Source organism: Haemaphysalis longicornis, unplaced genomic scaffold, assembly GCF_048455015.1.
Source record: "Haemaphysalis longicornis isolate Haplotype H1 unplaced genomic scaffold, Haemaphysalis longicornis Haplotype H1 scaffold_4, whole genome shotgun sequence".
NCBI lineage: Eukaryota > Metazoa > Arthropoda > Arachnida > Ixodida > Ixodidae > Haemaphysalis > Haemaphysalis longicornis.
The window spans coordinates 5,722,049-5,791,679 of NW_027526361.1; the positions used below are offsets into that span (position 1 = coordinate 5,722,049).

At 47.5% G+C, this 69,631-nt stretch overlaps 4 protein-coding genes across 7 annotated transcripts; 3 read left to right on the forward strand and 1 right to left on the reverse strand.

Moving 5' to 3' along the window:
- Positions 1 to 5,160: 5,160 nt before the first annotated feature.
- On the forward strand, positions 5,161 to 29,387 carry LOC144178163 (uncharacterized). 2 transcript variants are annotated; one of them, XM_077705746.1, is made up of 13 exons: positions 5,164 to 5,400; positions 7,107 to 7,168; positions 9,898 to 9,958; positions 13,565 to 13,615; positions 14,702 to 14,793; positions 14,912 to 15,025; positions 18,332 to 18,485; positions 18,823 to 18,875; positions 19,428 to 19,554; positions 25,886 to 25,971; positions 27,752 to 27,865; positions 28,532 to 28,633; positions 28,979 to 29,387. In XM_077705746.1, the coding sequence occupies exons 1-13, from the start codon at positions 5,355 to 5,357 to the stop codon at positions 29,030 to 29,032; spliced, it is 1,116 nt and encodes a 371-aa protein (XP_077561872.1). In that variant the 5' UTR covers positions 5,164 to 5,354; the 3' UTR covers positions 29,033 to 29,387. The 2 variants fall into 2 exon arrangements, 1 of the variants encoding a protein (XP_077561872.1); XR_013323959.1 differs by lacking the exon at positions 28,979 to 29,387 and having other exon boundaries at positions 5,161 to 5,400; positions 25,852 to 25,971.
- A 1,710-nt stretch (positions 29,388 to 31,097) lies between these two features.
- Positions 31,098 to 32,477, reverse strand: LOC144178164 (testis-expressed protein 9). 3 transcript variants are annotated; one of them, XM_077705750.1, is made up of 4 exons: positions 32,272 to 32,477; positions 31,566 to 31,644; positions 31,365 to 31,481; positions 31,098 to 31,244 (listed from the first exon to the last, which is right to left on the reverse strand). In XM_077705750.1, exons 2-4 carry the CDS (start codon positions 31,641 to 31,643, stop codon positions 31,155 to 31,157), a joined length of 285 nt encoding a protein of 94 aa, XP_077561876.1. In that variant the 5' UTR covers position 31,644; positions 32,272 to 32,477; the 3' UTR covers positions 31,098 to 31,154. The 3 variants fall into 3 exon arrangements, with proteins under 3 accessions (XP_077561876.1, XP_077561875.1, XP_077561874.1); XM_077705749.1 differs by lacking the exon at positions 32,272 to 32,477 and adding an exon at positions 32,057 to 32,265; XM_077705748.1 differs by lacking the exon at positions 32,272 to 32,477 and adding an exon at positions 32,052 to 32,265.
- A 96-nt stretch (positions 32,478 to 32,573) lies between these two features.
- Positions 32,574 to 57,071, forward strand: LOC144178162 (uncharacterized). Its single transcript, XM_077705745.1, has 8 exons — positions 32,574 to 33,098; positions 34,247 to 34,280; positions 35,414 to 35,505; positions 42,989 to 43,120; positions 44,143 to 44,259; positions 44,356 to 44,446; positions 46,283 to 46,505; positions 50,292 to 57,071. The coding sequence occupies exons 1-8, from the start codon at positions 32,833 to 32,835 to the stop codon at positions 53,057 to 53,059; spliced, it is 3,723 nt and encodes a 1,240-aa protein (XP_077561871.1). The 5' UTR covers positions 32,574 to 32,832; the 3' UTR covers positions 53,060 to 57,071.
- A 9,744-nt stretch (positions 57,072 to 66,815) lies between these two features.
- LOC144179249 (uncharacterized) lies at positions 66,816 to 68,480 on the forward strand. The gene has a single exon (XM_077707537.1). The coding sequence runs from the start codon at positions 66,816 to 66,818 to the stop codon at positions 68,478 to 68,480; it is 1,665 nt and encodes a 554-aa protein (XP_077563663.1).
- Positions 68,481 to 69,631: the final 1,151 nt, after the last annotated feature.

The window sequence follows — 69,631 nt, forward strand, 5'->3', positions numbered from 1 at the left end:
CACGCTGTCATTTCGCAACGGCTTCCACTGAACACCAGCAGCGCCGCCCAAATAAAAGACAAAAATAAAAAGACGGAAGCCCGCGATGTTACCAAGAGAACGAGAGGAGTGCAGGAGTGTGCGTCTGTGTGGGCATCGCCTCCCGGAAGCGATAATGTATGTGTGAGGGAGGGTGTGATCGCTCCACCAGTGGAAAATTTTTTGTGGGCCCGCCGGCCCCCGAAGAGCATGAAATAACGGCATAACGTCCCAACGACGCCAGCAACGCCTTGGAGTTGGTTGCTGTGGTCGCTTTGGTGGATTTGATTTATTGAGCCTTAGATCAGAACGGCTGGGTTAGAACTGCTGGCATAACCAAGCAGTTGGCGGACAGCTTATTGTGAGGAGAAGACCGACTAACCGACTTCATGGTGCTTGAAGAAGCGAATTTCTCCCGTGTATACGCTCCACTGTGCCTTGTACATGTCAGGAAGTGATTTGATGTGTTGTGTGTGCGAAATCGCGGCGAAAGGTTTGTGTGTATATTGCGACACCAAGGATAAGCGGCTTCAAGAGCCCGGAGATTCAGGTTTGTAGAAGCAGGTATTTGAAAATGCCAACTGCTTGAGTAAAACTCTACCTCAAACTGCTGAAACTACGATGAGTTCGTTGGACGGGCTCATAAAAATATCGTAATTCTTTTTTAAGTGCTTTCATACGTTTGTAAATGCGTACTTAATATACGAATAATTTTGGACGTATATGCGCGAGACGAGGCTTTCATGAAAGCCTCTGGACGTTTATTTACCTTGTATCGCTCGACATAGACACGGGCACAGATATGGTAGATCGCACAACAGGAGCTTTAATTGTGCACGAATGATTCCTCTCGCATTCGGAGACGTGCCCTTGATAAAATAAGACCATTTTGAATAATGGAGATTGTTTCAAAGCTGACAGAGTTGTACGTGATGTTTTTGCGTGACTACGCTGGCATGACTACATGCCAGCGTGAATAGTTGTGCTGGTGCAAGTTATTTTTGTCAGCAAAAATATTTTGCGCAACAAGCCCCACTTGAACTCGTTTTTCAACCGCAAACTACATGTTGTACATGTTTGAGATATTTGAGAGTCCTTTCAATAAAAGTGTAGATGCGAGTCTCCGAATTGTGGCTGGTTTGTGTCCATCTGTTTACGATTGTGTCGGAGTGTAGCGTGAATATTTACGTTTCTGTTTTCATTTTAAAGCTTCATATTTTGCTGGTATGACTACGTACAATTCAAGCATGCATATCCGTGGGTTGTTCCATGTATTTTCTGATGCGTGCACAGATGCGTGCACACCAAAGGCTATTTGAGGCGCTACAAAAATATGCACTGGATACACGGCTTTTTTTTTTTTTTTTTCTGCAGCGGTCTTGCGCCAAGTAGCGTGCACATACGCAAATGCATTTATGGATCTGTCCTTTTTATTTCTTTTCGGGTACTATGTGCTTCGTGAACGTCGGCGTCGCAGGCAGCTGATCCGTGTAATATCGTCTGCTTTTATTGGAGAAGGGGCACTTTCTAAATTATTTCGACTTGTATTCCAGCACCACTCGCCAGCGTAATATTTCTATTATTATAACAATTGTGAATTTAAAAAAAACGTGGTAATTGTTGTATACTTATTTTACGGTTGTTGTTTAAATTAAGCCGCGTAGCGAACTACTGTATATGTTTATTTTGTTCTTCAGAAAAAATTCCGCCGCCGCTCCCAGGTAGCGCCACATGTTTATTTGAAACTGCAGTGCACGAGGCCCATACTAGAGTGTACTAGAAGTTTTAGAGTGGCCCGAGCGGTGGCCTCTCCCATTGCTCCGCCGGGTCGACTTTCGCGCAGAAAATAAAACCGGTATAGCGGCGGCGCTGCTGTCGTCGACAACTGAACAGCCGGCGCTCCCCGGCACCAGCTCCCAGCCTGCGCGCGGCAATATTCGCGTTGCTCGCGGCGGTGTTTTGCGCTTGCGAAGGTGATTTATATTGGATTATCGCTACACAGGCGATGAGGCAAGCGGTACTGGGGGGCTTCGGATTAATTTTAACCACCTGGAGATCTTTAACGTGCGCCGAAATCTCGAAGACACGGGCGTTTTTCGCTTTTATCCTCCATCACAAAAGCGGCCCCGCCGCGGCCGGGAATCGAACCTGCGCCTTTGGTCAGCTGATTTATAAAGTAGACGCAGAAACGTTATGACTCCGCTTGAGCAAACTTTAAACTAGCATGACCCGACATAAAATTATTGACCCCCTCCCCCCCCCCCCTCCCCCTAACGATACTTTCTCATTTTTTATGCGTTTTCTGAAAACGTTAATTGCTGATATACAGTAACCTCTCGTTAACTCAAAGTCGTAAAATTAGCTGAAAATTTTGAGATAAGCGCAGAGTTTCGAGTTAAGTCAAATACAGTAAATTTGTAGCCAGGTCCCTGAAATAACAGCTAGTGGTGCTAACAAAAGCACTGTTGCACAGGGAAGATTTCGTAATAAAGGCAAAATAATTCGCAGGAAAAAGAAACTTTTATTATTGCAGAAGAAAGAACTGCGGTGCGCTCGGCTGTTTCGCGTTCGCATCTGCACCCCCAGAAAAGCGTACCCGAGCTTCTCAATGCATCGCGTGAATTGGTGGTCGCCACCGCTACATTCTACCTTGTTACAAAGCAGACGCAGCATGTACGTTATTTCTGGCGTTGTACGCACGCACTTCTGGAGGCTCCTCCTCGTCCGCATGATCAGCTGCGTCGTCCACAGCAATGATGTACGCGCCAGACAGCATTCCGGTAACGGGGACGCGTAGTCCGCGTAAGCTTGCACTTCACGACCGCGTTCGGCGGGAGTAATCATTCGAACGGGGACCTTATCAGCTGCCTGCAGCGGACTCTGCCTTGTGTCCTCTCTGCCAGGATTTCAAGACATCCGTGGTCCTTCGAAAAAACGTTTTGAGATAAAGCGGGCAAATGCGTAGCGCCGATGGGAAGTAAACACACGGTGCGAAAAAGTTTCGAGAAGATATTTTGATATAGCAGAGTTCGAGTTAACGAGAAATTAATTTGACGGACAGGCGCCAGGAATGTTTTTCCCTTCCCCTTCTTGATTCAGCGCATGAAGCAAAAGCGGCGGGCGCACATTCTATATAGGGTGCAAAAAGTTTACTGTTTTTTTACGTTCCTATTTGGAACGAAAATACCAAGAGCCTTCTTCTGGGCTACCCCTGCCGTTGATGCTTGTGCTGTCGTAGTGGGCTTTCTTATTTTATTAACCTGCTATGTCGCATATTGCAGGCACTTGGTAAGGAAGTGTGTACTGAAAATGAAGTGCCAAGTCTGCATGACCAATCCTGCATGCCAGGGGAAGATGCCGCTGTGTTTACTACCTCTTGTATTTTTTTATTTTTTTTTTTTTTGGGGGGGGGGGGGCTTCTGAATCCTGCATTTTTGAAAGTTTATTAGCGATCTCTATGGATGTGCCGCAGCCCTTATTCACAGCACACACCTTAACGGTGTTGGTTGCGACCAGCACGTAAGACCTTGCCAGCAAATGTGGTTGGGTTATGTATACATTGTGACACGGATTCATTTCTATATAAAAGGTTTAATCAAATTCCGTGATTACATGCGAAGGTGGGAGCAACACCCTAAACTTAGCCGTCACTAATGATCGAGGACGAGTTATGAAAATGCGTTGGCCAAAAATGTCAATTTAAACCCCCATGTTAGCGTTATTCCTAAACCTTTACCTGTGTAGACTTTGTGCATGATTTCCCGGGTTACATTTCATTTTCTGGGCTATTGAAAATGAAAACAAAATGTGTATTTTGTTCCAGTTCCGTTTATTTGAACCTCCATGGCGTTCTTGAACCTTTACCTCTATAGTAGACGTGGTATATTTCATTTTTGTCGCGGTCAATATATTTTCTGATCTATGTTTTGCATTTGTTTTATGTGCATGTAACTGTACCATCAGCATACTTGTGAATAAAATGTGCGTTAATTTGATTCAACTCCTTTGTAGACCTAATCAGGCGAAAGGTGGTGCGATTAATAGAACGTTGCGGGAATAGTTCTATAAAAGACGGTCATTGGGACAACTGAGCTAACCACTGGGCTAACCCCTTTTTAGTTAAAAAGTTATTTCGCTTGCGCGTCTCATTTTCTGTTCGGCCACCACGGTGACCCGTAATTATCCCAAGCCTCACGCAATAAAAAACAAACGCAACTTATGATATTAACCCGCATAACTGCAGTCCGAGCGTAAATTGCAAGACAATAAATAAAAAATTCTTCTGAGACGTTATCATCCCAGTCCTCATATATTTTTTCATGTCATTTGCGTCGACCAACTATGTCCATCAAGCAGCACAATAAGGACACAATCATAAAGCAATCATGAACTGGTTCATACCACGCAATTTCACGCAAAATGCTTTTTTATGGGAAATCGGAATAGCGAAAATGTCGCTGCAATTACTTTATTTACAATCCGCTACGAATGCTGCAAAGGAAAATCCGTAATTTTCCTTGTTGTTGTCGAGCGGGAAAGGCAAAACTAACGCAAAATGAGCTGCAGCGTTTATTTTTCATTTCGTTACCCACAGTCCACTGTACCTACAGTATATTTAAGCAGTTGGACGACCCGCAGAACAAATTTCGAGCGCTCCGCGCGTAAAGAAGCAGCGTTTCCTGGCCCGCGCGCGGCCGTGCGCGCGGCCAGCCGCCGCTTCCACTTTCAGTTGTCGTTGACTACAGCGCCGCTGCTATTTTCTGCGTGAAACGAGCACCTCTCCGGGCGGCCGGTCGGGCCACTCTAAAACTTCTAGTACACTCTACCCATACCCATTGGGTGACTAAATTGCTGACGTAATTTGCTGTGAAACAAGCCAAAACGAGGGCATTTGTTTGCGTGCACGAAAACCATAATTTCAAAAACTACCTCAAAAGCCTTGAATACGAAACCGAAACTATCTTTTTTGAGTTGGTTTAAAAACATAAACTTCCTAACTGTTTTGCTTTCGTAAACGAAAAGCATAATTTTTCTTTTTGGTAGTTTTTAAATTTAGGGTTAGTGATGATAACGAAGGCAAAGTTGGCAAAGTAGCGTCACCTGTTGCCTGGGCCAACCGTGACGCCGTGACTGCTTCTCCCCTTGGTGACTACTCATGTAGCGGCTGATGGCGCCGTTGGCGCCGTCTCCGTCCGCCGCTGCCGCCTCCTGTTCCGGTCTCCGCCCACGTGTTCCCGGTTCCTGTGGTGCTCGGAAGCCGCACAAGCAGTTGGAAAACAACGCGGACTACACACGAACTCGACGGTGTCGGGCAGCACTGAGGCCATACTACGGTTATGTGTGACGGTGACGGCAACAAGTACCGGTTCCTTATTTTGGGAGGTAAGCGCGTCAATTATTTGTTTTCCCGAAACCGCATCCGGACGCCCCACTAGAGGCTTTTCTTCAACTTCAAGCAGCGCGTTCTTTGAGTGTGTGTCATTTCCGCTGTCGGCGGCGGAGCACTGGTAGTGGCTCCGTTACTGCTCTCAGCATTGCATTGGGACTATTCGGCATCGGCATGCATTTCCCGTCCTTGTTAACGCGTAATTAAGCGGCATGCGCGTGCGAAGTGTTGACTTTGAGCAACGAATGTAGATACTGACCCTGGGGTGCTTATACCAAAGGCACCTTGCATTCCTTTCCTCGTCGTCATGCCAGAGGCCCGTTTCGCAACCCGACCTCGTTCTGCCTTCGTATAAACCTTACATTTTTTCATGAGTACCTTTCGGAGGCGTTGCCAAATCACCCCCCTACCCGGCGACCCATGTCCGACGCTGGCTAGTCAGTGAGCGGAAGCGGTTTTCCCGGTTAGGTAAAATCAAGACAGGCTGATCAGTTGTAGTTGCAAAACGACACCAGCGAGGATTGCTGTACTGGATGGGAGCAGTCTGTCTTGATTTTTACACAGCCGGCCAAACCGCTTCCGCTCACTGACTGGCCAGCGTCACCGTTAATTATTGATAGTGACGCTGGCTAGTCAGTGAGCGGAAGCGGTTTGGCCGGTTGGGTGAAAATCAAGACAGACTGCTCCCATCCAGTACAGCAATCCTCGCTGGTGTCGTTTCGCAACTGCAACTGATCAGTCTGTCTTGATTTTACCCAGCCGGGTAGGGGGGTGATTTGGCAACGCCTCCGAGAACCCTGCCGGAAAGTTGATTGGCCGTAATTAAAAAAAAAAAAAAAAAAAACAGCGCGTAGGGCGAGAACTACGAAGCAGACAACACAGGCGCTGGCTTCCCGTGTCTCGTCCCATGCGGTATTTTTCTTTTTAAAATTTTCTTGGTCTGCATGAACACATGGCTGTGTAATTTAACCTCGGCAAATTGCGCCGAGAAAGAAAAAGGAAGCAATGTTCACGCTGACCAGCGTGTTCAGTGCTTGATGTGCCTTGTGCGTGCAAAGTGAAAGTGAAATGCCCTGTTACGAAGTTTGAAGATTGCGTGAGGCATGTCAATTGCACCAATGTTGTTGAACCATAAAATGTGGCGAAGTCACTGAAGTTTTCTAATCTTAACTGAAGTTCACACGTGTTTTAATTAAGTCGTTATGTCCAGGCATCATCGTTAAAGTTACGTCTGGACATTCTGGCCACAGCCCACTTCACAAGTCATGGCGGGAGCAGTCTGCCCTATTTTCTTCCCAACTGGCCAAACCGTTAGCGATTAGCCAGAGTCGGTTAACTATCAATTGTACTAATAACTGCTCATGGTCAGCCCTAACCTGAACAATCGCTACATTTGGACCTAATGCTAGACGGTCCCTTTAACAATGTTCATTTGTGCACTTGCCAAAGAGGTGGTTTTCTCATTCTGGCAGTTCACACGCTCCACTAGCACTACCATAGGCTGAACATTCCCCCCCACCCATAACCACTACCTCCCACTTGATGCTGCAGAGACATCTACCCTAAAATAAAGAAAACCGTGAGTGCTATGGGGGGCTAGGATTTTAAAATTAAGCCCAGTTACACTTAGGGTGGTTATGTAACTGAAACCGTTAGTTGTGGCAGTGACTGCGGGTTTCACCAAGTGTCTCCTTTGTTATAGGGACCGGTTTTACAGGGCGACACCTTGTCGACCACCTGTTGAAGAATAATGTTGCGTCCAAGGTATGGAAACTGTTTTCTCGACCATGTGTTCAGAACAGGGAAGCTATAGTTCATTCCACAAGCTAGGTGCAGCCCTGCGGAGGCTGCATTGTTGTCAACAGTCCGCCCACTGAAGGCGCCTAAGTCACTGTGAAGGGGGTCTTGAAAGGACATTTCCTTCTCCCCTTGCGTGGCAAGTGGAACCGCAAGGCCCCGGTGCCTTTTGTAGCATTCTTCTGGGTGAGTTAGGCGCCCTCAGAGGGCAGACTGGTGACAGCAATCTTGTCTCCCCAGGGTTGCACCAAGCTTGCAGAATGAACTATGAAGTGTACTGTAACAAATCCAACTTTACATTTAAATATGTGTTCCTGAAGTGGTGGCATAGCCAGAAATATTTTTTGGGGGGTGTTATACAACGCCGACAAAAAGAAAGAAAGAAAGAAAAGATAGCCTGCTTGCAAGCATTTCATTTTCTTAAACAATTTTGTTATTTTCGTTTTTATATTTTAATGTACCAATGTGGAGTGTGAGCAGTGTGGACGGAAAAAAAAGGGGGGCCAAAATGAGGATGAGACAGAGGGGGGAATGCACTGCGGAGAAAATTTTGGGGGTGTTCTGACACTGAATCACCCCCCATGGCTACGCCTGTGACCTGAAGCGTACACAGCTTAAGGTGTACCTCAGCTGGGAACAGTGAAGTGAGGGCCTTCAGTTTATTTGCACATGGGAAGCATTATGATTAGCTTCATGTGCATTTCCATTGGTCAAAGACAGGTTGTCAAAAAGTTTTTCGGATCCACAGTGCCTCTTCACTGTCCGGGTTGGAACTGTGTTCTGCCACTTAGCTAATGATGGCTTCAATCAAGGTTGCTGTGCAGCTCCTTTGTGGTGCCACTTATTGATCCTTTGTTGGCTGTTGTTGGGAGGATCCTTTCTTCTTGGTTTTTTTGTAACTATAGTCATTGGCTTGAGAGTGCTTGAGTTCTACATGCTGAGGGGTGGAGAAAAGGGTTTCTGGTTTAAGGTGGGTTGAGGATAGCTCCCCCGTTTACCTGCACGAGACTGAGTTTGTTGCTGCTATCCCTGCCATACCACTGCCTGTACACTGCATTGCCGTGTACAGTGTACTTCCTTTTATAGAGCTTTGTTTTCTGGTGCCCGACATGCCCAGCTGGGTCTTAGTGTTTTCTGCACAGGATCACTTTTTCGAATTTAGTGCACTGGTAAGTTCAGCTTGACTGCGAGGTATTACATCTTCTCGCAGGTCTAGTTTCACTGGCAAGGACTTCTTGTGTCTCGATGCATGAAAGTTTAATGTAAGGCTGAGGAGGGCCCTCTCTCCCGGCTTTGGTGGGTTCTATTCGCACTCCGTGCCGTTCCTGTCTTGGTGTGACCACTCTAATCACAATTCCGTGTACTTGTACAATGCTCCCATTTATGGCAGCCCTGCAAGGAGCCCTCCTCGTGTGAGCCCTCTAGCTGCTTCTCCTGCTGTTTCCATTGTATTATGTCAGAGCAGGCTGCGCCATATGCTGCGGTACTGGTTAACACTGCCAGTGTGATGGTTCTCAATGTTTCTGTCTTTTGATAACCCCACTTTGTCACCTAGCCTTTGAATGATGTGGCGTTGCTGTGTCCTTGGCTTTTTTGAGGTTGTCCAGGGTGTAACCCTCGTCCGCTTGCATGCAAACACTTAGAACAACCCTTTCGTCCAACTCCCGTCGGTCCAGCACCAAAGTGATTGATCAGGATTGTATAAACTTTGCTTTTCGTGCATAGACGTTTTTTTGCTCTCGCCAGAGTCCACGCATTTTAGTCACTGAAAATTACATTGCAAGCAATTTTTTTGCCTAATTAATGGCGCAATAAAAATAGTTAAAAAAAAACAGGTGTCATTTCTATGTCCTTAATAAAGCCATGGTTTTGCCACGTGGAATCTCTCTGAGTCATGTAGGCGAACTACTGCTTTCTCTTTTGCTAAATCATGTGCCAATGAAATTTGTACAGTGTTGTTTGACCTTGATAACGTGGAATGTTATGTCCTATTGAAGAAATCACAAAAGACCCGTGTTTTTTGTTCGACCTGGTCACTCAGCCTAAGGGCTGTGTGTCTCATTTAATTAGTTCACATTCACGTTCAATGTTTTTGTTTTTTGCCGTCCCTCCTCCCTTTTGTGCTTTAAATGGCCAACATCATGACACCATCAGCACCTTGGTAATGCAGATTGACTGTGTTAGAACTAGTTACAATCAGGCACCAATCATTGCCTAAGGGAGAGTGCTGGTCCTTGTTGATCTATATACGATAAAACCATAGGAGAAGTCTAGTGGGTCTCTGTGTGCTCTTGTTTTTTGTGCTGTCTTTTTTCCCACTGGTTTTGTTTTATTAAAATGTACCAGTGCCTGTGCAATTTGTTGCACCATTGCCGATTCTGTGGAATTCTGCTTCATTGTAGAGAGCTTTGGAAACATGCACCTTGGCTGCTCAGGTTGATGTTTTGTGCCCAAAATTGTTTTGAAGCATCATTGAGCCCTGATGTTCCAGCATACATGAATACACTGCAGTGCTCTCTTGTTCAAAAAACCATTCAGGTTTGCTAGCAGACACTCTGTACTGCACAGAGGTATAATTCGCCTATCGCCTACCCAGTGCTTTGCCCACTGTTTAATTTGCCAAGACATGTTGGCCTGGGCGTGAATTGCTCTGTTCTGCCACTGTATCCTCCCTTCTTGATTCTGAATCCTCGCAGATCCGTGTGGTGGATAAGGTTCCTCCACAGATGGCCTGGCTTAACAGTGCCCACAAGGCAAGTGTTTTTGTTGTTGTGGTTGTTGAGCCATTTCACCTTCGTGAACTCCACAAGCAAGCTGCTGAAACAGTAGGGCTTTTCGATTTACCGTCCTGGACTCTGTGCGGACTCCCCGAGGATTTTCCCACGTATCCTTATGGCTTGGGGGAATCCTCGGGCTCCCTGCAGGCTATCTGCGCTCAGTCGGAGATGGTAAATCGAAGAGCCCCAGTGTCAGCATAGACACCTTTTTGGTGCGGCATCAGCGGCTGGTATTAGTGTTCTTTTTTTGTGTGTGTGTGTGTAATAGTAATAGACTGTGAATAGTAATAGTAGTACACTGAACTTCAGGTTTTGAAATGGGCTAGTGTGGTGTGCTTTGTGTAGCTGTGCCATATAGCGCTAATGCATTCTGGCGTAAACACATGAATAAGCGACCAAGTGGGCAAAGCAGAAGAGCAAATGGGCAAGCAGTGCAGGTTTAGCTTGTGCGGCCTGGCTAGGGAAAGTGTGATGGCAAGCCGGCAGAGACGAGGTTCTCGCTAGCAAGTGTGGCCACAGAATGTTGGCAGTGCTGGATTGGGGAGAGCTGGTGTTTGTTGGGTGGCACCTGGTGTCCTCGTTGATGCAGCGGCATGACCAAAGCTGCGCCTCTACATCTACCCTTGTTCCTGCAAAGCTAATTGGTCTCTGCACGGTGTGTAAGGGATGTGCTGTGTGTTCTGAAACTCATGCTCGCTACCATCTTCGGGACTGCATTTATATTTGTCTGGCCCCCTCTTCTTGGAAGCAAATAGTAGAAACAGACATAGCCTAGATCATAGAATTGGGGATCGCTTACCTGCTTCGAAACATACACGAGCTCATGGTTCATAGGAAACCAGCATCTTCTTGTGCCTTTTGAATATTTGTACAGTTAACAAAGCTGTTAAAGGGAACAGCTGTACTATTTAATCAAAATCAAACTAATCAAAAGTGCCCTGTTTTAGTTTATGTATTAATTATTCGACGAATTTGCTATATGGCTATGACTGATGCGTGCAAACTGTAGCTGCTCCTTCTCTACAGCCTCCCTGCTGCACATGGTCATGCCCAGAATTTTTGGCACTTTTATGGGCCACAACAATAGCATGCAACTTTGTATAAGTTGAAATAAAGTAACAAGTGCCACGTCGTTTGATGCGGTCGCCTAATAAAAGCACCTCCCCCCAGCACTTTCCAAATGCACTGGGTGGGTCATAGGGATTGGTTGCGATGTCATTTAAAACAGATGCAAATTTCAGAGCATCGCACACTACCAACTCGACATGTGCTGGAAATTCCAAATGGTGCTGTTGAATAGCGTAAGAAAACTAACACCTAACTACCGCCCAGAAGCTGGCTGGAAGCTAAGCACCCTGCACTGCCTCTGTGTAACTCTTGCAATAGTGCTACAATGTCAAGTGATAGGAATGTCAGAAATTTGGGTGGCCTGTTTCCTCATTGCATGTTCAGGTGTCACCGGCACATTTAGTCCTCTTGGGGCAAAGATATGTGCTATTGGTCACCTTTTTATCGTGCATTTTCAGTAGTGTGCAAGCGTTGTCAGCTCATCATCTGCCATCTGTTGACGCTGAAACTCTTCGTTTATATTGGTGTTTCCTGTGGCACGCTTACACCTTGTGTTCAATTTCATCATTTCTTTTTAAATCCTCCCCCTTGGGTCTCATCCCAAGACATGCATGCAGGTTATGGAAAAGAATTTGGTACGCTGCGGGAGGCTTCAGCTCCTTTGTGGATTGCATCAAATGGGGTCTGTGGCGAAGCATTTGGTGCAGCAAACTTTCCTCCACTTTCCAATTGTACGTCCTCTGAGCGCAAGAGGACTGAATTACACAAGCACAGAAGACAGATGTACCAAAACATGCTACTGAAAGCTGCCTGCATTTTTACTCTGCGTGCCTCACATGGTATTCCAGAAACTTGCAGTGTGGGCTTTGCTGACGGAAGCATGGATTGCTACAGCTGTATCAAATAGGAAGCATGGGGCTGCTGAAATGCACTGTGCTTTTGTTGCGTTTAAAAAATCTCACTGGAATATGCAAAAGACTGCCTGCATGCAAGGCCACAATGACCGCAACTCGCGGGCCCCTGTTTCGGGAATTCGAGGACTTCGTTGTGGGCACAACAGATGGCGCTATTATGCTGAGGAGATGTAGGGAAACAACCATGAACAAGGGAGCAAACCATACTTGTGAGAAGGACTTGTAGAAGATTGGGCCTGTTAATTTCCCCGGCCAGTGCAGCGTAGCTTCTGTAGCATTGCGAATTATGCAGGGGAGGAAGCTGTTTTGGTACGGAAGCAATCCATTAACACTGATTACAATAACAAAAATCTTTTGCCTGAGAAGGTTGCTCAAGCTGTGCTCCATAGCGTTGGCAGAGAGCGCTTCAGGTAATGGTAGAATCATTTCCTGCCAAACGTATTTCTAGTTGAGTAAGAATTGAGCGACCTTGCAGATAATCACAGTTGCATACCGTCTTTGGGGTTTCTTGTTCTTTTATGTATTCCTGAAGTTTTTAGCTTTGTTGAAAACAACAGAACAGAAGTTAACATTATTTCAGCTACCGTATTTTCCGGTGTATAAGTCGCGGTTTTTTTTCTGAAATTTTCGTTGGTGCGTCCTATCCACCGGTGCGACTTATGTATGGAATAAATCTGGTTCGCGGTGGCCGCGCGTGGCCAGCACACGTTGAGACACAGCTCTATGGTGTCCATAGAGCTGTACGGCATTTCTCATAGCCCATATGTCGCTTCGGGACATTGCACCAAAGAATTTTCAGCTTTTTCTAGTCAAAAAGAATGATAATGACCTGCGACAACCACGTGCCACTTTAGGCCATGCGCGGTAACTACAGTTCAGTATAAATTCAAAGTAACATCAAACTGGGTTGCAAAAACAAAATACAGCTCATGAATTATTACAGTTACTCTGAAGGAGGTAAACGTGCTGCTAATTTTTAAAATGACAGCTTGGAGGTAAGTTTTGTATTTCGTGCCGCGCGATGTTTGGAGAGGTGGCCAAATGGGTCGCCGACTCTTGGGACTCCACTTCTACAAAAACAGTTGCAGCCGGGTTGATAAAGGCCGGAGTAATCCGGTCCGCGAGTGGTAACGATGTTGGCGAAGAAGGCATCAGAGTCGGAGGTCGACAGTGATGCACCGGTGGAACTCCCACTGAAGATACTGAATTATTTGTTAGCGAGTCTGAGGAAAAAGACTTCGATGGTTTTGCCTAAACGCCGTCCGTAAGTACATGCCATCTGGGTGTATCCATAAACCATTTTTGAGAAGTTAGTTGTGTCCAGACTTTAGATGTTATATGCTCGTGTCTAGCCCTGCTTACAGGGGGATGCGTTAATAGGCGGCGGCCGCCACAACCATGTACTTTCGCTGCACTTTCTAACAATCTGATTCACTATAAGTTTACCTAATTAACAAGTGCGTCTTATACAACGGTGCGACTTATATACGTTTTTTTTTTTTTAAACTGTCATTTTGAGGGGGGGTGCGACTTATACAAAGGTGCGACTTATAGACCGGAAAATACAGTAGGTTACTAAAGCTTTTTGTTTCCTCTGCAGGCAGTGTACGAGGACCCTGTGGTTGAGTTCAAGAGTGCGAATCTCATCAATCCTGGTATGTCACTTTTCTGTTTCGTTTCACTCTGCTTTAATGCATTTGTCTTGCAGTTTGTTTGGCGGTGCCCCTCGTACCACTAGCTGGTTTCAAGTTTCATAGAAGTGGATTTAGCTGAATTGCAATCTGGCAGTTACACACTCTAAAACGCAATTTGGTCGTGCAGTCAGGTCTCTATCACAGTCTAGTATATTGAGGTGTTGCCATGTTTAAACTACACTTTGCATGCATGTGTGTGTGTGGGTGCTAGAGAGGGTGGGCGGGCGAGTTGTTAGTTAGCAGAAATTTTCAGGAGTTCAGGTGTATTTAACTTTGTGTGCCACCAAATGCTATGGAAGTCAGCTTAACTGAGCTACAGTCTACAGATGCTGCCGCAGAAATTTCTACCATGCCTCATTTGACAGGGAGGTTGTTCGTTGAAACATATAAATTATAGTGAATCAGTCAGATGCCCTCTTCCTTTTGACTGTTTGTGAAGAAACTTGCATTAAAGTCCTTGGCTTCTGATGGATAATCATATCCAGTTAGTGATGACAGCAATATGTGAACCTGTATATTCTTTAGGCCATGGTGCAAGATTGATTTAAGACTGGTCCTGTGCTTTTCCAAAGGCGGCACTCTTAAAAGCCACAGAAACCATTTATCCTGCAAAGTTGGCTGCCACAGGTATAACTGCCTGTTCTTGTACCTGCGATAGATGCTGCAAAAAAAAAAAAAATGCTGTAAACAACCAAGCTTTGTGCGAGTTGCTTCTTAAAGTGGTATTTCACTACAAACAGTACGAAAATTTAGCATTGTGTATAAGTTTAGGCAGCCAGTGTTTATTCTCAGATTAGTCGAGGCTGCAACATCGGCCCACAATGAGCAAGTGTTAGTAGAGTGTGGCCAGCCAGCGTGGTAGCGCCACAATGTTCGGTGGAGTTCTCGTGGCTCATAGGTGTGTGTCGACAAAGGCGATGCCGCCACACGTTCTTTAATTACATTTGCCAAGATCGTATTCAGGGTAAGAGTTGCGCTGTCCTTATCAAGGCTAGCTGTTACATAGTCAACATAGGCCCTGGTGTCTCCTGCTCTCATTTGCTCCAGCATCGTGCAAGGCAGCATTCGAGTGTCCAGAGGGGCCGTTTGATTTTGTTATCAACCTGGCGGCAGAAACCAAGATCAACTTGCCTGACTGCGTGAGTTGCTGTGTTTCTAGAGCAGCTGTTTTTTGGCCTCAGCTTCACTTGGCGTGTTCCTACATCGTGTCTGGCTAGCGAGGGGGACCAATCTGCCTCCCATTTCTGACACTTTCAGGTGTACGAGGAAGGAATCTTGAAGCTGAGTCGAAACTGTGCCAAGGAGGCCTGTGAGTGTCGTCCAAAGCGCTACGTTGAGCTTTCGTCTGGTCACATTTACGGCGAGGGGAAGGTGCGTTTTCTGCGCGGTCATTTCAGGCTCAAGTGTTGTTCAGTCACAAAATTGGGTGCATTTTCAGATTTTAGGGGGCTATCTTGGTGCACGCGTAACAGGGGGGCAGGGGGCACAAGACTAGGCAACCTCGCATGTCGCTCCAAGTGCTTGCACTCTGAACCTATCAGGCAGGTGCCAATGCCTGTCACTCGGGCATTCCTCTTGTTTACTCTTTTCAGCGCATGCCTGCCTGTGGCTTTCTCCATATATCTGCCCATCTCTCATACCTTCTGGGTCTCAGTGAAAATAAAAGTGTAAGAGGTGATGACAGTGTAAATGTGGGGTGCTATGATGGTAAAGCACTGGCCATGGCTCACCAGTAAAGCCACATTTTCAAAGGGGATGGCAATGGAAGTTTAGGCTGTGATCTATGACAAGTGTATGCACAAATGCTTCAGAGAGAAGCTACCTCTGTGCTCTGGGGCCACGAATGACAGCATGCGTGCTTCACAGCATCTTGCTTCACTGGTCCTATGCATAAGTTGTAAAGCTGGCCCTTTCATGCAGTGAAGTCTTCAATGTGACAGTACTTGAGTTCCACAAAGCAAGCCTAGTGTGTGTGGGTGTGTGCGTGTCTGTACAAGCGAGCAGGCATATGTGCGTGCTGTCCAAGCATTTCTGGTGGCAAAGAACTGTTTCCACTCTAGTAAATGGTGCATGCTGTCATATTGGGAAAGAGCTGAACACTATGAAAGGTGCCAACTTTTGCTTAATAGGTGGACGGCATTTCATGACTCATTATGGTACTTGCATAGTCTTATACCCCTGTCACACGGGCAGTTTCAATCGCAATTGAGTCGATCCGGATCGAGCTCAATCCGGATCGGGTGCATTCTACACGGCAGTTTCAATCGCGATCGAGCTCAATCCCGCTCGAACTCAATCCTGGTTTCTCAAGCGCGATCGAACGAAAGCGGCGATACTCTCGTCCCCGATCAGTAATGGCACAGAAGGTGAAAACTTCAACTAATGCCACAAATTGTGTCAAATAACTTGACCCGAACAAGCGTGTGGTAACATTTCCATAGTTACGTATACTATGTTACGTATACCTACGACCGCGCGAGGTTACCAGACGCCGGCCGCAAGTACATTGTTAGCGCCATCTGACGTACACAAGTGCAACCGGTGCAGATTCTCGATCGTGATTGAAACGGGCCGTGCCGTGTAGCAGCGGCAGTACGTCGAGCGTGCTCGAAAACGCGATCGCGATTAACTTCAATTGCGATTGAAAGTGCCCGTGTGACAGGGGTTTTAAAAGCTACAGCTTCTCTTATGCTGTGGGGATATTTGTGTGAGTGCACCTTTTTGTCTTTTTGTGCCACCTGTGCCCCTTCTGCTGATGCATTTTACTACTGCTATGCATGAGCACGTGGATTAGAAATCTCCTGCCATGACAGCCACATATCAGTAGAAAGATGCATGGTGCCTCTGCAGTACTAAGCCTAGTTTGACCCTGAAATTGAAGGTTGTATGGGGTGTGTGGTTGCGGTGTAACGCCAGTTACCTTCGCACTAGCGAAATGGCAGATCCCGCTTCCACGTCCCGCATAAACGGCACGAGCCATCATTTTGGGACAACCTTCTGCTGGACTTGTGCTGGATCTTTGTTGCCAAGGGGATGCTGCCCTCTCTCTGCAGTGCAGTCGTGGGGCTGTGTAGTTTTCTGCAGCGCATGTTGTTTGTGGCGTTACTTCTTCTGTGCTTCTCTCATAGGCAGTATCGCTGCCGCTGAATGATAACAGAAAGTAGCACAACCTCACCACATAAACTATGGCATTACAGTGCGGATTTTTTGCAACTCCCATTAAAGTTGCAACTGTGTACAATGAAACTGACAGCCGGGATGAATGCAGGGAGTATGCTTCTGTGCAGGAATATAAAAACCCAGTGTGCGACACTGTTTGAGTTTAGAGCACATCAGTCAGCGCCCGCACGCTGTCTAGCCAACTGCATGAAATGGCAGAGTCGTGGCAGCTGTTTGCCATGAACGGTGAACATGCACGTTACTGAAGAACCACTGTCAAAGGAAGCCCCAAGCTGAGGTATCATTTTCGCATGTTTATTGGCTAGCATGAACCTGTAGGACCAAGGAAACACGGTAATATTGGGATTTTAGTGCAGTGCTAAAGAACAGCGGGTCTACAGTAAAGGGACCCTGCAACACGATTTAATCAGTGCACATAAACCTGCACAACATTTTATATTGCACTGCCAGGAATACCCTACCAAGGAAACACGGTAATATTGGGATTTTAGTGCAGTGCTAACGAACATCGGGTCTAAATTAAAGGGACCCAGCAACACGATTTAATCAGTGCACATAAACCTGCGCAACATTTATATTACACTGCCAGGAATACCCTAGCCAAATATTACACGTGCATACGCATGAAGGCAGTAAGCTCGTAAATCGCTGTGAAAGATGTGGAAAAACCAACTGCGCTCTCTTCAATTTCCATTATTATGCACCGCTGTAATTCCAGCGTTACAGTAGTGGCTGCCCTATTGGCTGTTGCTGGTGAACCTCCCGGTTTTTTCTCACATTTCCTGTGACAATCTGTCATCAGCACTGCGCACCGGCCTCTTCTATGTCTGAACCTGTACAAACAGTTCTGGCATTTCTTTTATGCTTTGAATGCGCGTGGAGTTAGTGACGAACTCAATACTTCCCTTTCAACCAGACCACTTAACAACAAATGTTTATTGCTTCAAAAACGCCCTAGAAAATGCACTTCAAAAATGCTCTTGCGTGCCTGCTTTTTATTTCGCCAGACCAGTAATAGACCCCTACACATTGCGGGGAAAAAAAAAAAGAGACCTCCTCCGGCCTGTGATATATCGAATGCCACCGAAGAGAAAGCCACGAGCTGCACCCTGTCGGGGGAGAGCGCACAGCTTTTGTCACGTAGGCAGTGATCGAGTTGAGAGGGATCCATTATGTGCGATTTTTCATCTCGCGTACCTTCGGTGATAGTTAATGAATTTTTATAATTCTTGCGGCAAAAGATTGCTGGCACAATAGACTTTACCCCAAAATACATTCTGGGTAGTTGGTGGTAAGTGCTGCAGGGCCCCTTTAATCCCTAGTTCTCTACTGTGGCTTGCATCGTAGCTATTGTTTTGTTTCAGTGCATAAAATTTTGAATACAGCTTCACCTTATGCCATTGTTCATCAGCAGCCATGACAGACCTGATTTGGTGTCTCTCTTCTGTTGCATGCACGCTGCTTATGTGCATATGTTGTGGTCTTGTTGCTGTGCAGAAACCTTCACAAGAGCATTTCCCATTGGAGCCATGGACTGTGACGGCTCAGCTAAAACTTGCAGTGGAACAAGATCTTGAAGAGATGGAAGCCCTGGATTACGTGGTTCTGCGACCTGCCATTGTTTATGGCATCGCCGATAAGCACGGAGTTGGTGAGAGCTCTCTTTGGTAGTATTTGCTTCCTGGGGTTAACTTTTCAACTGTCTGTGTGTGTGTGTGTGTGTGTGGTGCAATTAGTCTTGGAATGCAATCAGAAGCAAAAAAGACTTTCTTTTCTTTTAGAAAGGGTTTTATTTTAGTTTCGGTTTTTTAGGCATGTTGTTCTCATTGTTTTGTCTGATGGTGGGAAGAATAAGGCAGATGATGTGATGGCCTTTATTTGTATCCCTTATCTGAAAGATCAGAGTATGGACACTAAATGGCTTGCTTTCATGGCGTTGGTGCTTCTCAAACACTTTGCATGTTTCCCCCCTTTTGTTTTTATTTTAGTTCCGCGCATTCTAGTAGGTGCTGTGTACAAGCACCTCAAGGAAACAATGAAGGTAATTTTCTTTTTTTTATGCTTCTCTAGAACACTTGCGTCTTATGTGCTCTGCTTACATGCAAATGTTCATTCCAGAAATAAGAAAAATGAGTCACTCATGCAATCATACAATTTGCTTTTCACACTGCTGATTAAAAATATTGTCGTGGATGCATGAACAGTTTTCACAATGCTCAGCACGAGGTCGCGGGTTCGATTCCCGGCCGCGGCGGCCGCTTTTCTGATGGAGGCGCAAAGCAAAAACGCCCGTGTGTACGAGATTTCGGCGCACGTTAAAGATCCCCTGGTGGTCAAAATTAATCCGGAGCCCTCCACTACGACGCGCCTCATCGCCTGCGTTGCGTCGGCACGTTAAACCCCACAATCAATCAATCAGTTTTTAAAATGTTCGAAGACGGCTGCCTTATGTTCCGTTTTCCTTTAAATAGAAACTGTTGGTGGTCTGACCAGAGACCTTTGTTACATTCTAAAATTGAGTGGGAAATGAGCCATCTCAATCTAATGGCGGTGCAAGCAGATTGAGTGTTCTCTTTGAAATGGTGCCGTGCAGCTTCTGTGGACCAAGGATCTCAAGATGAACACGGTGCATGTGTCGGACCTCTGCCGTGCCATCTGGCATGTCTGCCTTCACGGGAAGCCCAGAGAAGTCTACAACGTTGTCGACGAGGGGGACACGAGTGAGTTCTGTGGTCTGGGTTCAGGGGAGGGTGTGCCTGTGTCATTGCTGAGGCTGAGCACGTATCAGTGCTGGACCACTGGGCAATGTGTCACTGGTGCCAGTGGCTGCAAGTTCTACAATTTGGGAATTTCTTAGGCGGACAAAATGTGAGCAAAGCAGTTGCAGTATGGCAGCAAAGTCCATGCAGAAAACACAGTTATACCTAATGCTGGTTTAGATTTCACCTTTATTAAAAATATTTCCATACAAGAAAGAATAATGGCATTTATTGTTGCAGGAGGAGGTCCCAGAGTTTACACTGCCGAGGGGATTTCCTGTGCCTGTACAAAAAAACCATACGCACAGGCAGGCAGAGCAGTGAAGCAATAATGACAAAGATAAATACGTAGATAGCAAAAACACATATCAATATTACATGATTGAACAGAGATATATGCAAAGAGCGGGCGAAACGGGCAAGTTTTCACGAAGATTGAAGGAGCATCAACGTGACGTTGCAAAAGAAAATCGAACGACGAATGCACTGGCAGAGCACGCCTGCCAGCACAATCACCGCATCGGTTGGGACGACACCGCTATCATAGCAAAAGAAAGAAATTTAGCCTCCCGTCTTTTCCTCGAGTCACTCATCATCCAAACCACACCTCATACTGTCAACCGGACTGATGGCAACATGCCTGCCATCTACACGAAGTCATTGCGCCATATCTTGCATATAAATTGACGACGGCCTCTTGCCTACTTTATTGTGAACAAGGAACCCGTATGGGCTCCGAAACGTCAAATTGTTTTCTTTTTTGACTTGGTCAGTGACCACGATTTTATATTCGCAAAGAGCGGGATAGACACTTTACGGTCATGCGTAGTAAAGCAAGGTTCATTATAGGTAATGGGCATTGATTACTAGCAGACTGTTGACTACAAGTGATTTTTAAAAGATTTATGGAATAAGCATTTAGAATGGATGAATTTGATGCTTCTGGGCAGTGAATTTCAAAGTGTTATTCTTGAACAGAGGACTGTTTGCTTCCTGTAAATTGTGCGTACTTTTGTTAGTAGCATATTTTGTTTCTCGAATCTGGTTTTATTAGGGTTTGGTAATTGTAGGGCAGAAATATTATTACAGGGTTCGCACAGGTCCTTGAAAACCCTTGAATGTAGAAGTGTCAATTTCAAGGCCTGGAAAGTCCTGGAATTTTTAAATGGTCCTTGAAAACCCTTGATTTTTCCGGAGAGAATCAATGGCCCTGTCTTTTCACAAGAATTTAAAGTGTTTGTCATGGATTTTAGGTGTTAACAAATGTAAAGAAACGTTGTAACAATCAAGTTTCAGTGTATTGCGTGAAATTACAAGTTTGGTGGATTTTCATTATTACAAGGCAACATTGGGAGCAGGCACTTGTCAATCCAATCCATATCATGATATAATCCAGTAAAAGCCAGCTTCTGTTCTCTATCTTGCGTCTAGTCTGTGGACGCTTGCTCATTGCATGTTTGCTGTGCCTCATACGCTCCATCTACGTTTGCTTTTACGTGCAAATGGTGGACGTGTACATAGTTCATCCTGCCTTGAAGCAACTCTTGCTCGATTTAATTTCAGCTGGTACTCTTGCTGACAAAGCAGGAGATGCAGGCCACATTAACTAAGTTTTGAAATCAAACAGCCTCAGTAAAACACAAAGACAAAAGAAAAAACTGTAAATACCAGCCATGAAATAAAAAACATAAAGCTGGTGGAGCCCGTTACAGTAGAACGTCGTTACAAGAGACACTCAAGGGACCCAAGAAACATGTCTTTCGTAACCAAGGTCTCTTGTACGTGATGTTGCTGACATGTCAAACATAGGAAAATCAACCAAACAGTCTTCATTTAAATGTCTCTTATAACCAAGTGTCTCTTATAAGAGTCTCTTGTAATGAGGTTTTACTGTAGCACCTATCTAAATATGCACTAATGTGCTTAGGTATTCAGGGATGAGACAGCTGTGCATATTGCGCCTTTCTGATACAATTCCATTTTCCTGAGCCAAGCTGCTCCAAAAGCACGAAAATGGCAAAAATTGCGCCAAACTGCTCCAGAAGAGCCTCAAAGGCACGGATTTTGATGCTCATGTCAGTTTCGGCGGTTACAAAAGCCTCCCGCATCCCGGTCACCGCTTTTATCGTCGGTCAATCGCAAACACAGAAATGGCACAAATAGAAAGACTGAAACGAAGCAAGCGATAGCTTTTAAAACTCGATTCGCTTTCCGCCCGGGTTCGCTGAAACGGCCTTCTCGATTAGGCATCGCTGTGGCAACAAACATGGCCGCCGCCTGATCTGGCTGCTACCAACGCACTCAGTGCGTATCGCCGATATTTTCCCTGGTTTATTTTACGCTATCAGCTGAGTTCCAGTCTATTCATTCTATCTGTTGTGGCTCTGAACAGTGACGTTAACGCAAGGATATGGTTTGAGATTGGTGCCAGATTACGGGAAGTTGGGCGACTCGAAAAAAAGTTCTTTGAAATGTGGGGCCTACGACTTCGGCGTGGTTTGTCCTTGAGTGCGAAACGCGGTGCGCACGTCTATAATCGGGTTCGTGAAGTGAATTTTTTGGCTTGTTGTGCTGTTGTAAAATGTTGAGGTGGTGCTGTGCTTCGAAGCGCGATCGCGGGCCTCGGGGATGGAACGGTCGACGCGAAAGTTGTGGGCTGTGCTGCGGCGCCGTGACCTGTTCAGGCAGCGCCCAATAGCTGCAGGACTACACGGTTGCCATAGAACGCGACTATAACACTTGATGCATGAAAAGTGAAACTTAATGCCAAAATCTAGGTGGCTAAACATTAACGCTACTCAAATGACCATAGGGTGAACCTGCGCCCCGGGGACTGAAACGGGTAGGCTGGTTGGGCTATGCGACCGTTAGCTTGAAGCTGCTCAACTGTTGCCGTGACTACAGTTGTTCGTACAACACAGCCTGGGATTACAAAAATAATAATTTTAGCATTAAAACAGCAAAAAAAAAAAAACGCCACAATTGCGGAGCCCTTAAATTTGATAAGAGTTTTAGCAGTCCGTCTGTTCCGTCGTGTACGTAGTTACCGTGCTCACCGGGACTCGTCAGGGCACTTAGGCATTCGTAGCCGTAGGGGATTAGTTGCGCGGACCTGCCTTCGCCTTGTCCGCGCCTCCTCGCCTTTCCGCGCGCGCAGGCGCAGACCGGTCCGGTCAACCCGGTAACAAAGTAACCAACAGAACAGACCGACTGCTAAAACTCTCTAATGTTAACGGCAGTTTTGTTGTCAGTGTTGCGTGCAGGCGCAACACAATATCACCAGTTAGGAAAAAGGTAGTGCAGTTAGTACTTTGTGATACTCTTAAAAACTCTTTCAGGTAAGGCTGTTTGAGTGTTCTGTGTATTCAAAACTGATTGAAATGTGCACTTGACCTTGCAAATTGCTGAAATAATGATTTTTTAAGCTCACAAGACGATGTATTAAATGTCCCTAACTGCTCCAAATCAAGATTCTTCTGCTCCAAAATCGAAATTTTGCTGCTCCGAAAACTGCTCCCAAATCTGTTTGGGCTGTCTCACCCCTGGGTATTGCACAATAAAAAACTTTTGCATTGTGTTGGAAAAGTTATAAATAATCCCAGATAAAACATTAGATGGGGACCTTGAAAATGTTTTCTGGTCCTTGAATTTTCGCTTTTGAAACCTGTACGAACACTGTATTAATGACGGTAGCTTTATTTCGAATTCAATCAATTCGAAAGCCGAGCTTTAGCTGTAGTGAGTATGTGAGCGGAAGAATTTTCAGATTCGGGAAAGTTGGAAGGGCAGATGTCTGTACAGGATTGAATGCAATCAGGCGTACTGCTTGGTTTTCAGAGTCTTGAAGGTGAGACATGTTTCATATGTGTTTCCCCAGGAAGGTAGGCAGTATGTGAGGTGGCTCTGTATGAAAACGTAATACAATGACAGCACAACATGCTGCTGGAAATAATGGCGAGATTTGATTAATGCATGTGTACCGAAATCATTTTTTTTTAACAAATGACATCGCATGTTTGTTAAACTTCAGGTGAAAGTCAAGCACAACGCCTAGAAAAGTTGTATTTGATGGATATATCACGTGGTTATCTAGATTGATGCTTGGAACTAAAAAGGTTTGCTTGCGATGGGCATGAAAAACCATGAAGCATGTTTTTGTGGCATTTATGTGCAGCGCATTATCATTACGCCAAGACGCAATTCTTCCAGGGCCCTTAAGCTGCGTCGTCTAGTTAAGATTCTTGTCACGAGCCAATATCGTCGTGCCAGCGTAAAGAATGCAATCAGAATTAAGGCAACTAAAATATACAAGAGAAAAAGAAGCGACCCTAAAATGGATCCTTGCGGAACACCTTCATAAATGGTTATTGGCTGCGATATGGTATCGGCAAATTGAACCTGAGTGCAGTCATGTAGGTAACTTTCGAAAAGGGTTAGAGTGAGTCCACAAATACCAAATAATTCTAACTTCGAAAATAGTATAGTATGGTTAATTGTATCAATGCAGTAATTGTAGTAAAGTCAATAAATATTGCTGCGGCCCAGCACCCATTGTCAATAAAATTTTCAATCTGCTCGGTGAATTCTATTAGTGCTAGTTCCGTACAAAAATTAGGCTGGGCACCAAATTGTGGTGGTGTGAGGCTAAATTTTTCAAGGTACTTCACGAGTCGGTCAGCAAAAAGATTCTCGATTAGTTTACTTAAGAATGGTAGGATCGCGATTGGGCGAGAGTTACCCAATGCATTTCGATCTCCTTTTTTGAATACTGGCACAAGTGTTCCTTGTTTAAGTTCGGAGGGGAAAATTCCTGGGGTAAATTTATTATTTATGAGAGTAGCGATAGCTCACGGGTGACAAGTTTTCTTCTAGATGGACGGATGATGTCTAACCCTGGAGCAGTGCATTTTGGACTACATAAAATATGAAAAACCTCCTCCGGTGATGTAGGGTGTAAGTAAAGTGATTGGGAACAACGAGCATAATGCAGAATATTGGTTGGTTGGAATGAGGATACCCTGGAAAAAAACATATTGAATGCATTATCTATATTGGGAGAATTAGTGAGGCACTTTTCATCAACCATTTCATTTGTGCTGGGTCCTTGTTTAGGCAGGTTCAAAAATTCCTTAATTAGTTCCCAATTTTTGTGAATATTGTTACCATTTATAATCATTTGATTTTGATAATAGTCCCGTTTAGCAGCTTTTAGAACTTTAGATAATGTTTAGGAGTAATTTTTGAATCGCTTTTGTAATGCTAGGTTAAATGGGCATAATTTCACTTTTTAGTCAGGTTGTCCTTTTTTTTACGAATACACTGCAGTAGGTTATTTGGGATCCATGGGTTTTTGGGTGCAGAGTACTGTTCGTATGTCACAGAAAATGATGAGCACAAATTAATCGTTTCTGTTAATTTAGTAGAAAAATTGCAAAAATGGGCTTCAGCAGTTGCAGTCAATGTTTGAAATTTACGGGCGAAACAATTTGGTGTCGAAGAACTGCCTTGTTAGTTTTTCCCTTGCATTGATTATGAGTTCCAACCAATAAGAAAATGGGCTAATGGTGTGTAGTGTCAAAGTTAACGACGGCCGCAACCTGAGGCTAAAACTTAAAGCTAAAACTTGGAGTTAAATGGGTTTAACTCTCACTTGGGTTCCATCGCTGCACTGGGTGAGAGTAACAGCCCGATGAAACTGTTACAACTGGTACCTGATGCAACCAGGACCAACTTGTATCATTTGCTTTAAAAAACAATTTTGTTGGCACTCTCCCAAAACACCATGGCCCGGGCTTACATTGGTCGAAGTGGGACATACAAATTCTGAGTTGGCCACGTTCAGAAGGTACTCGGAGGTGTGCACTCCGAGCTAATTCCACAGCCAGCAGCCAAGCATGGTTGCAGAATAGCCAACATCGTAAGGTTCATGTCTGGCCAGATATAAAGAAACCTTTCACGAGTGGCGTCTGCCTGACACACTGCAAAAATAGGCAGTCTGTTCAGCAGGTGCCAACTGGGTTAGCCATGTATGGGCCTAATCAGCACCTGGATCGACCAGCTTCTCCAGCCTCGCTCGTGTACTGCACTCCCTTCCTCGTTTGTGTTGCACGTGTGTGTACTCTTGTGACCACCGTGACGGGTGGGGCTAGTTGCCTTTTGTTTGCTCTTATCCCAAAAGCGTGCATACGGCCATGTCGTATAGTGCAGACACGGGGAGGGCTGATGTACTCGTCTAAGGGCGGTGTTTTTCTCTGCCAGTGCTACAGGTTCCCTCTACTCTGCTTGCTTGCAGCACAAGGGAAGGTGACAGAGATGATATCCAGTACATTCTCAATAAACCATGCATACTGGGGAACTGCTGCCTCACTTCTAGCAAAGGCAAGTGCACGTGTGCAGTGTGTCTTTGTGTGCCTCGAGATTTGCACGAAGGATGCAATGCGGAGAGTGTGCATCTGGTTTGTCAGAGAACTTCCAGAGTAGCCCGCAGTGTTGAGTTGCGAAGAGGCCGCTCATAATGCAATGTCTCCACTTACTGTGGTACCTGCTGAGAGGGTGCTGTGGAGGACCTTTTGCCAGGCTCTCTTGAAGGCATGTTTTAAAGAGTTAGAATGGGGGTTTGGGCTAGTTGGTGCATACTAACTTAAAATCAAAACAGCGCCGTGTGTCGTTCCTTGTCCCGTCTTTTTGAGCTGGTCAGTTTTAACGAGTGTTTGCAGCAATCTGTTTTCACGCTTCTTCCCACACTGATGCTGCACTGCAACTTTCTCCACTTCTTCTTTTTGTGGCTGGAGCTGCCTGTCGTATTGTCATAGCTCTCACCAAAGCACCACTGTACCTTTTCAAAGTGCGAGCACTCTTCCAACCTTCAAGTATATGCGTCTTCAAGTCAGCCCGGTTAGTCTTCGTGCAGGACTCGCCATGTTGTGCTCCCCATTCCTGACGAAGTGGGAAATGGAGGCACGGAGCAAGGATTATTCAGGAGGCGCAACAGGGCTTTCTTCGGCGGCGCGATAGTCACGGCAGCGGGCACGACACCGACGCGCCCTCTGCCGCGAGGTGCCAAAGGGAAAAGGCGCGCCGGTTCAAGGTCAGACAGTGCATATCCGGCTGTCATTGTGGGCAGGCCGCAGACGACGCCGGCGAATCCCTCGCGCGACTGAATTTTCATTGGAGTCGGTTTGCGGTGGAAGAAATCTTCGTGTCTCAAACATCGTTGTCATAAGACGAAGGGGCTCTGATTTTTCTAGAACGCGAGACCTACATAAAAAGAAACATGTGGTTGAAAATCTAGGTAGGATTAGTTCCAGTGAATGATGGTTCTTGCCCTCTATGCCATTAGTTCATATTCAGACTGTCTGAACTTCGCCTCCTTACCTGTGCAACATGAAAAGCGTGCGCAAATCTCAGAACCAGCCCGCGGGAGCGGCGAGAGTGAACCACTCGTGGCGGGAAGGCTGCTCCGGGATTCCTTGTATTGCTTCGTTCCAAGCGCGGTATGGCTTGTAACTAGGGCAGTATTTATTAACTGTTGCTGCTAAAATGCCCAGCACTTCTATTAATGTAGTTTACAGAAAGAAATCTGCAATTTTCACGATATATTCGATCATATTGCGATTTTTGTGCGCCGAGTCCGAAGAAGAACATGTAAACTATGGCAACGCGCTTGACGTGCCATCTGTTATTCTGCTCCGCAAGCTGGATTTCCTTCTCGCCAGACAGTGACATTAACGCGCCGCCCACCCGCGCTGTCCCAGCCTGGCAGATTCCCCTCCTGAAATGCTTCTTTCTGCGTGGAAGGAGGTTTCTTTTTGTTTTCTAAGGCATTTCCACACGAGCAACCATGGCATCCGATTCATTTTGCTTGCAGTAAAGAACGCTGCTTTATACGAGGATATTTCAGTACACTGCGATTACGTTCTCCATACACAGCTATTGAAATCATGCCACTTGGTTGCAAATAACAATGCAGACGTGTCTAGGCAAATGGCACTATGTTTTTGTGGCCTCGAAAAATATGGAGCCAACCGGGCTCGGTTCCAAGTTTCCATGCTAGTCAGGTTGTTGCCATAGCTCGGGGAGTTAGTAGCAAACCTTTTTGCATAGACACTCCTAGGCCCCGCACTTGATTGCGATTGCCCGTTCTTTGTGGCATGTGCAGAGCGACATGCAGTCAGCTGTGGAGCAAATCAATGAGAAGCACCTGGCTCCCTGGGCGGAGGCTTGTCTCAAGGACAACATCAGCAACACGCCCTTGTCCCCCTACCTGTGTCAGGTCAGCAACGGGATTCTTTTTTCTCTCTCCATTGGCTTAGGGTGGCATCTCTGCTCCCCAGAGCGACTGTACCGGCTTTTAGCTCAATTGGGCACTACCCGCTGCGGTGGCTCAGTGGCTAAGGCGTTGCGCTGCTGAGCACGAGGTCGCGGGTTCGATTCCCGGACGCGGCGGCTGCTTTTCTGATGGAGGTGAAAAGCAAAAACGCCCGTGTGTACGAGATTTCGGCGCACGATAAAGATCCCCAGGTGTTCAAAATTAATCCGGAGCCCTCCACTACGGCGCGCCTCATCGCCTGCGTTGCGTCGGCGCGTTAAAACCCCACAATCAATCAATTGGGCACTGGACCTTTTATTTGTTTACTCATAGTCATATAGTTTGTTGTGAGGGTCTAGTCACTAAAGTTTACCTAGTAAGAGCGTTTATGTTGTTTTTGTTAAGGATATACCTAAATTTAGCAAAACCTGATTCATACGTATCCAAGATTCAAGAACTCAGAAATATTAATTTAATAACTGGCGAGTTCTCCCAAGTAACCAACTTAACGGTTCTCTACAACACCCCTGTTTCGTACATGACCGGTTTTCTGTGTGCCAGATGCTGTGGTATTGCACACGATGCCTGAGCTCATTGCAAGTCCCTCCTTTGGAACTGTTGTTAATGCAGGAGCTTCTGTTTGACAAAAATCTCTGCTTGGATGGGAGCAAGCTCCTGAGCACTGGCTTCAAGTGCCTCGTTCCAGAGATGACGAAGGAGCGCATCGAAGAAGTGAGCACTCTGTCTTGCAGCAGTGACATGTCACCAAAATGTGCTGTTCTTTTTGCTTGGTTCCCTAAGCTGCATTGCTTCACTCCTCAGGTTGCACATTTGTTGTAGCACCTGAAGCATTTTGGGTTCACTTTGATTTTAGAACGTCAGCCAAAGTTTTTGTAAATACTAATTGCAAAGCAGTGAGTGCTGTCTCTCCTATCCTGGTAAACATAATTCCAGCTATTCTTGAGAAACATGCAAAAAGCTGCTTTTTACAAATGTGTTTTCAACAGCGGAAAGCAGTGCATGAAAGTGGCATGCAACACCTTCTGACGCTTTCTTGCACACCTGGTTTCATTGCAGATAATCAGCGACTACGTTGAAATGGGCTTGTTTCCCAGGTCACTGCTTTCGTGATGCGAGGGCGGACAGAAGTGCTGGCTAGTCAACTTCTGGTCATCTCAACGAACAAAGTGCCTTGCAAAGTATTTCGCCACATCGCCAGCTGCCACTCGTGTGTAGCGTGCCAGCCGGTTTTCTTGCCTGGCTGATCCAATATTTACAGCTTGTAGGACTCGGCCTCTCCCTTCTTGCCTTGCGCATTGCATTTTACATTCCATTTCCTTCAGCGAGTTACTCTTGCTTTGTTGGAAGTTGCGCTGTGCGATGTTCCTGGAGTTTTTGCCTGCAGTTGCATTGCTTGAATTTATTTGTTGCATTGTGATATGACAATCAATAAAGTTTTCAACATTGTTTGAGTGGCATTCCACTAGTACCATGTTTGCTTCACTCTTTTACTCTTTCTCTTCTGGAGAAATTGAATGTTATACCACATGCTCACACACGGAGAGGGAGGGCGCTGCTTTGGAACAGTTCTAGTGGTGGCCTCTTGTGCATCCCGGGGGTGTTGTGATGTGGAGGTGAGAGACGGGGATCACGTGAAGTGCAAAAGTAGACACCGGACGAGGATGGGTGCTATCTTCCAGGAAAGCTTATTTCGGAAAGCATACAGATATACAGGGTGTCCCAGCTATCATGAACAGATTTTAACAAACGGCAATGGAGCTGCTCGAACAAAACTTAGTGCATAATGTTCCAGTACAGTGGAGTAGGGGCCTGTAATTTGTTCGTTAATGAGATATAATTAACTGCAATTATCTAATTCAAGAAGTACTGTCTTGATCATTAAAGTGTCAATGAGGCACTTGCAGGTACCCGAGAGGTATCTAACTGTGATAATTGCAGCGACGAACTAATTGCGTACTCTTTTATTTTGACTCGTAAAGCTGCGAAATACGAAAAATGCCATGTGACTGCGCTCCCACTTGCTTCATAAACCAGCACCCTCAAGTAAGCCGATTGAAGTAACTGCTTTGCCTGTCACACACCCGGAGAGAGAGAGCGCATCACCTTGATAATGGCATGCATGGAAGGAAAGCAAAGCAAGTTTCGCGAGGTGCTGTTGCAGATGAGGCACAAACTAGGTCGTGATTTTTTTTTTTTTATTGAAGCTAACTTCAAGGGAGCCTGTTTGGAGGCCTTGCTTTATGATGCGGGTGGGAGCAGCTTCGCGTGGTATTTTTCGCATTATGCGGGCTTTCTTTATTGGTCCGAATAAATGAGTGCACAATTAGTTTGTCGCTGATGCCCTTAATGGGTACCTACAAGTGCCTCATTGACACTTCAGTGATTAGGACAGTATGTTTTGAGTTAGATAATTACAATTAGATATCATTAACAAAAAATTACACTACTTCAGTGTACTGGAAACATTGTACACTAGGTTTTACTGGAGTAACGCCTTTGCTCTTTCTAAAAATCTTGGTGCATGATAGCTGGGACACCCTGTAGCACCACCCCGCCCCTCACCGTCATCCCCCAAACAGCGAAAAAACGCACTAAAACCATTCAAAGATCATGCGCGTAATGAGCAAGTAGTCGCAGTGTAGACCTTGTCAGTTGGTGTGCACTTAGCATATGACGGTCTGCGTTGCACTGCAGCCCAAGTAAGAGGAAATTGCAGACTTCAGCAGTGGACCACGAGTTGGCGCAACACAGATTTCTGGTGTGAATGTGCCCTAAATAGCCGATTTCATTGGTACTGTGACACTTTGTCTCTGATCACTTATTTCAGAGGGGGAAATAAGCTAGTGTCAATTGTTTCTAAAGCTCCGGTAAAATTCAACGCGCACAAAATTAGAGCAAAGCAGAGCCAGTGCATGGTTAAGGAATACAACGATTTTACCTGTTTAATGATATTGCACTTACGTTTCCTTATGGCAAGGAATGTTTGGGAGATTGCAATTATGTAGGAAGTGCGGTTTTTACATGTAAAGGGATGTGCATTGGTGGGCCAACTTAAGCTTGTCGAAACTTGCTTGAATGTGTTTCGTTCTGTGCACCACAGTATGTGCTGGTCCCTTACGAAAAAGTGCCTTTGACAGCAGAACCGTAAGGCTTGTGCCGGCTGTTCATATTGATGTCAAGTAGCTGGCATGTTTACTAACTAAATGTGCACTGGGTACATAGCATAGGGTTTTTAGAGTGCTTGGTCTTTCTTGTCCATCCCGAACAGATGTATCAATTCATCTTCCGTGAATTGAATGATCCTAGTAGACTCCAGGTGTATCTGAAAAATGTGTGGTATCAGCTTATGACTAATTCTTATTGGGAGCGCACAGTATGTGCCCAATTTCACGAAAAAACGAAACAGCACACCAACCACATTCTAAATCACCCAGACACCCACCTTCTGCTTCTTTAAAATGTCAATCAGCTTCATTTGCTTCTTGATTAGGGCCAAGAGGTCGGCCTTCTGCTTTTCCAGTTGTTGATTCTTTTCCACAAGCTCGGCCATGGTCCTGTCCTGCCAGGTTATAATTTTGCAAAATTTTGGAAGCGGGCACATTTGCATTTGCAGGAGTTCAAAGCTTGAAGCTTGACTGGTTACCTCAATGCCAGACCTCTGCGGCGGGTAATCCTTGGCGAACTTCTCAATCTCTGGCAACTTCTCACTTGTATCCCCCATTCTAGGGCGAGACGTAGATTCAGTGGGAATTTTTTTTTTTTTTCAAAGGCGTGAAAGGTTTAAGTGCTGTGCATCAACTGCGAGGCTTCCATGTGCAGCTTGCGGAACTGCTAAACATTACTGCGTAGGCTGCGAAAGAAACATATTTGCGTAGTAAAATCAAAGGAGGCGAAAGTGAACGAAACAAAACTTTATTAGCGAAACGATAATGGAAGCGGCTACGTGCTGCCCTGCAACGCGAGTGGCTACTACGCTGCAGTCTAGTGTCCATTCCCGCATCTATGATCGCCGATCGAAGCCAAAATGGCCAAGCCAGCCAAGCTTCGTCATGCACGCGCACAGTTGTAAAAAGCTGAAAGAAGCTTTTGCATTGCTAAGTTAGCGGCACCGCTTGTAAATAAAACGAACCGAACTGCAATGGTTGACGCAGGAGCTGCTAACTCCGAACAGGTGAAGAAATCTCGAAGCCTCCGTCCCACCGTCACGGAATATCTTCGTCAATTTGCTTCTTCGTGCAATTTATGTATGAGTTTATGGTTCACGTGCGCATGTTACGCCCCCTAGAGCCCGTCTCCTTGTAAAGACACTAAAATCACGAAATGGTCTGCAATATTGCAGACGTTTATACCAGTTCCACAATTCAAGGAATTAAGCAGACCAGCTCCTCAGAACCGTACAAGTCTGCAGTTGGCGCGCACCGCAACGGTATGCAGAATTTTAGTGAAAGCGCGCCATCAAGGTGAAAGAAGCTGTTTTTCTTGTGATTTAACTTGCCAGAGCGAGCTTTCTGCGCAGCCGTAGTACAATCGATTGTTTAATGCAAGCACATACATACACGCATGTAGCGAAATACAAAGATCAACGCAAGAAGCGAAAGTGCTCTTTTGCGCATGCGCGGCATCGACCGGCTGGTAAGAAAACCTGATGGGAACATATGCAAAGAAATTGTGACAATCGTAACAATGCGTCTTCAGTGCACTAAGATGACTGTTTCTTCAATTACATTTATTTAGGTATTTGGCTCAACAATTTCAGTTTGGAATAAGGGATCAGAAACATGGAGAGCAGATTTGGCGACATCTTTTACGGCGTCCTCTAACAACTCGTCCAGCTGATTCCCGTGCCAAAATGGTAATCGTTTTAAATAAGTGTGTCCTCTGTGTAAAAATTGTGAATCCTCAGCTAAACCATGGATCCTGCAAAAGCGAAGACGTTGAAGAAGGAAAAGGCGTCAGTCAAAACGGAAGTCGGCTCCTGCGTGAAAGACGAGCGTCCTAAGGTGGAAGCTGCGGACTGTGCTATTGACGTTAGCAGTCATTTGAGTAACGGAATTGACTTTAAAGAAAATGTACCGGGAACTGAGAACATGGGCATGTTTTCTGGACCGCTGGAGGCCGAAGCAACGAAACCGATCAAGAACAACTGGATGAAGGCCCACATCGAGCAATCAATCAGGTGATGGCACCTCTCGCAGGCCCGATGCTCTGATCGAAACCGTAAACAATGACTCCTAATTTCTTGCTGCGTGGCATCGTAAGTCACGCGTCAAAAATGCCTTCTTTTTCTTCCACAAGTATTGGAGACTCATTTCCGAGCGCCACGTTCTCACGCGGTTAGCAAACTCGGCGCTGTTGTGTGTCCAGTGCAAGCGTGCCTGCATGGCTCCATTCGCTGCGGCGGTGCCACTCTGCTTGTCTCGGTAAACTACACCGCCACTTTAGGAGGATAGTGGCTCAGGCGTTTACTAATTACTTGAGGTAATTCGCGCTGTCGGCGCATCAGACCTTCAGCGCTTTGCTCTGCTTTGTTTGAGCTGAAAGCTTGAAGGGAACAAAGAAAGAAAGGGGAAAAAAAAAGTATTCGTTTGTATGTGTTTGTTCCGGAGTCCGCGCTCTGGGGTGCTATGGAGGCGGCTAGTTGTACGTCAAAGCCCGTGCTTGCCACGTCGCGTCAAACGGGACCCGGTCCACGCTTGGTGTAGGTGTAAAGCGGCGATGGTCAAGCATCATGCATCGCGCGCCGTCGTAGGAGACTGCAAACGCCGCGTGCTATGCGCGGTTGCATACGGCAACTCCGCTGTCTTGTTCGCGCGGCAGCACCAGTGCTGCCCGCTGTCGGGAAGCTGCCCCGCTGCGGCGCGTTCGCTACAGAGTGCCTGTGCCGAGGCCACCGTGATCGAAATGTATCACTCGCCCTTTTCTTTTTCTTACCTGCGCCGTTCCGGCCTCCAGTGTGCGCGGCTTTTAGTGCGGAGAACGTATTGCCCAGAACAGTGCACCGAATGTGTTAAACATTTCTGGGCAAAATTAAAATTGCTTGGCATGTTCATTTTGTATTAGATTTTGCTACGTAACCTGTGCGATGTAACCATGAGTACTAATTTTAAACTGTCTTGATTGTTTATGTCATTGAAATAGAGACTAGACGCTTGAGGATCACACATGGCACTCAATACTCCTTGACACTGGTTTTTGTCATTCATTTTCATCTAACTTTAGCATGCTTATTTCAGTGCGATGTATGAGTAGCATGATTTTGAGCACAGGTTTATTTGTAAATAAATGTACAGGCTGATTCATAACAATTTTGCTTCCCCTTTGCAGTGAGGAAGCAAGAAAAAAGATAGCGACCCTCATTGTAAGTGAAAGCACTTCTTTTTCCTGTCTTCTGAAAATACTTAGTCTGCCGCTTAGCCATAATCTCTGGGAAAATAAATTTGTTTATCGTGTTTCGGAAAAAAGTGTAACAGTTAATGTTGATAGCAATGTCATGTTTTTGTAATTCAGAAGGGCAACCATTGAGCTGAATCTAGCTGTCCACCCGTTGCTAATACCCCTGTCACACGGGCACTTTCAATCGCGATTGAAGTGAATCGCGATCAAGTTTTTGAGCGCGCTCAACGCACTGCCGCTGCTACATGGCCCATTTCAATCGCGATCGAGAAGTTGCACCGGTTGCACTCGTGTACGCCAGATGGCGCTAACGATGTACTTGTGGCCGCCGTCTGGTAACTTCGCGCGGTCGTAGGTATACGTAACTGTGGAAATGTTACCGCACGCTTATTTGGGTCAAGTTATTTGGCACAATTTCATTACTGAGTGGGGACGAGAGTATCGCCGCTTTCGTTCGATCGTGCTTGGAAGCATCGATCGCGCTTGAGAAACCAGGATTGATTTCTAGTGGGATGGAGCACGATCGCGATAGAAACTGCCGTGTAGCATGCGCCCGATCCGGATTGAGCTCAATCCGGATCGACTCAATCGCTATTGAAAGTGCCCGTGTGACAGGGGTATAAGTTAAAAAATCTAGTTTCCACGACATTTTGCTTTTTCAAGAGACAAGGTAACATTTAATTAAGCGTGATATATTAACTAGAAAAATGCATCAGTGGCTTGTTTCAACTGTTCCATCTCTCTTGGTAGCAAAAGTTGTGTCGGTGTAATGATAGCATTCTTGCAGATTGAGCTTTGTAAAGAGCAACTTTGTAGTGATGAAAAAGTCGTCTTTTGGGCAAATTGTTTACTTTAGGAATAAATGCATTTTTAAAAGGCAAAACTTAGCATCAGAACACAAAATAGATCTGCACTTCGATTGAGCACAGTTTTTCGTCAGCGATGGTAGTATAGGGAATGAAAAGGCCATACATTTTTTTAGAGCATTTCTGAGCCAAAGTAATGCGCTGTTACGTGGCACGCCCTCTCTTTCTGCCTGTGTGCCGTCACTCTGTGGAACACTGATTGTGTGCTCTCTCTGCCTTCCCGTATCCCCAGGAGGATGTTGGTCAGCTGTCAGACATCGAGAAGCTATTTCTTTATCTCCAGCTTCCCACTGGGACACCGGTCGAAGCCGATCCTCTGAAGCAGTGAGTCCTGTGCTGTTGGCAATCGACCACCATTTGCAGTGCGCGCAGGGGGTCGTGGTGGTGAAAGGACGCCCCTTGTGCTGTCCTCAGGGCAACCTTTCTTTTGTTCCCTTAGACTTGCACATCTCTGCAACGGCTAGAATGAAGACTTACATAGGCAACACGGTGGCATATCTGCTCATTCAATCATGCTCAATTTTTCCTTCTACTGAATATAAGGGACTTTGCAATGAAAAACTCACCTTTTAACCTCTTTTGCACCCGGAACCGGTAAAAGAGCCATAAAAGAATAATAATGCTTACTTTCTGCCCTTACCTTCACCTATGTATTCGTTTGCTAAGCAAGCATGCAGTATACCAAACAGCCTTTTTATTCCAGTTTGGTACCTTCGGGTATTTGCGACACAGCAGGTCAACTGGTATACAGCACAGCATTTTAAAACTAGGTATGGCTTCGTCAGATAAAGGTTATGGGGTTTGCTAGTGAAATGCCTTAACAATATAGGCCTTTCAGTTAAAACAGTCAGGGTGGGTAAAATTCTCTTGTATAAAAAAAAGCGGAATTTGGATGCATAACACAAATATGGAAATTGTTTGAGCCTATTGTAATTTCGTAGTATAATAGCTCCACTTGTTTTGTGAGTGATACCATTTGTGAAAGTACCTCATACATAAAAGCTTGCCTCTGGAATTTTTCACTCAAAAAAAAAAAAAAAGCCTACGTTGGGCCTGGCTACCCTGTAATACGTCGGCTACACTAAGGTCCGAATGTCATTTAAACTAAACGTCACTTGACTCAAATGGAGTGCCTCGAATTCCATTCCGAATCCGCCACGCTGCACTACAATTTCGATGGCATTTGAAAGCTTTAACGATAGCTCACCATGCTGCATGGCGCTGCTGCTGTCGGGTTCTATTTTTACACAATAATGCAACAATCAAATTTAGTGGCAGTCTTTGGCATTAAAATGATACCAAATTACTAATAACGTAACCTTTGACATGGCTTTTGCTTAATTCTGAATCGAAATCGAGGCTTTTGTGCTGTCTGGCCTCACTGGTTGGTCGCTTGCTCGCACTGGTGCTGAGAGTACGGACTTATGACATCTTGAGATCACGATTTAAAGGAGCCGTGAAGACAAAACGCAAGTTTGTTTCATTCAAAAGATTGCTTGTTAGAATCATACTGACACCACTTTTAACGTAAACTTCGCTCAAATAAGCTGTATAATTGGAAGAAGGAATGGCCGTGCGACCCACTCGCTCATTTCCCGCAACAGAACCTATGATGTCATACCAGCCTGCTCTGCGATTGGCGGAGGCCAGCAAAAGCAAACGCAAATTAGGCTGAGCTTATAAGCTTGCAGAATGAGCTATGTGCACTTAAATTAAGGGCACATTCTTTTTATATCAGTGAGAATGGTGGGACAAACAGTGGAAGTTACGAAAGCACATGTAAACATAGAAGTACTGATCTGTACTGCTGTTGGTACTGCGTGCACTGCGCTTGGTTTAGCTGCACAGCACTGCGGGACTTTGGGGTTGTCTCAGATGACACTGGCCGATTGATGCAAGCAACGGTGTCTTACATGACCATATTTGTCAAGCGAGCCGTATGTTTCACGAAACGATTATTTTCTCCCAGAACAAAAACAAGCCTAGTTTAAATACGATAAAAAACAAACCAAGGCAGAAAACGGCTGGCCACGGATGGTGGCGCCATCCAGGTTCAGTAACTTAAACAAACACGCGAACGCCGCCGCTTTAGCCCGGCCGTGCGCAATCGGCTGCAGAGCGGTCGGTTCCTGTGATGTCATTGCAGACCACGGAAACACACGATTTAGCGGGAAAATCAAAGTTTTAACTTAAATTGATGAATTTCTCAGTGAATAAAGCATCATTTGCATCCAAAGAAGCGCCGGGGGCTCTATAAAACACGAAATCTTTTAAATAAAACAAACTTGTATTTTGTCTTCATGGCTCCTTTAAGTGAACGAGCAGTAAACGAAGTCCTGTAATACAAAACATTTTGTTTGTTTTAAGTACACCAGTAATGTATTTGTTTATACTGAGAGTGCTAGAAATGACATTTAAGAGTCCAAATGTTTTCCTGGATGTAACATTTGGCTCGAATGTCATTTGAGCAAAATGGCATTTCAAAACGCAGTGGAGCAGCACTTCACATTTGAGTCAAATGACATTTAGACGCTAGTGGAGCAGGGCTATTAGGCGGGACAATGACAGTTCGCCTGTGGAAACATTGTGGTCTTGACGTTCACTATCTGAATGCCTACTCCTGTGTTGTGAAAATGCGGCTGTGCTTAGATTAGAAGTCGTCGTCATCACTAACAGCCCACTAGGTCCGGGAAGCTTTTTTTCCAGGTTTTTAGCCCGTGAGCAGAGCTTCTATGCCACGAAGGCCCATGATGTCAACCCCCCCCCCCCCCCCCCCCAAAAAAAAGAAAACTTCTCCTCCGGGGTGTTTTTGGCTCTTAATCGCATCTCTGAGCACAGCGGGGATTGCGTCGGTGTAAGCAAATAACAACAAAACTGCATGTCGCTTTGCTTCAGCGCTTTGCCACAGAAAATGCATACTGCAGCCTAAATTTTCTTGGAATATAAGTACATCACCAAATAGTGTGGTCTCCTGGGCCTCCCAGGGAATCGCGCCGCTGCCCGCGGCATTATTTTCTGGCTCGGGGTTCCCTTTGAAGGTGAATGACTCGGTCACCCTCTCTTTTGTCCAACCCATTCCCTCTTGCTACGCGGCCGCTTTCACGACACCCCCATTCTCTCTGCACCACATGGCATCTCGTGTAGGAATGCCCGTACCCTGCCTTCCCCATTCGTGGAGCAATGCGAGTGCGGGCTGACCAGCTTGCGGCCTGAAATTCGAGAAAATTTGGCCACACGAGTTGAGCAGCGCCAGCTCACGGCTTTCTGAAATGAGAAAACGCCACATATGTTTCTTTTTTTGTTTTATTTATTTTCTTCGGCCCATCTACATGTTTTTCTCACTTACTCCAGTACACTGCCTCAAAATCATGGATCCCGATGTGTATGACGATCCGCAGGAGACCATTGTGAAAAAATATTTGCAAGATTTGATGAAAGATGGCGAAACCTGGACAGCTTTTCTAGCTTTCGAACAACACCTGCAGGAGTCGTTCACGAGAAGACTGGAAAGTGCACACATTTATTTTATGCCGAGTTGTCAAAAGATCACAAATCTGGAGCACTTTGCCAAACGCCACAGCACTGATTATTTATTTACACAACAGGCATGAAATCACACGAAAGCGCATTCTGACCACAGCCACTTATCAGGTGCAGTGCATAAGCGGACGGCTTGAGAACACATCACACGCCAATATGTTGTGCGCCGCTAATTTCCCGAGTTCTCACCGACGAAACCACATCATTACCTATGAGGCACAGTTTCCTGCATTTTTTTTTCTGCTAATGAATGAAATAAATGGGAAGAACAGATTAAATGCAGTTGGAGAAGTTGGGAAAAAGGGGGGGAGATGTGTCGCCGTCATCTTGGGCACAATCAAGAATATTTTCCATGAGGAAGCCCGAATAAGGCCAGTTTCATGCCTCGATGCCACTAATAATGCAAGTTACGCATCGCCGCTTCTTTTATTTGTTGTGAAGACGTCACTTGGATACTTGACCTTTGGTGCTTTTGTCACAGTTCGAAACAAGAACCTGCATACCTAAAGCCTTTGAAGTGTTTAGGGAATGAAGTACTGAATTCATTCCTGAATACTCGATGGTTGACTATGGTCAAGCTGAAAGAAATGCTTCGAATAAGTGCTTTCCAGAACGCATAGTTGTGCCATGCGACTTCCACAAGGAGCAAACTTTGCACCAATGGCTTCAAAGGATGGACTGCTATGGGCAGTCAGGGGATGCTGTACTTATTTATAAGTCTGGGAAAGATTGCAAAATCTTCTTTTGAAGAAGAAGTGGAATTGCACATGCGACCTTCAATGACCCAGCATGGCACAAACGACAAGCTGAGGTTGTACATAGAATGCTAATGGCTGGCCGTCAAAGAGATGTAGGTAAGTGCATATATGCTTGACTTCAATGCAGTCATTACCACAAATAATGGTACAGAGGCCCAAAACAAAGAATAAATACCAGAACACTAACCAGGGGAGCAGAAATCGTTGACTACTTTGATCTCTGCTCATGTAGAGAAATTTTTACTAGGCAGGCACAGCAGGCGTGTGATGCGTTCACCATCCCCTTAGGGGGCATGTAGTGGCAATACCCGAGTCTGCTTGTATGACAGGCCAGCTGATGATGCAGAGAATGAACACTGCACTGGAGTGCAAGGTGGGGGATGTGGATGCCGCAGATACAGCTAGACGGTACCAAGTGTGCTTACGACCATCCGGCTGGCACACAGTGGATGGAAGTGTTGCCCCAAGAACGCACCCGCATGGACTTCAATGTAATGAAAATTCCCTCTAAACTTTTCTGTACTATTTTTAGGCCTCATTCCTCCAGCGTTTTGTAACTGGGCCTTTTGTATCTGTGGCATGCACGCCAGACACTGATGCAGGAGAAAAGAGACTGGGCCACACTGCAGCACAACCAGAACCTCATGAAGTCACAACTACACTATGCACACCTCCAAGTTCATCAGCTTGAACCGTAGGCTCACAGAAAAATTTGTTTTGTCTACTACTGCACAGGCCCGTTAGCTCTGGAGTATGCTAACAAGAGGCTTGAGGAGGCCTGTGCCATTTTAAGTGAGCTGATTCCTTTGTGCAGTGGACTGCCGCTCAAAAGCTTCTCAGGCCAAAGGCCCTGAGCTTTGCTAAGAAAAGCCGTCAGCTCAGCAGGAAACGCCTTGCTTCTCACAGCGAACGAAAAAGTGCCGCATTGTAAACAGTGCTAAGATGACGAGGCACACAAGGGGTGCTTCTTAGTGCTGTTCACGATGCAACCAGCTCAGCTTCCTTTACAAAAGAGCACTGGTGTTCTAGAAGGCATGCTGGGAAACTTTCAGTCAGGGGACGTGTGCAGATGTTAACCCCTCTTTGTCAAGCCACGTGCCGCCTAATGCGATTGAAGAAACTGCGACAGTGCACTTGAAAGATGTAAGTGCTGCCATCACAGGTGCATGACGGTTGGCACAAGAGGTGATCCAAGAGTATTGAGAAATTTTTTTCGTTTTATTTCGCGTCAAATGCTGCGTTCATTTGCCTACTTGTTTTTGTTCAAAGCCGGCATATAAACACCCACACTGTCTGTGCGTATGCCCCCCCCCCCCCCCCCCCCTTTTCTACTGAAATGTTTCAGGACTGCCTGTAGTTCCTTTTAATGTCAAGAGCCATATATCACTTTAAATGTGACACACTAATTTGTAAACTCCCTTAATTTGTCAACTGCCAACTTGTACCTAGGCTCATCATATTCTCCGTAACGTGGCTATTCCATCATTAAATAAATGCCTCGTCCCGCCCACTTTTGTCCCATCATAGTAACACGCAACGCTATTAAAAATGGAGTTAAATGAGCCCTTGTTTCAAATGTGTCATGCGTTTTAAAGGGATCTAATCCCCTGCCATCATGATGATTCCAGGTAGGGTACACACATTAGACATTGCTTAAAGTGACACTTCTAAAACACACATAGTTTGTTTCAGGTAATGTGTGGAACAGGTCAGTATGTAAGTGCTGTACATATCCACATGAATGCATAATACACATTGCTACCTTCCGTTAATGTTTTTCTCTGTGCATTGCAGTCGCTATGCTAATGACCACTAGGCTAATTTGATTTCTAATAAAAGAAGACTGCTGATTGTTTTAATTCTGGAGACTGTAACTGAACATGCACTACATTGCGCTTCTGTTACGTTAACATTTAGGTTATTGATTGCTTCAGAAATCAAGAAAATTATGAGCAGTGTACGAACAACACTATCTAAGGGAGAAATTTGCTGCTATGAAACTGTACCTATTTCACTTAGACGCTCCACACGTCGGCGAAGTGAATATGACAAGTTTGAATTGTGATCTGTACTTAAGATTAAATATGAGCTGGTGCGAGCTCGTTTATGGCGAAATTCGCCACTGTTCCCATCGAACACTGTAACAGTACCAGGGGAGAACAGCTGAGCTCAGCTGGGAATCTGACCATAAAGTAGCTGGTGCCAGCTCACATTTTATCTCGGGCATGCATTTCTGAACGATGTCAATAACTACACCAAATGAATTGAAAGGTGTAGATCTAACTAGTGCTAGGTCATAAGTGAGTGTTTTCTTTTTGCATATTCTTTCAACATAGTAATCGCATTCTCACTGGTTGCTAAAGGGGGTATTACGAAATTTATCTCGCAAAGGAGACTCTAGTAGCGATTTTTTCTTTTCCTTCTACAGTCTGCTGACGATGTTGTATGTAAAAAACCACAGAGTACTGTTTTTAACAAACCAACAGTGCACATACGTAGTCCTTGGTGGGAAAATGGGTAGTAATCATAACTGCGCGCTGCTGGATCAAGCTTCACATGGCTTTGCACGGGAGTCAATAAAAAACAATTGAAGCGGTGGCTTAGCGCATCACCCCTATCACGCGCATAAGCTGTTGATTGGGAAGCACCTATTTGATGAGCTGAAACAGGGCAGACGCACAAACACACGTCGTAGCTGCGGCACATCACCGCACAACTTTCACAGAAAAGAACATTTGAAGCAGTGCCCTAGTGCATCACCCACGTGCACTCCGTGCACATAAAGCACCAACTGATCAGCTGAAACAAGAGGGATCTTCGAATGCAAGTGCAACCCACCAGGCCCTAGCACATCACCCACTTCACGCACGTATGCTGCTGTCGACTGAAAGCACCAACTGATCAGCTAAAAACATCTTGGAATACAAGTGCTGCCCACTGTGTGCCGAGGCATCTTCTCTAGAATCCGCCATGATTCCACACCGCCGCTTCTCGTGAAACACAGTGACGTCATCACTGGCTCCCGGTGCCTAAGCCCTGCCCATGGGCTAAGGACCTGGAAAAAGAGCTTCCCACTAGGTCTACTGCAGGACGCAGGCCTCCAACCGCTCCTGTCTTGCGCCACTCGAGTCCGTTCTTTGCCTCCGAAATCCCTTATTTCGTCCCCCTTAAAGTATATCCTCCTTAAAATTGCAGTTTTCTTTTATTTTTTTATTGTCCTTTCTGCCAATGTGAGGAAGGGTGCTTCAAATTGAGAAAGTACATAGGTGTTTATTTGTCAGTTTTTAATTGACCATGAACACTGTTTTGAAGTAGTGCTGGTAGCAGTGCCCAATTTATGCAAGGATTGCCACAGTTGACACTGAAGAAGGGAATTTCTGCTTTGCAAGGCCTGTGTGTGCTACTGCAGTTATAACCACTGTAGGTGTACTACTTGGAGACAATTCAACTGCTGTAGCTGCAGTTGCAGGACAGCATGCCGAAATCCTTTTTCTTCCTATTCCGCCCAGGAAATGCTCGGGCAATCCGCTGGGCAAGAAAGCCGATGCAGAGGTCGCCCAGACTTACACCTGGATCCAGAGCCACCTCGAAGAAGACCCCGAGGTGTCTCTGCCGAAGCAGGAAGTGTACGAGGAGTACAGGTGTGCAGGTTTATTACACAGTTTGCTACACTTCCTTTAAGATTTCTTGCACTTTGTTGCAAGATTTATGTCTGAATCACGGAAGTCAGTTGCCTCACTGGGTGCTAATGGTGGAGTTCAAGCGTGGACGGGAAGGTGCAGCAGCGGTGGGCAGCGATGGAGGCCGACACAAAAGCTATGTGCTGCACGGATGTTTATAGGTGGAGTCGCCCATCCCTTCCAGGAACGGGGGACATTGAGGGGGAGATTGTCTGGGGAGGGGCAGTGAGGCGAATGAGGGGCTCGAGGACCGGACCACGATGTGTGCTGAATGCTGGGGTGGTCACCACATACCCGACAGCAAGGGAGGCCTGGGCGGTTGACTGTGCGATGGCGGAAAGGGCCGCAAGGCAGACATTCAGTGTGCAGCTGGTTCCAGCTGGTATCTACCGGCGCTGTTCTTTGACCTTAAACCACTAGGGGGCCACTTCATCAGAAGGCACCCGGAATCTACACTGAAGCAAGTGTGCAGAGGTACGATGGATGAGCAGGTCGCCTATGGCCAAGCCTCTGTTTTTGTCTGGGTAGAACTCTCAAGATAAAAGGCTGAACGTGGCATTGCTAGCGCTGTTTCTCCCTCACTCACTGTGAAGATGAATTGCTAGTGAGCCTCCTAAAACGGCGCTTGTGATCAAGAAGAAAACATGGTTTCATGAATGGCACTCTTTCTTTGGTTGTTGAAAAGGAACATGCAAGCAGTGGGGGAACAGTCCCACTGCCCCTGAGTAGAGAACAAGAGGCCCACGTGTCATGCCCTGCATCACTGCATCACAGCCAGGCACTGTTCATGAGCAGTTGGTCTTTAAATGCCTGCTAATACCTTCGAAGAATGCGGTAGAGTTACTGAGGGACAAAATAGATAATTTGGTGGCAAAAGAAGGACTTGGGCAGGGCAGGAAGTGTGCGGGAGGGAATGGGCTGACGATGAGAGCAGTGAGTGCATGGGCACCTGACCTGTGACTTGTGGTGTTGCTGAACTGCAGGAGCTTCTTTGAAAAGAACAAGATTGAAGCCCTCTGTGCTGCCGACTTTGGGAAGGTGATGAAGCATGTGTTCCCGTCAGTGCGGCCACGGAGGCTAGGCACCCGAGGCAATTCCAGGCAAGTGCCAACCAGCCTCTCCTTGGCCTGTGCGAGTTTGACTTGAACCTTGCTAACGGGCTGTTAGACATCTCAGCGCTGCCTCTCTCATCGCAGGTATTGCTACAGTGGGCTTCGCAAGAAGTGTGAAATGAAGTCACCTACGTTGCCAGACATCCTCTCAGCAAGTGATGACTCAGTGACCAAAGTGAGTGCAACCGGGGTGCAGAGATTTGTATTTAGAATTTTTCATATTGCTATTGTTACTGGGTTTGTATTTAACACTTTGCAGAAAAGAAAGAATAGGGCATCAGTAAAGGACGTTTTTTTTTTTCATCCTGCTGCTGCAGTGGGTCACAATGTGTGGAAGTACCTTGGAAATGCATAGAAAGTAAAGCCTTGTCCACTATTATTATTAGTACAGTTTAGACCATTTATAACAGAACCGCTTATAATGCAGGAACGGATATAACCCAGGTATTCCTGGTCACCAATAGGCCTCCCATAAAACTCAATGCATAAGCGTACTGCCTATAATGCGGTTGCCCAAGACACAATACTGTTTATAATGGCTTTTTTTTTTTTTTTTCCTGGTTTGCTAATTGACTGGGGCAGATGTGACATTGTTTTAGGGTCGCAAAAAAGAAAGAAGATGGATTCAGCCATCCAACACGGCCCGCGCTCTCTTCTCTCCTCTTACATGCACACAGAAAAAAAGAAAATTGGGCCCATCTCCCCGCGAGGGGGACTCGAGTAAATGCGTCGCATAGGGGGTGGGTGTATTGCGTTAACGTTTAGTGTTTGGGGAGTTGGTGGTAGTGAATGCATTGTATCAGCAGCTTCTTGACGTAGTTTGAATGAGTCAAGGATATAAGGCGCGTTCGTAGCCTCCCATTCTGTGTCGGCTTTGTGGCGCAGTGGGTAGAGCACCATGTACATTGCGTTCCGCCCGCAGGGTTGAGGGATCGAAACCAGGCGCCGGATAGTATTTTTTTTTATATAGTGTAGGGGGAGGGGTGCGGACTACGACTACGGACATCAACGCGGGTGACATCGTGAGTTACTGAAATGCTCTGCATTTAAAAAAAGTCACCCTTTTCCTTTTTCGTTTGCACTCGCTGTGATAACCGCAACCCCCCCCCCCCCTTCCCCCCCGGGCACAATAAGTTGTTGCAATTAGAAGGTTGTGCAGATAAGCAACCACCTTTTTCCATTTAGAATATCAGATAAGCAACCACCCTTTTCCTATTTGAGTATCAGATAAGCAACCACCCTTTTCCTTTGACTGTTTGGAGATAGCAAGCCGAGTTGCGGCCGGCGCTAGAAGTTTTCATTACCTGTACGTTGTGATGCCAAGCAACCGCCTTCAACATCGTGAACGCAAAGCGCTAGCTGTTATTCTTATGTCGTCTCGCTGGCATAAGCCGGGCTGCTTCTCTCTCTGCGACATTCGTTCTTCTAGATGCTAAACGCAGATCCCTCAAAACATAAACACAGTGTGCATATAAGTTAAAGCTGCACTCGTGGTTTGTAAGACCATGCAGCAATGTCTGATGCAAAAAAAAAGATAATAATAATAGATAATACAGTACCTCTTTTTCTAAGTGACGTTTGTTTGAGTGATGACAGTGATTGAACGGTAGCTTGCGATATGGTTGCTTTGGTGCATGTTTTGTTTATAGTGCAGTACCGCTTATAGTGCGGATTTTCGCAGCTTCCACGGCGTACATTATAAACGGTCTACACTGTATTATTTTTATATGGCAGGTTGACTCAACTGGGAACAAGAATCAGTGTAGCGATATGGGGAGGCAATGGGTAGCTTTATTAACTTTATTAATATGTGCGGGAAAGTAAAACTGGAGACGTAGGGCAGTTTAAAGAATAGGGCTTTTGTTAGGAAGCACTTCCGTGCTTTAAGATTGCTATTTTGTTATACATAGTTGAGCTGTAGGGCCATGCGGGCGCCTGATTGGGGGGTAAAAATGAGAGTGAGTAAAGCGGCAGAAGGAAGCAGTGGGGGGACGTTTCGCACCGACCGCAGGAGGGCTGTCGAGGAGGAGGGGAGGAGGATGCTGTGGAGCGAGAGGAGCTGAGCGAGGCCTCGTGGCTGCTGGTGCGGGAGTGGGCGGAGAAGGTGCTCTCGCACAAGTTCCCCAGCGTGCGCCACCTGGCACGCCACCTGGTGGACAGCACCTTTGTGGACGCCCGCTCGGTGGCCGCCGTCACCCTGCTCTCTGCCAAGGCCCCGCCGGCCAGTGACAAAGGTCGGTGCTTGCTGCCTTCTTCCCCCCCGGCCCCTCTAAAGGTTGATGATCTCTCCAGTGACCCTGCCTGCTCCCCTACCCTAGGATTAAAAAAAAAAAACTGCTCTGCCAACGTGCATTACATGCATAGGCTAGATTTCAGGCGTTATGGACTTAATATCATGCCGCGATGGATGATATGAATTGGCAAGGGCTCCTACAATAATATGCTCTCGTAAAGTGGCTCTGCCTCATGTTCTGATGTGTAGTCAAATCTTGCTGCAAGGAAAAATTTCCCATTATCTGTGATTTGCTCATAGAAGGTAATGCGCATCGTTTCTCTTGTCATCGAATGAACTTTTCTGGACCATTTTGCTCCAATGAAATTTTCCTGAAGGAACAATCGGGCTGCTAAAACTTTCAAAACCGTCCATTCATGGCTTTGCAAACACATGCACAGCATCATTGTTGTGATATCATTGGTATTGTTACGGGAATCGAGGAGGCAGTGCTGTGCAGCGCCTTGACCCAAGAACAACGAAGTGGCTGGCACACCTCATGTAAGCGCCGTCATGGCCACTTTGTGCATAATGTAAATAGACCCATCATCATTCTTAATCATGTCTCGCCTAATCTGTTCTGCCGCCATGTAGCTATATTTTACCTGTAAAACCGCTCCGAAAGTAACGCCCCACACATCTCTGCAACTCCTATGGAGGGTGCCACTGTGGGATGTGTTGACTGTCTGTGCGCTCGGACACGGTGCGCGGGCTTTGACAGCACGACAGCGTGCTGAGATACTTTCCCACATAGCATGGATGCTGGGAGGGGAGGACAACTTACTTCATTCATGGGCACGGCCAGAATCCTCTCGAACGGCCGTTGTTGGCAACGGTGGCAGACTCGTTGCCACCTGCTCTCAAAAGTACTTTTGTTTGTGTGTGTTTGACGTTGTACCCCTTTTTTTCCTCCCTCTTTCCGTCTAAGCTTGCGCTGGCTCCCGTCATGGGACCTATGGGAAATGTTTTGTGTATTTGTACTTTTTTGATGTCATGTGCAAAGCACTGGAAGGCTGTGGTTCATTGGCACTTCTGCGTATAAATTCAATCCCTCTGGTCGGCCGAGTCGCCTCGCAGGCTTGACTGAGGCATTACTCCGCCTGAGTCATGTTTTAAGTTCACCTTGGGGTCTCAACTGAAGAGTGTCGCTCTGCCCGTTGACTGCCATGCTGTTCCTGTACCATCGCAACTCCCGTATCGCCATGCATTAAACAGTCAAGTTTTGCTCTCGGCTTTTCGGCGTCCAGAACAGAGGCAGCTCTCCTGCTTGCCTCTCATTCACCATACTTCATGATGGACGCGATGGAGCTCGGTTCCTGGACGCCTTCGCCAATGTAACAGATGGCAAGGGGAATGTAGCTAAGATCAGCTTGTTAAGGAGCTCACTTGCTATCCAATTAGAGCCTAGTTATATAGTATCAAGGGAAGGTGCATCTCATTCCAGAACCTCAGTGCTTTATAGCAATAGCAATGCTTTCATTTGCGCAAGACTACTTTGACCTGCAAGCACAGCACTGTTAAAAATGCTGAATGGGTTCGAGAAGCATTCGTGTTGGTCGGGGTGTAGACACTGTTGCTATGCATTTGATAATAGACTGCCAATCATTTAGCAGCTTCATACAGCTGACCAGTGTGTTTAAGCATTCCACCTATCCTTTGGTAATGACTACAAGGGCATCCTGGTCCTTCACCCACCTTTTGCAAAGATGACTTGGCTGCCACATATTGAGGGTATCCGAATTATAGACCTTATGCAAAAGTGCCACCATCTACCGGGAGAAAAACGAAACGAGCCCTCGACGCCATGTTGAGGGCCGGCGGTCGTGGGATTGCTTGGGACGGAGCGTGTGAGGGGCTTTCTGGGCTTGGCGATCCTTTTATATTCAGATTTAAGCGCAGCAAAATGAGTGACAAGTGATCTGTGGACCTTTCTCTGTTGCCCACATTTGCGAGCGACTTCGTAAATACGCATTATGCATCGAAAAAACAGTCAGGGAGGCACCGGCAGGGAAGCTTTTGGAGGCTGTCGCATTTCTTCTTCTTTATTTTTTTATTTATTTATTATTAGTAGTAGTTTTTTTTTTTTTTTTTTTTTTTTGTATGTGAGAACGCGAACATTGAAAGTACATCCGTGTTGGTTCGCATCCTGCGGGTTTCTCAAGAGGTCATCCTGAAGCACTTCGAGCCGATGCGGGCTGTCCCGAGGTTGAAATGGGGGAGGGGGGCACTCCACGATATAGCTATACGCAAAGGGTCCTCTGGGACGCAGAGGAAACCTACAAAAAAAGTAAAATAAAATAAACTGCATACCTTGCATTTTTAACAGCCGAGCTGTTGTAGCTGGCCGTAATGTGTAGCACGTAACCTGTGTGGCGTGTAACGCGTTAAAATTGCCAATATATTACCAATAAATTGCCAATGAATAATTAATCTACCGATACATTGCCGAGCACTGGTGAGCGCGTGCCTCGTGGCGACCACCGAGCATCCCCAGCACACGCAAAGGCTTTAGCAAAAAAAAAAAAAAAAGAAACTGCGAAAACCTGAGAGAGCGAGAAAATTCCGAGCGCTCGTAAGTGCGTGCCTCGCGGCGACAGCTGAGCGTCTCCTGCTCGCGCCCTGGACAACAAAACTGGGTGCACAATACCGCTTAGAAAATTCCTCTTGGAAAATTCCACTCAAAAAATTTGATCTTGGGAAAATTAGCTACGGTCGAACAGCAGGCGACGAGCGGTAAATGACCGATACACGGTTTACTACGTACGGTACTTGCGCTACTCATGGCGCTACGTAAAGTTGCAACTCTCGCGGATCCCTTATTTCCTGTAACGTTTGGCAAATGAAAGAATGCGTAGTACTTCCATAAAAGCCCAGCGAACGTCCAGAATAAAAAGAAAACACGGGCGCGCAAAGCACGAACAACAGACTCAAAACTCACCTCGATAAAGTACGAGCTGACCGATGCAGTGCGCCTTAACTACCAGCAGGCAGGAGTGCTCGGCGGCAAATACAGGGCTAGAAAATAGCTAACTTTGGCACCTTTTTAGTCCTGCACATATTATTCGTTTCGCGACTATTCATGCGATCTAGCTATAATATTACTGCGCTAAGAAGTCGACACCCGCAAGTGACTTCACGCAGGGCTCGAATCACGCTTCCGTTGATAAATAAAAAAAAGATGTGTACGCTTTTTTCGTGGTCGTCCTCGTATCATCTTTGTGCACAGCAAGTTACACGGCAGTACTTAAGCACCTTGGACAACGATAAATGCCGACGTGCGCATCGCTAACCCCGGGCTATCATGTATACTGCGGTATCCGGAGATCCGGGAATCCCCCAACATGGCGGAAGCACACGCGGTTCCCGCGAGAGGGCGGCAGTTTTTGCATAAGGTCTATATTTACCCCTAAGTGACAAACGCAGTTCCTATGGTCAACCTGAAAAATTTAGCCTAGAGACTTCTAAAACACCGCTGCTTCGTTTGCTCGCAGACATCTTTCCCGTTCTCCCTTACCATTTCTAATGGCTCATTACGTGTTACCTGATTGCCTTTGATGTACCTTAAATGTGTGACCAAAGAGTAAAGGCGGGCTTGCTTGCATCCAAGGTAGCGCAACTCCACATATTGGAAACCTCAGATGGCTCGCTGGGGAGAAGAGACGAGCCGAGCTGCAGTCGGCATTGCGGGTGAAAACCCTGTAGGAAGGGAGAGCCTGTTTGGCTCACACGGTGGTGGATTGCCCCGCAGGAGGCCAGGCGAGCAGCAGCGCAGCGCCGCGAGCCCCGGGCAAGCGGCGAGAGGCGCAGCAGCAGCTGCACCGCAAGCTGCAGGAGAAGAAGCGGCTGGGCGACCAGAAGCGCAAGCTGGCCGAGCCGCGCTCCCACTCGGCCCAGCCGTCCCAGTGCAGCACCCCGACTGCCGACCGTGCCCAGCACCGCCGCGTGCTGGCAGCCACCCCCCAGGGCAAGCGGGGGGAGCAGGCCTCCCCGTCCCTGGCCTTTGAAGGGGCGGACGGGCTGCGCCGGCTCAAGGAAGAGCCCCCAGAGCAGCCCAAGTTGCACGCCTCTGCCCCGCCCGCGGGGAACAACATCATCTACGTCCCCACTGTGCAGAGCCTGCAGCTGGGCTCCCAGGAGCCCCTGGGCGGCGGCGGCGGCGCACCGGCCGCGACGACGCCGGGCTGCAAGTACAAGAAAATCCAACCCAAGCCGGCTGCGTGTCGGAGCGCCGCGGTGGTTCTGCACTGCTTCCGGGACGTCAGCCTAGGAACCCCGGCGGCCGAGGTGGGGCCTGCATCCCAGTCGCCCGTGGTCGTCTGCGCCGACGCGGTCCCGGAAGGGTTGTCCAACGGCAAGCAGAGCAGCACAGCCTCGCAGACGGCACTGCAGGTGTCCTCCAAGGAGGGAGCGGGCAGCACCGGCGCAGAGTGGGAAGCCAAGCCCTGCGCTGAGCTGTCGGTGGGAACCATGAAGAGGCACTCGGAGGACGGAGAGGCCCTGCGCTGCAAGAGGAGGCACACGGAGAACGGCACGGACCTGGCGCTGCCTTCCGAGGGAGCAGTCAAGGAGGAGATGTGCGTGGTGCACCTGGAGAAGGAGGCGCTGAACGACTACTACGGCAACTCCTCGTACGACACCTGCGTTCTGGAGAAGCTCGCGTCCAAGGACGAACTACTGCTGCAGGGCACAGTTGGTGCCGAAGTTACAGCGCAGGCATTAAGTGACGTGACCAAGGCCCATTGCGCAGAGCACAAAACTGCCCAGCTGTCTCAGTTGCGGATGTTGTTGGAGAGGAACCTGCCGACAAGCTCATGCCAGCGCAAGGACAGCGCCAAGGCCCTGAACAGCGGTAAGCAGCGTGTGGACTTGGACTGCGACATAGACCCGGCATTTCTCTTGGGGCAAATCAATAACCTGAAAAATGGAACGACGCTCAAGCAGGTCACCTTGCCTCAAAACAACGTATCCTCGTCGACTGTTCACTGGAAAACAAGTGCCTGGACAAGCAAGGGTGGTGGGCTGCAGCCACAGGGCGACCTCGGTGCAGTTTCACTCGATGGGTTCATGAAGTTGAAAGACACCGTCGGGGATGCAGGGAGCCTGCAGTGCGACCCGAGTATCCAGGCTTCACTGGATCCAGTTCTGTCTGGTACCGGCCAGGTATCGGCCGTTCCGTGCAGCCCCAACACTAGGGGCCACTTTTTTACACCCATCTCGCCCCAAACAACCACGCTCCCCGACGGTATCCTGCCTTCCCTCTCATCACCCCTGATGGCTTCAACGACAGACATGGTGTCAGTGGCAGTGGGGACCTCTTCGCAGCCGCCCAGTGCGACCAGCAGCCCCTTCGTGTCCCCCAGAGGTACGCCGGTGCCCTGGACCCGGTCGCGGCACAGCTCTGGCCAGAGCGGCTACAGCAGCACCACTCGGCAGACCCCCTTCCAGGCCGTCGATTCGGGCGTGTCGTCCGTGTCTGGCTCTCCGTTCGTCTCGCCCCAGAGCACGCCAGTGGCAACTGGTCGCGTGCGTCACAGCACGGGCTACGGTCTGGGCAAGGCGGTCACCTTCCCCAACGGCTACAGCACGGTCCTCCCCGGGCGCGCCCGCCACAGCTCGGGTCCTGGCGGGCCCACCTCCCAGCTGGTGTCTCCGCGCAGCGCCCCGCTGTCCCCCATGGTGGGCGAGTCCTCCACCCAGACCCCCGGCTTCACCTTCCCCGCGGTGGGCGAGACGCCCACGCTGCTGCGGTCGCGTCACAACTCGGCGTCCAGCGTGCCGCCACCGTCTCCGCAGTCGGCGCCCCTGTCGCCGCTGGTGTCGTGCCCACCGCCGGCCCCCTCGCTGTGCGACAGCCTCCTCCCGAGCGACACCGACTCGGGCATGGGCCAGCCGCCGCCTTTGAGTCCCAGTTGGCTGGCGGGCCTCAAGGAGAGCATTGCGAACGCTCCCCCCCTGTGGGCGTCGTCCTCTGCGCGGCAGCGCCACGCCTCCGGGCCCGTGCTCCCCCAGCGGCTGACCATGGCTGACCCGCTGTCCCACGAGATCCAGGAGTACCTGAAGAACAGCAGCCTGGCCAGTGCCTCCTCGTCGTCGGCCTTCCGCAGCCGCTCGGTGCCCGTGCACCAGATGCTGCTGCTCCAGGAAGAGGTGGAGCCCCAGGCACCCGGCGCCCCCGCTGCCGCGGACAGCTTCTCTAAGTCCTACCCGGCCACCCCGAGCCTGGGCCAGTGCTTCAGCTTTCCCCAGCAGCAGCAGCAGCAGCAGCAGCAGCAGTCCTCGGCCAGCGACCCGCTGGGCTACACGGGCGCCGACCCCCTGGCGCAGCCGGAGGACGTTTTCTTGACCTCCGACTGGAACAGCTCGCTGGAGAACGAGCCGGCCATGAAGTTTGAGGACAATGATTTCGCCGCCGAGCTGCAGTCGACCCTAGAAGACCTCAAGGACTGCGACGAGTTCTCGAAGTTTGCTAAGGAGTTGGACTTCACCCCCGACAATGAGGACGACGAGATGGCCTGAGTGCGGACGTCCGGGAGAGCCGCCAGCGACCAGCGCCCTGCTGCCAGCAGCCACAGCTCTTCCGTCACAACCAGGTGCGCTGCTCATGACTAGGCTCCAGCAGGCTCAGCGTGCTCTGAGACAGGTTGAGCTACAGCAACAGCTGTCGCAATCAAATGTGGCAAGGATGACCAAAGTTGAGGGGGCTCCGCAAGCTTCTTTTTTTTTAATCCTAATTTAGAAAGGCTATGGCTGGCAGTGGCAGCTCTGTCGTGGCTTGCAGGCCTGTGTCCCCCTTCTTTCGGTTGCTTCTTTTCCCTCCGAGTGCTGTTGCAGCTGGTTTGGGCTACAGCAGAAGCAAGGCAGATGCGTGCATGCAGAAGGCTCCTGTTGAGTAGGCGGGACAGACACCTGTTTGTAATATATATATGCTGTACGTGTGTATCTTCGTTTTTGAGGGCGCACAGGTTTTTAAAGCGGAGCTTTCGCCATCTTTTATCTTCAGTTTTTATGGACCTTGTTTAACCTTAGTACTTTTGCCTCCCCTGTGTAATAGATGCCACCTTTACAATTCGTTTCTCTTCACTGCCTGCACTTTGTTGTGACAGCCCTTTTCCGTTGGCTTTCCCGAGTGGCCAAGTTGATGTCTAGTGTGTCATTCAATAAGCCCTCCGTAATGTGTTGGAAGTCGGGAAAGATGGTGGGTGTGTTGCAGTGCACAATTATTGAAGTATAAGGAAGGTTCTCGGCCAAACAGTTGGTGAGTTAGTGGGATGCTGAGTGGTATTTTTTATACCTTACTAGCAAAGCTGACGTCTTCTTTTAGATCAGCTTCTTACAGAAAGTGATTTGGAGCTTCACGGTAGTAGTCGCGGTTTTTGTCCTCTCCCTCTCATTTTTTTCTTACTCCAAGTTAGGGTGCAAACAACCGGTGGAAAAAATGTTGACAAAAGATAATCATCTGTTTTTTGCTAGTTTGTAACGCTATTTGTCTCCCTATAAAGTAAAAAAAATTATAGGCTCTTGGCCCATACCTAGCCAATAACGCACAAATTGAGTTGCTGCTCCTTATGAAAAAAGAACCTGCAAAGCTGTGAGTGTGATCAGAAAGTAAAATGAGCCTGTTGTGTATTTCGGTAAAATAAGAAGTAAGGTTATGACGAGTTGCTGGATTGCCTTGGGTGATAGCCGTGTAGATTAGCGCAATGTTTCATAGCAGTTATATTAAGAATTATCTCCTCAAAGAGCACACTTACAACACGCTGTTGTTGGCTTTGTTTTTTGTGTACCTGTTTAGGGTCGGCATTGAAGTATGCTGAGGCAGGGTGCAAATTAGTAGTAGCCCCTGAAAGTCATCTTTGCTACCGACTCCCCTCGTCCATTTCCACGGGGCAGTAAGTGATGTGCAGTGAAATCGTTCAGTTATGGCCAATTGTTTTCGAGCGTAATTTTGAAGAGGAAGGGACAAGCCTTGCCCTCAGCGATTTCTTTGCTCTCTGGGGAGCACTGGGGCACGGCCGCGTGAGCAGTTGCTCACAAATGCTGTTACACGCCGAGTCGGGCTCTTCAGGCATTGAAATTTTTCTTTGAGATGTATGCAGAGCAGGCTTCGTTGGGAGATTTATTGTGGAGCACAGGTGAGCCTTGTGTGGTCATTGCGTTTTGGTTTTGGCTAACGGCTATTTTATTTATTTTTTAGTAGCTTGGATGTGGGCCAATTCAGAGCATGCCCTGGGCTTGATAAAACCACCCTCCAAGTGCAGTCGGCGGCACTTTTGCTGTAGTACAGTTAATGCTGGCAAGCATGTAATTGCGGCATCTCAGAAGCCCCTCATAAATGAAGCTCTCGACTAAATTTGTTGGTGCTTGGCATTTTGTTGTTCCTGGTTATACAGGAGATTTTGTCACACTCAGTAAGCACTCTTTATTGTTAGCGAACATGAGCTCTTTTGCATTGATGAGGCGGCCTTAAGTGCGCATGTATGCATTCTGCTTTGCCATAATCACACAACAGTTTTTGAGCTGTGTGTATTTGGTGCAGTGAGTGCTTTGCTGTTGAACCTGCTTTTTATATCTGGAAGTTGCCAGTTTCACTGACAATTACATTTAATTGGGATGCTGATAACAACTTGATACTGTGGGGGGTATTATTGTGCACATTGTCACGCCAGGCGTCTAAACTTGTGGCGGGACTGCTGTTAGTAAAAGTGCGTGCTTGGTAACTTAATGTGTGCTGTTAAAACGAGAAGCTACTTAAGATATTTATGGCATAGTAATAGTTCAAGTGTTATTTAAGAGGAATTTCCGAGCACTGCAGCAGGGCTATGTGAAACCTTGTTTTTCTTCTTTGTTACGACATCAAAATTTTGGATAAATGTTTCTCTCGCTGTGCGAGGCTCTTGCATGGGTTGGTGCATGCAAATGTAGTGGGATAGTAAGAACTTTGTAAGGCTTGCTTGTGCTTGCTCTTACTGTCTCAGTCGGAGGTAGCAGTTGGCGAATAGTCGCGTTTTGTGGAGAGGAATATCGCCTAACTGAATGCTCTCACAACTTTTTCTTACCCCTGCACTTTTTCGGGGCCACTTAGTTAAGCTCTGAAACCGTTGCCCCCGTGTTTCCCATCAGTGCACGGGTATTGCAAAAGTGGTGATGACTTCCTGGCTCTCTGAAAGGTTCTGCTTTTGCAAACAAGCACCTTACCTGCTTGCACGTTAACGTCTTTCTAGACTGACTTTGTTAAAGGGTGGGCTAGTTGACAGAGAGCTACTTTTTTCTTGGGGTAATCACCTATTTTTGTGTGTGCGCATGTCTGGTAGACAAGATGTGGCTAGGCGTATTTTATCTTTTTTTTATTATTATTATTACACAATACGCTGAAAAGCTGAGCGAGTCAGGTGCAAGCATCGCTATAGTGGCCATTGTTAGTTTTCCAGAGGCGAGGCAAGAAAAGTGTAACGGCATTTACGGTACTTGTGTGGTACTTTGTCACGTGACCTGGGCGTTCTTCGCTTTTACTCGCCCCCAGTCTCTCTATTAGTGTGCGCGATGTTTCCAGCCTGTGCATATTTGGCCCTCGGCAAAGGCGGTTGTCGCATGGCATTTGAGTTCGCACTTCTGCGACCTGTTCGAGTTGGTAGTCAGAGGAGTGAGTGTGCTGGGCCAAGGTGTTGAGCGTGGTTTATAGTGCCTGCAATAATTTTGTATAAATGCTAGGCTGATATGTATTTAAGAAAACTTTGACTTTGTATTTGTCTTTTTGTTTTTGCCTTTTGCAATTGTAGTGTGGCTCATGTAGCTCTTTTAACAATTTTTTTTTTTTTTCTAAGCTTGTGGCACCATCGCCCACTTATGCTGCTTCAGTGCAAACAAAGCAGTGAAAATGGAGCAATGCTGCGAGCAAAAAAAACTTGTCGATATTGTTTGCTCGTTTTTATAGTCTTGCACACTTTTTGCACAGTGTGTGATGTTGTGTAAGCTGTCATTTGTGGCAGTTTTAAATACACACACACAGTCTCCTGTGAAAAAAAGGGGGGGTGAAACCAACAGCTGCGTGCATTTACCCGGGCTGTTGTGAGGACAAAGCCTGGGTGATGCCGACCCTGGGGGGACTGAGCTGCTTGGCAAGGACTTGTACAGTTGAGGGGAAATATTTGTGACATTGGTAGGAATCCATGTTGTCAAGCTGTGTCTCTTGTTCCAGTGTTCAATTCTCTGCCCGCTGCAGTTTTGCAAGGCATTGCCTGCTTTCACTTGTGTTTTTCAGTGGAGGTACTGTGCCTCCTTGTGTATTTGCCCTGTCGATACGTGCAGTATTGGCGAGAAATTAAGAAGTTTTTCTGCCGCATTTCACATCTGGAAGAATGCAGTTATTCAGTGCGGTTGCTAATGGGACGTCGTTACACTTGGTTGAAAAGGGTAACTCTTGCAATGGCGAAGTAGTAGTTTTACTCGTATGTGACAAATGGTTATACCTTAGGTAAATTTGAAATCAGTTGACTCGTGTTCTTGAATAAACCTCTTTTAATTCACTTTATGCAGAATGTGTTATGTCACTTCTTCAACTACTCTTGTGTGCTGTGTAACCCAAGACGATTTGGTTACACATGGTCTCAAGCACATTTTCCTGCCTGTACAAGGTTCACAATCACTGTCTTGGGGGGGGGGGGGGGGGAATGAACAAAGGAAGCGCTGAGTAAACAAAGGGACCACTACGGCAAAAAGCTTGTTCCGCAGGACAATGTTACTGAAATTTGTGCATCACTAGAATGCAGCGCTTTATTGTTGGGGGAAAATGTTGAGGTGGAGACCTCGTGATGTATAACGAGATTTTTCTCGCGAGCCAGGCACATTTTGTGATAAAATGTTACATTCCCCCTTAGGAACATCAGCACCAATGGCAAAAACGAAACCTGCAAGAAACAGTTTTGCCTTGGCCGTAGTAGTTGCACCACTGCAGGAGGTGTATCGATTGTGATGATCATGTGCTGGAGAAACTTTGTGACATGTGCGTATATAGTGAAGCCCTTCTCCCCTTGTTCGTTCTTTCATCGGCCGTGCAGCACCTTCTAGACAACTTACTGGCCCTGAATCTGGCTTTGTTGAGGGCAGTGGTGTATCCCTTTACGAGGCCGGTCTGGATCTGCCTCTGCTTGAGCGATGTGCCAAGCGAAGTGCTCGGCTGAGAGAACACAGCCTACAGTAATGCGCACAGGGAGGTTTGCACTGGTGCCTGCATTTTCGTCGGTGTAAATTTAAAAGCTACAAGTGTACCAAGACAGAGACTTGGACAGGCTAACCACGGACCCTGGGTGGGTGACGCATCGGCATCAAAAAATTAAACGAGCAACCTGGTCTTACTTTCAAGCCCCGGCGAGCTGCAAGCGATCGGCGCCTTCTGCGCGGCTTAAACAGACAAGAAAGGGAACTACGGGCCCAGTAGTTTCGAGTTTGTGCGAAACGTGTCCGTGGTGGCGCGTCCACGTTGCGCTGCTCGAGGGGCGGCGCTCCCCTGTCGGGTGAGCAGTGGCCCGCGCGAGGCAAAACGCGGCCGCGACTCTGCGGGTGCCGGCTGCTGCGCCGCCACGCTCCGTGCGCCTCGATAGGAGATCTGCGCCCAAATCACGGTGCTGCGGACCGCCCGGGATAGAACCACCGCCGCAGGTTCAACGGCCCGCCCGGCCACGAGCGCCGCCGTCCGTGCCCCGCCAACGCCGCTGAGGTACGTGGTAGCACGCCGCGCGGGGCTCCGCCGTGGTGCGACTGGGTTGCGCATCTCATCGAACGCCGTTTAACTGGTTAGGTCAGAGAAAAAATGTTTACTGTGACAGCGACAAATGTTTAGCTGCCGGCTAACATAAAACCACTAACTCGATGGAGCTGGGGAAGAATTAAGGAAAATCTCCGAGAAAAGAATGGACTCTGGCAGCGCAGGACAGGAGTGGGTTGCAGGTCTGTGGGAGAGGCCGTTATCCTGCTATGGCCTTTCTAGGGACCATAGCACCATAGTTTCTGTAGTCCTGCAGTGCCTGGTTGTGTGATGAGTGTAAAACATGCGCGTTTTACAGCCGTCTGCCAGCAGGAAAATCAGTCCTTAGAAAAAATGCGTGATAATTCTACGACAGAGGCAAATCGTAGGATTGACGAAGAGCCTGATCGTTGGTGTTGGTCCCATTGATTGGGAAAGAGCGTACTACAGTGAGACAGCGCGGTGAGGTGGTGATGTAGATCAGTTGGCGTCAACTCGCATCTTCTGAACTCCCGGAGGAACCACGGGACCTGACCGACATTTTTTTTGTTTTGTTTTCCTATGCTTGTGCGTCTCCGTTAAGTCGCACATCACCGATCTAGAACTGCCGGAGAACCAAACGGCGCCAAGAGAACCTGTTCGTTCTACACGAGTGCATTGGAATTTCGGTGGTTGAACGCATATAGATATATGCATGGGTATAATTTTTAACGTTAACGTGCTTATATGACTAAGTAAATGAAGCATAACTAGATGGCAGTTGCCGACGGAAGTGGCCATGAAATCCACGATTCCACGTGACGTGTGAAGCGATGCGCGCAGCCGGTCAGCACCCGTGCATGCATAAAGTGTGCCCGTTGAGCCCGCTGCTGTCAATGAAAAAAATTAAAGGCCATTCCGCCCTGCGAATGTGGATGACCAGCGGAGCTGTAAATTTGCCTATTGCGACGAGAGTTAAAAACGGAGGACGACGTCTTTCTGGTATCAGAAAGGTGCCCGCTGCTCCGGTGGTTTCGCGTCGTCCGTCGCCGTCGGCCTCTTGTAACCGGCAGAACGAAGAGAGCAGGGGCGGAGAGCATGATGGCGAAAATTTGAGGGGGAGGGCGGTATGCCAAGCGTGCTTTGCGAGACGTGCTCGGCGGAGGCGACGCGCTTCGAGATTACGCCAGAGGAGCGTGCGCCGTCGTGCGTTCGCTGGTGACGTGATCACTTTGCTTGTCCCGTCGTTTTCTTCTGTGTCCTGTGTTTTCCGCTGGTTTTTATTCCAGTTTCGTTTCCGAGGCCCGCAAAGCCAAAGCCCGTCTTACCTCATTCCCTCAACATCACTGATCGCTAGGGTACAGCCATTTTCATCAACGAACTGAAGAAAGGGAAAAGTTGGGTATTTGTGTGGGCTGAGAACTGTGTTATAAGACGCGAAAAACAGCCAGCAGTCATGTATTTCGGATATTGAGTGACTGCGACCTTGCAATTTTCGAGGAGTAGACTACTTTTCTCGGCTTTGAAGCCTCTTTTTTCTCCTTTTGTTATGAATTGTGCTTCACCAGCAAAGGTAGCTAAATGTTTAGGTAATGCGAATTTTTTCTTCGCAATTCATTTCAACGCTCGTAGCCTAACAAGATTTTCACTCTTCATACCTTGTACCATCATTTCTCGATCATTTGTTTCTCTGAAACTTGGCTTATTACCTAAGATGATCGCGATATGTATGGCTTTGCCGACTATGGTTGCGAATACGATAACCGTAGTGGTGGCTCTTGCAGGGGCTCTACTATTTTGGTTTCAAAACAGCTATCGCATTGCCGGCGCAATGATCTGAATATAAATGTTGCCAAATGCGGTTGAACTCGATCCTGACGGTGTTTGGCGCCGTGTACCCTCACCTTCATCTAATGCAGCTGATTTCTGTGATGCGCTCTTTCTTCTACTTGATAAGCTGTCATTCGAAAACAAATTCAAAACCTCTAATCCTGGTATCGCGTTACAGCTATTTTCCGATTATATCATCTATTCTGTCCATGACTGCACATTAATAACTTCTAATAGTTGTTACACCGCCCCTCAGTGCCCTTCGCTTCCAAACTCCCGTCTTCCCGCCTTGCGTAAAAAAGATAACCTATATAAAAAAAATGAAGCGTAAACCTTTAAATTCGAATCTTGGAGCACGTTATAAACGTTACTCTCAAGTTCTAGCTTCGCTTCTTAAATCAGCCAAGGGCCGATACTACGACAAAGAATTTAATAGGCGTGTTAACAGCATAAAGAAAAAATAGAAAGTAGTGAACGAATTCCGGAATAATGCTACCCAGCATAAGCCCATTAAATCTATTGCTCAAGGCGACGTATTATTTGCTGAACAATCGTATGATATTCGATATTGTTCGATCCTGTTCGATATTGTAAGATATTCGAGCTGACTCGATGTTGTGTATCGATAGTTGTACAATCGATATAATCTTTCATGTAGCCTACCGTCGATTGCACTATACCAGTGGTTTTCGGTAGCGGCGAACCTCCGATAGTGTAACTATCGATAGTTATGCATCGCCACGCTTCGTAGCCGAACAGTTCATCTTGGTGACTACACCCGCGTGTCGTAAACTTGTGCGGCCTACACGAACTCCGCGTTGTCGCTCTTCTTCCGCACGATCAGCGCGCAACCCAATTGCTGACTGCGCGGCTCGGGAGACCCCTGCAGAAGGGCTGTGTACGCGGCGGCGAGCCTCTTCTTCCGGCATGGGTGGCTCCACGTACGCCCACCGTTCGGCCTCGCTTAATTGCCTCGTTGCCGCGGCGGCACCCCGAACGAGCGGCCCGAACGAGGCCGAAAGCATCGCGTCTTGCGGCAGGCCTCCGTTGATTCGACCGACATGGCCGCTGCCCGAAGAGTCGCGGGCAGTGGGGACGATTTCGGGACCGCAAAGCCACGTCGGTGTGCTCGAAGTGCTCAATGAGGGCGGATGCATAAAGGCGGCTACGAAGGGGACAGAATCGACGTGGGCCGTGCCGCCTGTGGCTGGTTACTGATATTGCCATGTAGGTTCTCGTGCGAGGTTCTTGTAGGGGTTAGTTCGAGCGAACTTTTGCACCGCCTTGATAATCAAAGCACGAACGTCAAAGAGGCAGACGTGCACAGTGGAGCGAATCAGTTCCGCGGCGTCGGGTCTACAAGCGCTAACATTAATTGAGAAAGTGGAGAAAGGGTAGAAAAACATGCCCGCCGAGCGACATCAGAAACCACGACCTCCAGAATACCGGTCTGGTGCGATAACCACCACGTACCAGCGGTTATCGCGCCAGACCGGTATTCTGGAGATCGTGGTTTCGGTCCGCACCCGGCGAGCATGTTTTAATGCGTAGCATTTTTTGCCGAGTAGTCCCACAGCCAGGACCGTGAAACGTCCTGCATTTCCATACTAATGCAGATATCGCGAAAGTTCCCCCTGTAATCGTTATAATAGCGTAAATGGAGATTACTGGTCGCACGAAACTTTTAAAAACGAAAAAATAAAATACGGAAAAGGGTGAAACGTGGTGCGCCCTGCATTTCCACAACAATGCAGATTTTGCAAAAGTTCCAAATGTATCGTTATAATAGCGTAAATGAAGGAAATAGGTCGAACGAAATTTTGAAAACCTAAAAAATAAGCGAAAATATAAAAGCGCCGTATAACCGCAAACCGTACAACGCCCTGCATTTCCACAATAATGCAGATTTTGCGGAAGTTCCACCTTTAATTGTTATATTGGCGTGAATAGAGATAATTGGTTGAACAAAATTTTGAAACACTAAAAATATAAAAAATATAATAAAATACTGAAAACGTCGAACCGTGTAACGCTTGCATTTTCACAATAACGCAGATTTTGTGAAAGTTGCAAATGTAATCATTCCAAATGTAATGTAGTCGCATCACGACTTGCTCCCGTAACGGTTTCTGGGCGCCTGAGGATTTCTGAGGATCCTTCTGAAGATTTTGTTACCCTCGCGTTTCCCATCCCGTTGTCTCTCACGTACGTGATCTTTTTCGCTTCCGCGCGTTCCGCGGGGGCAAAAAAAGTGGCCGCGTATCTGCTCCTTTCGTTGCAAGTGTCGTCAAAAGACGCTGTTCTTTGTAGACATTTGCCAAGGAAATGCCCCCCTTTGCTTTCCCGCTCGCCTCTCACGCTGTTCCTGTACCGTCGCGCTCATCCCAAGGTAAACACACTGAAGGTTTGCTCAAGGCGATTTCAATTTACCGGGTTCCTCGATGCCAGCGCTGCAGTACCCCGGAGACGCGCGTGAATGGAGGCGGCCGACTACAAGGTTTATAGAACCGCGTGGCCGTGCTCCACGTGCGTTCCAAGCAGAACGTGGAACCTAGCTAGTGCAACCTTTCGTTGCTGTTGCCGGGTGATTTTTCATATGCCGCCAGGAGGCGGCGGTTTTCTGCAGTAGATGTAGAATATCATTGTTAACCAAAAACCAAGCATCCATGAATTTTTTAAATAAAGGAACACTGTAAATATCCCTTGTGTACTAATTTCCTGTCTCATATTTGCGTAATGTCTTGTTCTTGGTCAACAAAGTTGACAAGTATGAACACATAAACAGGACTTAGACGTTTACATTTGGCTGTATGAAGACTATTGCGCAATATCAATTTTACTTTGGGTGGGTGGCTGAATTGAGTCACAGACAGACAGACAGACAGACAGACAGACAGACAGACAGACAGACAGACAGACAGACAGACAGACAGACAGACAGACAGACAGACCAAAATTTCTCGGTTTAAGTATCTCAAGAAAGACTATCGTCTTTAAAAAATAGTGGCTTGGCACCCAGAATGTGTTGTCTTGGCTAGCCGAAGCTGCAGCGCGTAATTAGCGACTCAAAGGGCAGCGGTGGCCCGATCCAAGGGCGAGAGTTTTAGGCGAGCTTCCGCGCACGCAGGCGCCATGCACGCTCGTTCCCTACTCCCCGTGCGTCGAGAGGAATTCGGGTAGGACAGGTGGCTGACCCCCACGGCGAACGTCCATCGCGCTTCCGCAGCCGCTTCGGTCCAAAAGGAACTTTCGGTGCATGAACATGTAAATTTGGTTTTTATTTAGATTTGTTTTTGGACACGATCTCCAGGATCTATTTTTTAAAGACGACATCTGTGCTCTTATTGTGATTATTTAAAGCCTATTTATGAATCCGCATACTTTTCAAGCGATTTCTCCTGTAAATATTTGTTGGGGGTAGTTCCTCGATCCTCTTTCATTTGCTTGGTTTTCTCGTAGAGGCTTTTTTAATTTATTATTCAAGTACTTAACGACATTCTTTTAAATATTTTGCTGAGTATACCGAAGTTCTTTTTCACAAAAGTACCCAATGTTAGCTTCAGAGATATCAATGAGCCGCGATCCAACGTCGCTCCTATCGGGGACGCTGCTTTCACGTGCATGATTGCTGCGGAAAATATTTCTTACGCACTAAGCGCTCTTCCGTGCTGTTAGACAATGTAAACACCTAACTATAAATGAGACACGGCAGTTAGTAAAAATTATCAGTTGGAATAGTAACATTAAAGTGTCACAAAACTCTATGTTTTGTAACTCATTATAATAAACAAAACCCAATGTTTTGTTTATTACAAAAGCCAGAGTCTCTCAAAAACCCGTCTGCACCACCTGCCGTTTTGACCGCGGCACTCAAATTAGGACTGATTAACTGTTGTGGGTGCAATTATTCCTGGTACCAAACAACACTTACACGTGGGAGAGATGGTGTAGCGTAGCGCACGCTTCTCGCTACGCTAAAACACTCTATTCACAGAGTTCAGTCAGACTGCGTTGAATTAAATCTAGAAATGTAGTTATGTTAGGAAACAGGGCATTTCGTGCTGAAGTAATGAAACGTTGGATGTGATGGCGCATTGGATGTACCGGCCGAAATTGGATGTAATGACACAGCTTTGGACGAAGTTGCTCGATGGATGTAGTGGCGCGTTGGATGTAATGGCGCGTTGAATGCAGTGGCCAAAATTGGATATTTCTGCTCGATCGGTATGTAATGGCACGAAATTGGATGTTTCTGCTCGTTGGATGTGATGGCACGATGGATGTGTTGGCCCCAAACGCCGGCGCCGCCCGTCTGGCGCATCGTGGGAACCCTTTGTGGCGTGTCCGAAACACCGCTGTTCAACGAGCGCCCGACGCCGGATTACCGACGGGGCCCAGGCGTCGTCCTGTCGCTTCAACCTCGGGTGGTCCTAAAGGCTCCGACCTTAGGAAGATTGCACCACCGAAGTCAACCTGACGGTGACCTGTGCGAGAGGAAAAGTGCCTTCTTTCTCTGAGTGTGTGGGCGTCAATTTCAGTGCCACGGATTTTCGTGACTGGTGCGTTCCTGAAAACAGCGGGAGAAAGGGTGAAAGGGGGCGGACCCAACCTGGTTATTTAATCTCGCGCGCGCAGGAGCGCAGGATCCTGTTCACTCAGTCAAACGCCATGTAAATTTCTCTACATAAAGTTGCTTTCTTCGCCCTACTCGGCTCAATGTTTGCCCCAAGTCAGGACCAACGACTAAAAAACACCTGTAGACAGAAATACATTGTGCGTGCATGCTTAAATGCTGCTGGTCGCAATGCATTATACCGTTACGGCACTGCCAAGAGCAACCTTTGAGAACAGAGACACAAAGTTCAGACAGGCCAGCCGCAAAATAGCATTTTGCGGACTCTAGAAATTCCCAGGGCATACAGGAAGCTCTGCTGTTTCGTGAGTGCCTGTCCATCGCTTTGTGCCTTTTCGTACTTCTTGAATGCAGGGTGGGTCTGATAAGGTGATACGAAGGGCAGTGACCCGGTGGAAATCGGTCCATGATCGGCCACTCGAAAAAATGCTACCTGAGGGACATAAATGATAAAGCGCTCCAATTCAGAACTCCTCGTCTCACCTGTTTATCCGTAGAAAATACACCAAAAGGTCGTATGGATGAAATCAAGTGTTGGAAACGCATGACACCAATTAAAAAAACAAACACCGTGTTAAAAACAAACACTCATGGTCGGCGACCACGAGTGTTTTTTTTTTAATTGGTGTCAGGTCGATGATCTTTCTGCGGCCCTGCCTTGGTGTGTGTGTATGTGGGTGATACACACACACACACACACATATATATATATATATATATATATATAGAAGTAAAGAGCCGGATACATAGCAAGAACAATAACAAAGAACGTTTACTTACGTAGCGGCAACGGGTCTTGCCTTCATCAGAGTACAGTTACATGATTTTGCTGTCACAAACATTTGGAACACATTTCTTATATAAATTTGCATATATATATATATATATATATATATATATATATATATATATATATATAGAAAGAAATGCCGGCAGTCTACAACGCCAAAGAAGGCATAGGGGAATGGTTAGACTATTTTTTACCGTTAGTGACGTTACATTATTTTTTTTATTAATTACGTGAGAAAGAAAGAAAGAAAAACACGCGCCCAGAGTGGGGACCGAACCCACGCCTTTCGATTAGATCTCGAATGCCTCTATTCGTCCGGTCGGTCGTTCGGGCGGTCTCTATTCGTCCGCAGGACCTGCAATTGGAAGCCCTAAGGTGCAGTGGGGTGGGCAGCATCCCCGTGGCCCTAGTGCCAGTAAGTGGCGGATTCATCCGGCTAAAGAACCCGCGGGCTGTACAGGCGGCACTTCGAGCGGCTACTGAGAAGTTCGAGCACATTACGCAGATTCGCCCGTTTGGCAAAGGTGGCGTCTTGTGCCGATCATCAGACGAGACCTGTGTCGCTGACCTCTTGAAATGCACAATGTTTGCCTCTGTTCAGGTGAGTGCATTTATCCCCCCTCACCTTGCTTGCGTGAAGGGCATCGTTCGAGGTGTTGATGTTCAGATGACACCTCAGGAGGTACTAGAGCAGTTTTCGGTAGCGGGAGTCACCTCAGTTTACCGTTGCAACCGTGCTGTAGAGAAAAACAGGGTGCCAAGAGAATCGGTCATCGCTACATTTGTTGGGACCGCATGTCAATCGGAGATTAAAGTATGGCCACTCATTTACCGTGTGGAACCTCTCTCTCTCCGGCCCCTTCAGTGTCACAGCTGTTAGCGTTTTGGCCACACATCCAAGGCATGCAAATCGTCTTCCCGGTGTCGCGCATGCGGTGAGAGCCATTCTGTAGAGCTATGCACTGCCCAAGATGCCAAATGTTGTTTGTGTGGAGCGGCACACCCAGCTGACTATTCTAATTGCCCTGCTAGAGCTCAAGAAGTCCAAGTTGTTGAGGTCATGGGTAAGCGTCGCTGCTCGCGCGGGGATGCTAGAAAGGACACATGGTTACGCTGGAGTTACAGCCAAACACTCTCCATCACTCGCTGATGCAGCCGTAGTGCGTACCATAGTGAGTACCCAGATAACTTCCAGCATAATCGAGTGCGTGTCTCGCACAGTGGTGACTCAGCTGGCGCCATATAGGCCTCCTGCGCTGCCCAGGGGGCGCTGCGCAAGCGGCTTGCAGTTACCAGCGCCATGTACCGCATCTTCATGGGCGCCCTCAACTTTTGGCTGAGCGGGTGGGCCGAGTCCAAACGGCTCCTGACCGAACTTCAGAACGGGTTTCGTCCAGGCCGTCGTCTAGACGATAACCTGTTTATACGAACACAGTGTGCCGAAATCGCGATCAGGGAGCAGCGCTCTTTAATGTGCTGCTTTTTGGACGTGGAAAAGGCGTATGACACTGTCCCCCATGCCCCCTTTTTCCAGAGACTCAGTCGTCTCGGGCTTCCGGAAACGCTGGTGCGGACGGTCCAACGTGTTTACGAGGGCAACACCATCAGAGCGCACTTTGGTCAGACTCAGTCAGACCAAATCCCTGTAACTAGGGGCCTCCGTCAAGGATGTCCGCTCTCTCCGCTTCTGTATATCTTGTATGCCACAAGTATTGAGCGGAAACTGCTCCACTGTGGTCTCGGTTTTCGGCTCAGGTACAGCACCACTGGGGCGGACGAGCAATACCGCCTGCCAGGGCTTGCATTTGCCGATGATTTGGTACTTATGGCGGAGTGCTCGCAGGAATTGCAGACCCTGCTGGACATCTGCTTCGCTGAGGTAACACAGCTTGGACTCCGGTTCAGCGCCAAGAAGTCTGCGGTTCTTACCTTCGCGGGAACCAGCGGAGACGCAGCAGTTACCCTCGGCGGGGAAGTAATCAGCATGTGTTCGTCTTATAAGTACCTGGGCGTAGTGCTTTCTGCCGGTGCTTCCATGTACTCACACCACGAGGCAAAGGTGCGTCAGTCTGCCGTTCGTGGCCAGTGCATTCTTCGCCGCCGAAGCTTGTGGGGCTGCAACCGTTTCCTGATGGTGCGTGACCTGTGGAAGTTGGTGCACGTACCGGCTCTCACGTTCGCGAATGCTGTGGTGTGCCTCTCCATGTCCACTCGGCAATGGCTCGAGAGACAGCAGCGCGCAGTGGGACGCACCGCTGTAGGATGTCATCGGTATGTGGCCAATGAAGCGGTACAGGGAGACCTCGGCTGGTCGTCCTTTGAAGCACGTGAGGCGGCTAGTAAGCTGTCGTACCGCGGTCGCCTCCAGTTCATGCATCGGGAGCGCTGGGCGCGACGCGTGTTCAAATATCTGGCGGTGACTTGCATCCGCACAAATTGGGCGCGCCGTGTGTACTTCTTGGAGAAGAAGTACGGCTTCTTCCGCGAGCCTGTTTCTGTGGACACTGCCGCGGCCTGGACACGTGACACGCGCCGTCGAGTGCGCGAGGAAGAAGAGGCGATGTGGCAGCGTGCTGTGCGGGAAAAGCCCACTCTGGCGGTTTACGCGCAGCACAAGACTTCGATCGGTGGCTGCCAGCTGTACGACAATAGCTTGGGGAGTGCGTTGCTCTTCGAGGCTCGTGCGGGAGCCCTCCGTACTCTCGTGCGCCAGAAAACGTTCGATGACCAGGTGGCCAGTGTGGTGTGCCGCGCTTGTGGCGAGGGGGACGAGTCCGCCGAACATTTGATCTTAAGCTGTGCAGGTGTCGGACGCTGTGACAATATCCGCGAAAGTGGTCCGCCTCCGACCCTGCAGGAAGCTCTCGGCTTCGGGGACGCCGACGGTGTGGTGGACGTGCGCGTTGTTGCGCGTACAAAGCGCCGCCTGGAACGCTGGTGTGAGACGGCAGCCCAGGGACGTTAAGTGTACATTCTGAGATTCTTCGTTATGTTATGATTTTTTGTTTTTTTCTTGGTTTCTCGTATGTGGCTGAGTGTTGTCAAGTGTTTCTTTTTGGTGTGCCATATGTTTGTGGCTCGTTCGGGCCGCGTTAGTGTCGTTGTTTGTCATGCATTTCTCTTTCTGTTTGTCCTGGCTAGCGTGTGCGCGGCACACCCACCCGATTGAAAGGGTACAGCCAAAATATCATCATCATCATCATCATCACCGGGCAGTACTTCCGGGTAGTACAAAGCTGCGCGGGTCCCATAGGATCCCGTGTTGACAGACGCGAAATGAGCTCGACGCTCCCGATTATTTTGCGACGTGGTCACCAGCTCATCCCCGACGCGTCCGATCTATTTCAGCGATCAACTTGGCATTAGGGGAAAAAGCTTTGCGGCGCTAAACACGTTTACAGCGACGACGAAAGTGCCGGGACCGTGACGGCGTCTGCTACTCGCGGGTTCACCGATCGATGGTCGTACGAAGTGAAATTTTAAGTGAAATTTCTAGGTTAAACTAATACTCTAGGTGACAAAGACTTCTCAAAAACAGCCAATCAAAAAAGAATAGTGACGCAATCGGCGATGATCGCGCTTTAAAAAGCCAGCGAGTCCGGCGGACCGCAGGCTCGCCTGCTGCGGTGCGCCGCTCTTTTGCGTACATGCACACTATGCGTGCACTTTCATTAAACAGTGCTCGTTTGCGTCGCCGTTACGAATACATGATGCAGCGTTAGCTTGCCGTTTTGTTGCGTGTCTCAGTGACAAAATGCCGCGACCGTCAGAAGCGTGAAATCTGTTTTGCGATTCCGAAATTAGTGGCCGTAAAACAAAGTGGTCGGGCGAACTAAGAGGCCGCTCGCTTTCCTTGTTTGCTCTCACTTTACTTAAAGGGGTCCTGAAATACCTTCCGCCGATGCATGGATGTACATGTACCCAAATAAAGCAATGTATTTGCAATCTCCTCCCGCAAGAATTTTGTTAAAGCGATGAGTATTAGCTGAGAAATCGTAAATCAAAAACCGCGCATTATCGTCGCTCCGCGTTTCCTCCTCCTTTCGACTTACTCTCCGCCTCTCCGCTGTTGAGGACGCGCGAGCCTTGCCTCCCATGATGCTGCGCTCCGCAGCG

What these genes read in the sequence shown, in the direction of transcription:
- LOC144178163 (XM_077705746.1), top strand. Translation starts at nt 5,355, where the DNA reads ATGTGTGACGGTGACGGCAACAAGTACCGGTTCCTTATTTTGGGAG. An exon ending in AGAATAATGTTGCGTCCAAG is followed by an intron (nt 7,169 to 9,897) that starts GTATGGAAACTG and finishes GAATCCTCGCAG; the next exon opens with ATCCGTGTGGTGGATAAGGT. An exon ending in TAACAGTGCCCACAAGGCAA is followed by an intron (nt 9,959 to 13,564) that starts GTGTTTTTGTTG and finishes CTCTGCAGGCAG; the next exon opens with TGTACGAGGACCCTGTGGTT.
- LOC144178164 (XM_077705750.1), bottom strand. Translation starts at nt 31,643, where the DNA reads ATGGGGGATACAAGTGAGAAGTTGCCAGAGATTGAGAAGTTCGCCAAG. An exon ending in CGCAGAGGTCTGGCATTGAG is followed by an intron (nt 31,482 to 31,565) that starts GTAACCAGTCAA and finishes ATAACCTGGCAG; the next exon opens with GACAGGACCATGGCCGAGCT. An exon ending in ACATTTTAAAGAAGCAGAAG is followed by an intron (nt 31,245 to 31,364) that starts GTGGGTGTCTGG and finishes CACATTTTTCAG; the next exon opens with ATACACCTGGAGTCTACTAG.
- LOC144178162 (XM_077705745.1), top strand. Translation starts at nt 32,833, where the DNA reads ATGGATCCTGCAAAAGCGAAGACGTTGAAGAAGGAAAAGGCGTCAGTC. An exon ending in CACATCGAGCAATCAATCAG is followed by an intron (nt 33,099 to 34,246) that starts GTGATGGCACCT and finishes TCCCCTTTGCAG; the next exon opens with TGAGGAAGCAAGAAAAAAGA. An exon ending in AAAAGATAGCGACCCTCATT is followed by an intron (nt 34,281 to 35,413) that starts GTAAGTGAAAGC and finishes CCGTATCCCCAG; the next exon opens with GAGGATGTTGGTCAGCTGTC.
- LOC144179249 (XM_077707537.1), top strand. Translation starts at nt 66,816, where the DNA reads ATGTACCGCATCTTCATGGGCGCCCTCAACTTTTGGCTGAGCGGGTGG.